This window comes from Balaenoptera borealis (genome assembly GCF_965194805.1).
Source record: "Balaenoptera borealis genome assembly, chromosome: 2".
In the NCBI taxonomy this organism is placed as follows: domain Eukaryota; kingdom Metazoa; phylum Chordata; class Mammalia; order Artiodactyla; family Balaenopteridae; genus Balaenoptera; species Balaenoptera borealis.
The window spans coordinates 176,549,623-176,621,195 of NC_138867.1; the positions used below are offsets into that span (position 1 = coordinate 176,549,623).

A 71,573-nucleotide genomic window follows, 5' to 3' on the forward strand; every position below is an offset into this window, starting at 1 on the left:
GCAGCCACGCGCGGGCACACTCGCGGTCCCCTCCCCCCACCGGCACCCCGCGGCCGCGCATCCGCACCCCCGACACTCCATGGGGGCTGCCCCTCCCGGTCCCCTGGCCGGTGCGGGTGAGGTGCAGGCCGCCCTCGATTTCCCTCGCGCTCCTGTGCGGTAACCCGCGGCTCCAGTATCCCCTCCCCCTTCCCGGCTAGCACAGGCCCCGGCTCCCATCTTCCCTACCTCGGCCCACACACCTGGCCCAGGTACGGCGTCCCCCTCGCCCTGGGCCCGCAGACACTCACCTGTCCAGCGCCGCTCCGGGGTCGGCTTTGCGGGTCTCTCCTGCGGCTCCGCGAACCCAGGCCCCCCGCCCGGCACATCTCCCGGAACCGGGGCTGGGGGGAAACGGGCGAGGGTTGGCGGGGCCCAGCACCGCCGCCACCAACCAAAAATTAAAAAAAAAAAAAAAAAAAAAGCGGATTACACAGCTCCAAAGGCGGCCCCCTCGCGGCAGCAGAGACTCGGGGCTGGGGGCGACCGGGTCCGCGCCCCTCCCAGGGAGGGAGGCGGCGGAGGCGGCGGGGCGGGGGCGGTGTCAGAGCTCCGGGGGCTGGGGCGAGGCGGAGCCCCCCGAAGAGGCGCTAGCAGCTGCCCGCATCTCCCCCGCAGCTCCGCGGCCCCGACGGAGGCTGCACGTGTGCGCCCAGGCGACTTCCCAGCCCCCTCCGACGGTGGCAGCCGAGGAGTTAACGGGGCAGCTGGGGCGCCCCTGCAGCCCCCCGCCGCCCGGCGGCGCCGCTCCGGGGCCCGCGGGGCCCCATCCGCCGGGGCCTTCTCGGCAGACGGCGGGGCGGGGGCGCCGCAGCGCCGACAGCTCCCGCGCCGACGGCTCGGGCTCCCCGCAGTGGCCGCAGGGGGCTCGGATAGGGGGCGGGCGCCGCGGAGCTGGAGGGGGGGCGCGGCTGTAGGCGGGCGAGGCGGTGTCGCGCCCCCGGGGTGGCTGGAGGGGGGGCGCTCAGCCGGGCCCGTGGGCACCGCAGGACGCGCGGACAGAGCCGGCGCCGGGCACCAGCAATGACAAGCCGCCTGCTCGCCCCTCTCTCCGGCGCACCAGCTCCAGGAGGGGGGCGCGGGCGCGCATAAAACGCGGCGCGGAGCCGCCGCCCAGGACCGGCCGCAGCAACCTGCCCGAGCGCACCGGGGGCCGGCCCGAAAACCCGGGATGGACTTTCCTCCCCTTCGCCCCCTCTAGCCCCTCTGGAAAAACGGGGAGAGGGAAGGAGACGTGCTGGATCCCGGCGTTGGAACGGGAAGTGGGGGAGGGGAAACAAGCTCAAGGAAAACCCGGAGCGGATTTTGCCCTTAGCGAAGTAAAGGAAAGGCGCGGAGCCCGGTGAGGGGAGAAATGGGAGAGATCTGGAAGGGGTATGCAAAACCCGGGTTGGATTAGATGGAGATGGGAGGAACGAAGGGAGCTGCGACAAGGCCAAATGCACCCGGGGCACGCAAATTTCGGGCCGGATTCTTCCTCGGGAGACGGAGTAATGCGTCATGCCTAATGCAGTGGGAACAAGCAAGACCTGGCCTAGAGTTCCCAGACCTGGGCTCGCAGGGGGCTCCAGGAGGGGGCTGCTTAGCGGCTGGGGCGCGTGGGCCGTCTTCCTGGCAGCGACGTGCAAGAAGGAGGGGCAAAAGGAGGGATGGACTCGGACACGAAAGGATCCGGAGCGCTGGCTGCACCGAAGCGGGCAGGTAAAAGCGGTTTCAGGATCCAGGGGTGATGCGAAGGGAATGCAATGAGGAGGCCGCTACCCTGGGAGACCAGACCTACAATAAAAGGCGAGGGAGGGTCGCAAAGCCAGGACTGGAATATGCGGGATGGGACAAGACCCCGAGCAAAAGATCCCTGGCAACTGGACAAGGGCTTGGAGCTGACCGGGCCGGAGGAGCGGGGAGGGGGGTGTTAGGGGGAGGTCAGTATCTGTATAAACACCTCAAAAGTCTCGCTTTGGGAGGGGGGCGGGGGAAGGGAGGGAAAAAATTGAATTTTAGGTTCTCGGCAAGAGCAAAAACTCGGTACGGATTTCCACAGCCTAGCAACTACACTGCAGCTGGTGGACTTGAAGAAGTAGGGCAAGGAACCGGCGGGCTCCCAGGCATCAGGCCGAGTGAGGCGAGGGGCAGGTTTCAGGCTGAGGCTACCGAAGGGAGCCCCGCACCCCCCACCCCCCCGGGGTGGGGAAGGCAGTCCGACTTGGCTTGGATCCCCGGAGCCAGAGCTGTGACTGCCAAGACCCACAGTGGGGACTGTAAAACCGGGTCCCGGGCCAAAAATAGGCACTTCGGCAGAATAGACAGCTCAGTGCAGGGTGGGGGCTGAGGAAAAACTGGAGGGGGGTGGTGGTGGCAAGAATCCTTGAGGGGGGCGGGTACGGGAAGGTCCTGAGAGGTAAGATCCGGTGAGGATCTCGGGAGAGCGAACCTGGAAGCCTGGCATTTTATGAAAGATGGGTGCAACGCGAAGACTGATGGATGGGGAGGAGCAAATCCCTGGCTTGGATCCTCGGGGAAGGGAGTCCATCCAAGGGAGGCCTAAATAGTAAACCGGCCAGTTCATACAAAGTCTGGGCTGAATCTTGGCAGACACAGAGCGGGCAACAGTGGTGGGAGTAGGGCAGACAAGTCCCGATCTGGATTATAGAGGAAGGGGACTGGCTGAGGATGGGGAGGGGGGCAAACCCTTGTCTCTATCTCCAGGGAAGAGAATGCATTACCACCCCAACTTGGCTCTGCAGAATGGGTGAGGAATTGGGAAAGAGTGTGGAAGTAACAGCGGGGCAGGTGGCGTGGTAAATACACAAAACTTGGGGCAGACTAAGATGGGAACTATGAATTTCTAAGAAAGCCTAAAGGGAACATGTGCAAGTGAATTAACCTGTCCTCTAAGAATCCCTTCCCAGAAGCCTGTCTGGTGGCTGTGGCTGAATTTAGGGAAAGGCAGAGACTCCAGACTTCCAGGCTGGCTGGGTAACCAGGGGCTACCTCTAAGGCACCCACCACCCTCCTCCCCCTGCTGTGGGCACCCATCATTTCAGGGCAGGGATTCTTATAGCCTGGAACCTGGGCCAAATCCAGCCCCCAAACTTCAGGGGTGGAGAGAGTAAGTGGGCTACCTTTGTTCCTCCTTCACACCCAGGATTCCCTGGCTGCAGACTTTGGGCCTTAAATCTGGGTGACCCGGCCCATCAGCTGGATCTGAGGGACCAAATACGTATGAAGTTGAGGTTGGTGGCTGCGGAAAGGATCCCATCCATCTGTGGTTGGTGCAATACCAGGATGGGAGGATGGGGGAGGTTCCACGTCTCCACACATCAATTTCCCACTTTGCGGCATCTCGACGGCACCTGGTAGGACCCATGGAAGGCTTTGAGGTGCTGGGGAGAGGGGGCGGAGCCACAGGGGCCAATCAGGAACCCTCCCCCCACATCCACACTGTCAGCTTTCTATAAACACAGCAGGACTGAAAGGGGGAAAAACGTGCATCTCAGGGAAAGCTGAGCATCTCCAGAGCCCTCTGGCTCCAAGCCTCCTCCCACCACTCCACCCTCCGGCCCTGAGCAGTCCACCCACTTCCCTCTGTGGAGCAACCCTAGGAGCCTATGAGGGTGCCTGGGAGATGGCTCTAACTTGCATTCTTCAGTGGCTGCGAGAAGCAGTGTCTTTAACTTATATGAGGGTAAGGAGTGACATGCTTTAAGAAACCCCCGGCTCAGTTTGGAAAAATCCTGGCCAGGACCCCCTCCCAGCCCCTCCTATTTCTCCCAAAGCCCGTGGTCAGCGGAGCACCCCTGGTCGTGGCCGGGATCAGTTCACTAGCCTCCATTCCATCTCGGTTTTCTGGCCTCACGGGCGAGGGGCTCACGAGGCGAAGGATAAGTAGAGGCTGGGGGCGCGAAACAGCCCCAGCGCCTCTCCTCTCTCAAGACCCTGGGCTGCGCAGTCGCAGTGGAGGCCGCTCCAGCAGCCCGGCTCCGGAAACTAACGCGTCCGCGCGCGCGCAGTCTCGCCCGGGCTCCGAGTGCCCAACACTGCGCGTGTCCGTCCCCGCGACCAGGACGCCTTACTCCCTACTACCAGGGCGCTCCTCTCTTCGGGCATCCAACCTTGTGCCTCGGGATTCCCACGCCCAGCGTGACCCGCGCCTTGGATACCCAACGTCCTGTGCATCCGGAGCCTGGACGTCCCACTTTTCTCTGCACCCTGTGCCAGAAAACCCCCGCACCCATGTTGCCCCACGCCTAGGACACGCCACGTAGCGATCCCCCGGCGTCTTGGAGACCCTACATTCTGCGCACGTAGCACCTGGGGCACCCTGTACTCAGACGTGGATGGCTCTGCTCACCTGTGCCCTCTGCCCTCGCCCTGTGCCCTCCATGTGTTGTGCCCACTGCTTCAGGCTCTTAATGCTGACCGTCCTGGGCGCTGCGCTCCTCCACCCTCCCTTGTCCCCAGTGCTCTGTGTCCTCTGTCTCAGGCCTGGCGCCCTCAATCATGGGTGTCCTACCTTGGGTTCCTTAGGTCCGGTGTGCGGCGGGGGTGGGGCGCAGACCCAGAACACGTGCGAGGGGGGAGCGGGGCTTGAGGTTGGGGATGAAACACGTTCCTGGATTCAGGAACAACGCTCAGACCTCCACTGCCCAGCAGGCGTCCCCAGCAGGCTCGGCACAGGATGTGCAACCCTGAGGGTCTTCTCATCGTTCGGTTCATGTATTCATTCCTTCCATTTATTCTTCAAACACAGAGGACTCCTGCCAGCCTTTAGTGTGGCCGGGTGCTAGGTGCTGAGAATGCCCTAGTGGCCTGACAGCAGGACGGGAGGCCCTCTCCGGGTGCATCCCCATCCCGTGGGTAAGGCAGCCACAGGAAGCATGATGGAAGTAGCTCTGGAAAGTGAGCAGGGAGCTAGGGGAGTGGATGGTGAATCTGTCCAAGCCTTGAGGGGTGGATGGGTGGTGTTCTGTGTGCCCCTGGCTCTCCTGGAAGCTCCCTGTACCCCCATCTTGGGCAGTGACTGAGCCCCGTTCTGTCCTATGCTTTCACTCAAATGAAAAGCCAGGTAAAGTGGTCTCAGAATTGAGCTGGGAGGTCATTGCATGGGCGGGGATTAATTCCAACTACTATCTTTGGGTGGGGGGAGGTATGCATTCAGTCAACACGCATGTATTGAGCACCTGCTAGGTGCTGGGGGCACAGCAGTGAACAAGGCAGACAAGCTTCTCTGTTCTTGGGGCTGACATTCCAATCAGGAAGACAGATGAGAAATCAGACAAAAGATACAGGGTGTCAGATGATGATAAGTGCTATGGAAGAAAATTAAGGAAGGAAGACAGAAATTTTAGATAGAGGAGGTCAGGGAAGACCTCACTGAGAAGGTGGTATTTGGGTAAAGACCTGAAGAGATGGGAGGAGTCATGGGGAGATCTGGGGGAAGGGGGTTCCAGGCAGAAGGAACAGCCCATGTAAAGGTCCTGAGGCAGAAATCATGCCAGGTGTTCAAAGGATCCATGAGAGGGCCTGTGTGGCTGGAGGGAGGGAGTAAGGGCAAAAGGAGGAGGAGGTGAGGGTAGGGAGGTAATGGGCCAGATCGTGCTGGCCTAGTGTGCTTTGGGGAGAACTGATTTTTGCTTGGAGTCAGCTGGGAGCAATGGAAGATTCTGAGCAGAGGAGGGATGTCCCCTGACTTAGATGTTCACAGGTGCCCTCTGGCCCTGGTGGGGGAACAGAGTGTGGGGGTCAAGAGCAGAAGCTGGGGGATCAGAGAGGAGGCAACTGCACTGGTCCAGGTGAGCAATACTGGGGTAGGAGCAGGGAGGTGACAGGAGGTGAGCACCGGGCGGATTCTGGGTGTACTTTGAAGGTGGAGCAGATACATGGGAAGTGGGATGCAAGGGTAAGAGGCAAGTCAAAGCCTGTGGCCGGAGCACCTGGAAGGATGGAGACCCTCGAAGGAGGGGTGGTTTTGGAGGTTAGATCCAGGAGTTACATTTGGTTTAATAGATATTCAAGTGGAGGTGTCTGAGTAAGTGACTGAGGAGAGACCCAGGCTGGCTGAGAAGTGGACCGAGTCTCATTTAGGCTTTATTTTTTGGCCTTTTTTTAACAGCTTTATTGAGGTATAATTCACATATCATACAATCTACTAGTCTTTTTGTTTTTTTCTAATGGTTATCTTTATTGTTTTTTATTTTTTGCTGCACCGCATGCAGGATCTTAGTTCCCTGACCAGGGAAACCTGTGCCCCCTGCAGTGGAAGCGTGGAGTCTTAACCACTAGACCACCAGGGAAGTCCCTCATTTACTATTAATGATCACCCCGTGAGGTAGTTACTTTCTCCCCATGTTACAGAAGGGAAAACTGAGGCTTGCCCAAATAGTTAAAAAAATTGAAGTCAGCTTCTGAGCAGGACCGCCTGACCCAGGACCTCGCTTGGAGCCGCTGCCCTGCTACTCAAGTGTTGGTGGTCGCCTGGCTCCCAGCTTCCCTCTGGCTCATCCATTCATCCTCAAACACCAACAGATGGAGGAAGTGAATACTAAGCTCCAGACAGGGCAAGCACTGGGATGAGGTGAATGAGGCACTTCCTGGGCCACAAAACTTAAGAGGATGCCAAAAAAACTCAGCGATCAAGAAAAATAATATTGCAATGCAATATTTAAGAAACCCAAAATTCATGTAAAAAATCCACACTGACCAAAAGAATCAACTTTTTAAATAAAGGCAGGATCAATATGAGTGCCGTGTGGAGCCCCGTTGGAGCCTGAGGGGAAAGGGAACATCGGGAAAACTGGTGCTCTCTTTTTATTGAAGATTTTGACATTTTGTTCATCATGAATTTTTGCATGAATTTTTTTTTTTTTAAGTATTGCATTAAAATATGCTTTCTCTTTTTTTTGCCTCACCCTGGTCCTAACACTGCTTCCAGGCTCTGTTTTGGAAGCTGAGGGTATGATGGTGAATAAGAGACACAAAGTCACTGTCCTCCTGGAGCTTGCACTTTATTGGGGAGGCTGGTGATTCACTAGTAACAAGAAGAAGATTTCAGAACGTGAACAATTCTATGAAGGAGAAAGCAATGAGGAATTGTGAGATGGGATGTGGGTGAGTATGATTTAGGCTGAGGTGGCTGGGAGGGTTGTGTGTGTGGAGATGTTTGAGCTGAGACCTGAAAGCGGAAAGGAGCTCATCATGTGCAATCTGGGGGAAGAGTGTTCCGAGAAGAGGAAACAGTAAGTGCAAAGGTCCTGTGGTTGGAACAGACAGGACTATTTGAAGAGCAAGAGGGCCAGCTTGGTGGGACCACCTGACACAGCCTGAGAGGCTGTGGGGAGGGTCTGGATTAGATTCTCAGTGACAGGAGGAGCTAAGGGAAGACTATGAGCAGGGGGATGGTGTGGTCTTATTTGAACGTTTAACAGATCATAGGATCAATGAATACAACATAGAATTACCATGTGACCCGGCAATTCCACTCTTAAGTAAGTATCTATAAGAATTGAAAACAGGTATCCAAATAGATAATTGTACACCAGAGTTCACAGCAGCACTATTCACAGAAGCTTGAAGGTGGAAACAACCCAAATGTTCATCAATGGTTGATCAGATAAATAAATGTTGTATAATCATTATTCACCTGTAAAAAGGAATGAAGTTCTGATACATGCTACAATGTGGATGAACCTTGAAAACATTATGCTGAGTGAAAAAAAATCAGACCTAAAAGGTCATGTATTGTATGATTCCATTGATATGGAATGTCCAGAACGGGCAAATCCATAGAGACAGAAAGCAGATTGGCAATCGCAAGGGGCTGGGGGAGGGGAGAGGGCAAGTTACTGCCACTGGATACAGAGTTGCCTTTTGGGATGATGAAAATGCCTTGGAACTAGATAGAGGTGATGGTTGTACAACACTATAACATTGTGAATGTACTAAATGCCACTGAATAGTTCACTTTAAAATGGTTAGTGGTTAATTTTCTGTTTTGTGAATTTTACCTCAGTTAAAACAAAATTATAGAGAGGATGTGAGAGGGAGCCAGGAGACTGGGGAGATGGATTTCACAGTCAGTGCAGGTGAGGGCGGTGGAGGCCTGGAACAGGATGCTAGGGAGAAGTGGTCAGATTTGAGGCATAGTCTAGGGTCAGAGCCAACAGGACGCCCTCCCTCCATGCACCCCCCTCCCCCATCAGGACTACTCAAATGTCACCTCTTGATCACGCTGTTGAAAACTGCAAACACTCCACCATCCTCACTCGCGGAAGGCAAGAGTCCAGGAAGCCTCCCCGGTCCTGTCTGAGCACCAGCAGGCAGGCAGCAATGGTGGTCCATTCCCACCAACTGGGAGGGGAGGCCAGTTGGGCTGCGCTTCCCTCCCCGGCCGCTAGGGGCCGCTGCCCCGCTGCTCTGCGGCCGCCAGGTGAGGAGGCCCCGCCTCTTCCCCACCAGGTGCGCTGGAGGCAAGTCCCAGGGGCCAGGGGAGGAGGGTGAAGAGCGCAGGGCCGGGAGAGGAGTCCGGGGTGAGGGGACGAAGTGGGGGGAAAGGGAGAGAGCTGTGCGTGTCCGACTTGGGGGCTGCTGAAAGCGGGGGGGAAGAAAAAGCCATGGGGAGGTTGGAGGAGTCAGGTAAGGAGCAGAAGGAGACGGCTGGCTGAGTGCCTGGGAGAGACGAGGGGTGAGGAGGGAAAGCTGAGGGGTCTGGCGGAGGGCGGGGGTGGGGGGTGGAGGTGGGGGACTACCGAGGGCGTAGAGCACAGTTGGTGGAGGGAAGACAGGTGAGGAGTCAGGGAGAGCCCTGGAGGTGAAGGACATGACTGGGGGGACATTTGGACAGTACATGGGCGGCTGGGATGGTTGGGGGGGTGGGCCTGGCCTGTGAGAAATTAAGGACCTCAGGGAAGGGGCCCTGCATTTTGCCAGCCATGGCTGGTATAGACTGTGGGGGGACGGGCGAGGAGGGTAGTTTCTCAGGCCTTGACCGCTAGGGCCAGCAATGGGGAAAGAGCTCCTGAGGAGTGAGGTGTGCATGTCAAGCTCCGCCTAGGAACCCAGCTTGCTCCTGCAACCTGGCAGGAGGGCTCTCCCTCTCTCTTCTTCATGCCCCATGCCCCATGGCCAGTATTCACTGTGCATTGAGTTGGTTGGAGGGCAAATGAAGGAGACAGATGCAGCCCTGCTTGACTGGGAACTGGTAAGGAATCCACGATGTGAAGGATGGAAAACAGGGGCTGTGGGAGAGTTCAAGCTGGAAGCCCTACCCAGCCAGGGGCCTCAGAGAAGGTTGCCCTGGGGAAGTGACCTGTAAGCAGACAGCAGGAACCCACCAGCTGAAGATAGAAGACCTTGGTGGTCTGGGCAGAGAGGGGGTTCTGAGGATGTTGCCAAGAAAAATGCCAGCAGGGTCCAGGCTGCAGTAGGGCAGGAGGAAGGTAAAAAGTGATTCCTGAACTTGCATGAGCCCAGGACAGATCCCTCAATGCCAGAGGCTGACAAGGCAAGAAAACCAGAAATGGGGCAGGTGTGAGGCAGCGAGGAGGGAGGATGACACCTGTAGGGAGCCGGATATGCACCCCCTTTTAGGCCGGCAGCCGCTTGCTACTACTCAGCTTCAGCTGAGAGCTACTACATGGGAAGTCAGGCTCAGAATTGACAGGATAGATTCTTCAAGAGAGAAGTCAGGGGTTTTGTGCAAAATTCCCTGAGCTTTCACTCTCACAGACTGATCTACTAATTGCTGTCAATTGCTCTGACCCAGCAATTCCATTCTCGGGTTTATTCCCAATGGGAATGGGAGCTTCTGCCACCAAAAGGCACATACATGGATGTTCATAGCAGATTCATTCACCATCGCCAGATGCCGGCCACCGGCCATGTGACCATCGACTGGCAAATGGAAAATTAATTGGGGTATACTCATTCAATGGAATACGGTGCAGCAATGAAAAAGAACAAAGTATGGGGACTTCCTTGGTGGTCCAGTGGTAAAGAATCCACCTTACAATGCAGGGGACACAGGTTCCATCCCTGGTGAGGGAACTAAGATCCCACATGCCGCAGGGCAGCTAAGCCCGTGTGCCACAACTACTGAGCTTGGGCGCCTCAGCTAGAGCCCGCGTGCCGCAAACTACAGAGCCCACACACTCTGGAACCCACACGCCACAACTACAGAGCCCACACGCCCTGGAGCCTGTGCACCACAACTAGAGAAGAGGAAACCCACATGCCACAACTAGAGAGAAGCCCGCGCACCACATGAAGAGCCCACATGCCGCAACGAAGATCCCACATGCTGCAACTAAGACCCGACGCAGCCAAAAAGAAAAGAACAAGGTATGAACTCATACACAGCCCTGTGCATGATGCACATAAGACACAAATAGGGTGCACTGTATGATCACATTCCTGTGACACTCAAGGACGTGCAGAAGTAATCTATGGTGGAGTTGGGGGGCCCAGTGTTTCCTAACTTTGGACCACTGACATTTGGGGCTGGATGATTCTTTGTTGTAGGGGGTCTATCCTGTGCATTGGAGGATGTTGAGAAGCATCCCTGGCCTCTGCCCACTAGATGCCAGTAGCATGTGCCTAGTTGAGATAAATGTCCCTTGTGGGAGGGCACAATCACCTTCAGGTGAGGACCACTGGGAAATTGATATTTTGAGGCAAGGCACTCACCCGAAAGTGGCCTTGGGGAGCTCTCGAGGGACTGGAAAATTCTATAAAGCTATGGTGGTGATCAGGGTGGAACATATTTTTAAAATTCACAGAACTGTATTTTAGAAGTATGTGCTTCACAATAAAAGAGTGAACCCTACAACATGAATGACCCTCAAAAACATGACAGTGAGTGAGAAAAGCCAGACACAAAAGGCCACAGATTACATGACTCCATTTATATCAAATGTCCAGAAGAGGCAGATCCATAGGGACAGAAAACAGATTAGTGGTTGCCCGGGCGTAGGGGGGGGTGGGGGTGAAGGGAGGGGGTAATGTAAAGTGGCTGCTAATGGGTCCGGGGTTTCCTTTGGGGTGATAGGAATGTTCTGGAGTTAGCTACTGGTGATAGTTGCACAACACTTGAATATACAAAAATGCACTGAAGTGTACACTTTAAATGGTTCGTCTTAGGTGAATTTTACCTCAAAAAGAAGTTATATTTTTTTAAAAAGAGTTAACCCAAACAGGCTGAACAGAACTGGTCCCTGGGCCAGCTTGGCCATTTTGCAATGGAGGGAGGGGATGGTAGGAAAGTGAGGTCACAGCTTCTGTCCAGAGAAAGTGCAGAGCAGGAGCTGTGGGCCTTCTTGGCAAGGGGAGGGCTGCAGCAAAAAGTATGTCTCGGCTCAGGGGAGCGCTCTCTCTTAACCCAACCTGTCAGCCCTGGAAAGAAATTGCAGGCAGGTCAGAGGCCAGCCTGCGAACTGTTGAAGGGAATGCAGAGTTCTGACACGTGGAAGAGAAATGACAACCGCTCAGCTCAGCCTGACGCCACAGAGGCGTGAAAAACACCCACCACAGTACTTGCGGGGTGGGGGTGGGGGGGTTCTCTGCGAGCTAGGGGGGCAGATGGGGGCTCACCCCAGCTCTTCGGCAGCTCACAGAGGAGCAGACTTCCCGAGAGCTCGGCCTGCACTGGAAACAGAGGGCCATCGGGTGACATTTGGACCTATGCGCTCCTCCCACCCACCCCCTGCCGTAGGTGGGGCTGGGGGTGGGGGAGGGAACCACCCACTGTGAGCCGGAGGCCGGAGGCCAGGGGCCAGGGGCTGGGCTGCCAGGCTCTGAGTCTCCACTGGCTTCAAAAGACTGAATGAGTGAAGAGAGAAAGCAAGCAAGCTAAGGGCTCCGGAAGCTGTTGGGACCTGGCTGGTGGGCCGAATGGCGGCCCCCCACACCTAGATATGTCCACCTAGAACCTGGGACCGTGAGCTTATTTGAACACAGTGCCTTTGCAGATATAATGAAGGCTCTTTTGATGAGATGATCCTGGTTAGGGTGAGTCCTAAGTCCAATGACAAGTATCCTTAGAAGAGAAGGGGCAAAGACAGAGGAGAAGGCCATGTGAAGACAGAGGCAGAGATTGGAGTGATACAGCCACAAGTCAAGGACCACCAGAAGCTGGAAGAGGCAAGGAAGGATCTTCCCTTAGAACCTGTGGAGGAAGCATCACCTGGCTGACATCTTGATTTCAACTTTGGTCTTCAGAACAGTGAGAGAATAAATTCCTTATTTTAAGCCACCCCGTTTATGGTCTTTTGGTACAGCAGCCCTAGGGAACTAGTACAGGCCCTGATATTCAATTCTCTGAACATTTACGAAGCCCCTGGAAGGCCTTGTGGTACAGTGGGGAAGGCAAACATTTGAATGGATCACTCCAATATATATATATATATTTTTTGGCCACGCGGTGAGGCTTGTGGGATCTTAGTTCCCCGACCAGGGATTGAACCCAGGCCATGGCAGTGAAAGCGCTGAGTCCTAACCACTGGACCACCAGGGAATTCCTGGGATCACTATTAATGGAGGAGAGCATGGAGGGATGGACATCCCATGGGGTGGAGGACAGCCTGGGAACTCTGCAGCAGAGGTGACAACAGAGAGCTGGTGACAACACACGCCTATAGAGGACAGTAGGTAATATAAACATGCTGAGCAGCTGGGTCAAGAAGACAACTGCATCAGCAGTAGCACAGGTGACCTTCAGTTCAGTGATGGGGGGCAATAAGGAGTGGTGAGGACTGTGGCAAAGAATAATAATAATTGCTAACATTTATCAGCACTTGCTGATAAGCCCTCTCCTTACACAGTATTAACTCATTTACCCTTGCACCAACTCTAGAGGCAGATATTATCCCCATTTACCAGGTGGGTTAACTGAGGCATAGAGGCTGTATCACAGTCAGGGCCCTAGGCAGGAAACAAATGGTACGTTCAATCAAATTGGGTAATTTGAGCAGAGTTCAACGAAGGGATGAATTTATAAAGCGTGGACGGATGTAGAGAACCACAGGGAATAATGCCACACCTTGGGCTAGTAAAGCGGGGAGGGTTAGCACACCTAGGTCTGAGAGGCAAGGGGAGGGAGCAGTTGCCATAAGCTAGAAACACCACAGGCTGCGTGGATGGGGAAAACTTGTGACCTCGAGTGACAGGGACACAGGTGGTCCACAGAGGCCAAACTGGGGAACAAATATCTCTCTCACTTCCCCTCCCCCTCAACCGCAGGGGTCCTCATGGGCTGAATCCAACCTGAGCCAGAGGACCCAGGAACCCGTTGGGGTCCACACAGCCCAGCCTCCCAGGAAACCAAGCTAGGTTGGAGAAGCCAGGAGAATTGCTTCAGGTGGGCAAGCAGAAGATTCCAGAACAGGAAGGTTGAGTGATTCCGTCTGGGTCCAGAGTCCCCTTAACTACTCACCACATGAGAGCCGGCAAACCTGTGCTGTCTCCTCGGTGTGGGGCTGCCCTTACCGAGCGCAGCCCCTTGCGCTGGGCGTGTGCCCTCAGCTTCACAGAGGCTGCGTCTTTTGATGGAAAGCCAGGAACACAGATTTTTATGCAACAATCGCCTGATATTTAAAAGGTGGCAACTCATTACAATTTTTAAGAACCTTGCATGGGCCAAACAAATCACATCCGTGGGCTGGATTGGGCTCTGGGTGTCAAACTCCCAGTTTCAAAAGGTGGACACAGACGGGGCAAGGTATCCAGGTGCAGAAACGTTCAGAGGCAGCCACGCAAAGCATCATGGGTGAGATAGGGACCACGGATCAGCCAGCGGGTTTGACTAGAAAGTGCCTGGGTCCCGGGCTGGTGCGGGGTGTTAGGATGAAACTGAACAGGTGTTTTGGGTCTAGATTGGGAGGGGCCGTTAGAGCCACGCTAACGGGTTTCAACTTTGAAGGAGAGAAGCCACTGCCGGCTTTTAAACAGCCAAATGACTCAAGTCATGCTCGCATCACCCCCCCACCCCAACGCTGGCTGTGCATCAGGTTTTCTTTGGGGGTGGAAGTATCGTGGATCCATAAATGAGTGAAACAAATGAAAGAACGCCCTCCTTTGAGTGCGCTCACAGCTTGGCGGGGAGGGCAGATGCATAAATGATAACGTCAGAACATGATGCGCGGGGTAATGGTGGCTTAGCCCATGTCTGCGTATATTTGACCAAATGCTGTGTGTTCCGCCCTGGGGTGAAGGGACAGGACATGGTACTGCTTTTGAGGAAGGAGGCAATGGATGAGGGAGGAAATAAAAGGAGAGGAAAATCCCAGGTGGTGATAAGAAAATGTAAAAATTAAAAGAAGGTGATTGGGGGAAGGGGCTCAGATCAAGCGACCCACCGACCCATGTGGCAGCACAGGAAGTGGGCAGAGGGACAGGGCGTCCTGGCCGGGTCCCAAGCCCCCCCCTTGGCCCCTGGGGCCCGGCAGCCTGGCCCGCCTACTCCCAGAGTCGCCTCCATCACACCAAGAACATACCCAGGGCTGACATGGATTCCTGACTCGGAGCCCGAGCAGGGGGAGAGAGGGGAGGAAAAACACCCATCTGTTCTCCCTCTGATGGAACGCGATTCTTCACCCAGTGCTTAAACCCGGAGCTTCTCCTCCCATTTCCTCTCGGCAGCCAGCCGCGGTGATGCGATATAAATCGCTGCAAATGGGTTTTCCCAGCCGGTCGCTGTGTTGTTTTAATAATGGTTCATTTTCTGCCCGGGGGAGGAAAATATTCCGTCAAGAAATTGGGGTCTGGGTGATAATTTTGTGTGTGTGTGCATGTGCGCCTGGTGTCCCCCTCACCCCAGAGAAGATTCCAGAACATCCACTGAGACACCAAGTCACCTCTCGGGTTGGGTGATACCCAGAGCATCCCCCTCACCTGGACAAAGGAATTCCTCCAGCAACCTGGGTCCATTTACTGAGAACCTGCTGTGTGTGTGCCATACCTGAGCTAGGTGTAAGGAACATGGTGCTCTCCCAGGCCTGGCCTCCCCAGGCCCACATTCTAGACTGGGGGGAGAGATTGACATTTAAAAATAATTGTGCAAAACTATGGGACTTCCCTGGTGGTGCAGTGGTTAAGAATCTGCCTGCCAATGCAGGGGACATGGGTTCTGAGCCCTGGTCCAGGAAGATCCCACATGCCACGGAGCAACTAAGCCTGTGTGCCACAACTGCTTAGACCCTGTGCCTCAACTACTGAGCCCAAGTGCTGCAACTACTGAAGCCTGCGTGCCTAGAGCCTGTGCTCTGCAACAGGAGAAGCTACCGCAATGAGAAGCCACCGCAATGAGAAGCCCGCGCACTGCAATGAAGACCTAACGCAACCAAAAAAAAAAAAAAAAAAAAACAATAATTGTGCAAAACTATGTAATTACAATCATGGAAACTGTTCAGGAGAGAGTGAGTGTTGTGATGGAATCAATAACGGGATTTTTGGCATAACTAAGGCCCCCACCCACTGAGGAAGAGACCCTTAAGCTGAAACTTGGAGCACAGATGAACAGAGTTGCAGGAGTAAAGGCCATCCAGGTTGGGGGAACTTCCTGGGTAAACATCTTTTCTTTTTTTTTTTGGCCCTGCCACGTGGCATGTGGGATCTTAGTTCCCTGACCAGGAATCAAAACTGTGCCCCCTGCAGTGCTGCAGTGGAAGCGCAGAGTCTTAACCACTGGGCCACCAGGAATGTCCCTTGGGCAATCATCTTTTGTTTTTTTTGGCTGCGTTGGGTCTTCGTTACTGCGCGCAGGCTTTCTCTAGTTGCGGCGCCCGGGCTTCTCATTGCAGTGGCTTCTCTTGTTGTGGAGCATGGGCTCTAGGCGCGTGGGCTTCGGTAGTCGCAGCATGCAGGCTCAGTAGTTGTGGCTTGCGGGCTCTAGAGCACAGTAGTTGTGGCGCACGGGCTTAGTTGCTCCGCGGCATGTGGGATTTTCCCGGAACAGGGATTGAACTTGTGTCCCCTGCATTGGCAGGCAGATTCTTAACCACTGCGCCACCAGGGAAGTCCTCCCCTGGGCAAACATCTTGAGGCTTGAAAGAACATGGTGCAGGCTCAGACCTAGGAGAAAAGTCATGGGGTCCAGTGTAAGTGAGGGCTAGGTAGGTGCCGAGGAATGGCGTGTATCAGTGGCCAGAGACTTGGGAGCTTTCCCCCTGTTTCTGGGCAGAGAGGTTTTCTCCTGTATTGAGATGTAGCCATGACTGTCCTGGGCATATTCAGCCTTTAGTCTCAAGGCCAGTGACACTCCTTGTTTTGCTGATTTAGAAACAGCAGCTGTGGGAGGCCATGTGGATTGTTAACGTCACCCCCTCATCCCTCCCCATCCCCAACCCTGTTCCTTTCCTTCCTGTAGTGGGTTGAATGGTGGCCCCCCAAAAGATATGTCCACATTCCTACTGCAGAACCTGCAGATGTGAACTTATTTGGAAAGAGGGTCATTGCAGGTATCATTAAATTAAGAATCTTATAATGAGATCATCCTGGATTAGGATGAGCTCTAATCCTTAGAAGAGAAGAGAAAGGGAGACACAAACATAGGGGAAAAGGCCATGTGAAGATGGAGGCAGAGGTTGGAGTGATACACCAAGGGACACCTGGAGCCATCAGAAGCTGGTCAGGGCAAAGAATAGGTTTTCCCCTAGGGACTCCAGAGGGTTGCCTTGATTTTGGCCTGATGACACTGATTTTGGATTTGTGGCCTCCGGAACTGTGAGGGAATACATTTCTGTGGGTTTTCTGGTTTGGTTTTGCTTTGTTTTTGTTTTCTGTTGTATTTAAGCCACCCAGATCTGGCTATTTGTTACAGCAGCCACAGGAAACTAATACATTCTCGGTCCCCAGCAAAGCATTCCAAGAGCTGTCTCTCCTCCCCGGCTCTAGATCCTCTTCTCTAATCCCCTCTCCATCCCACTCCAGTTGGGCCTTTGTCCCTGCCCAGCCAGGGAAAGGGCTCCATCCTGCCAAATTCAAGGATCTTTTCTCAGCCTCCAGGACGGTATGCTTCTTGAGCTCCCCTTCCACCTCCCTGACTGCCCTTGCTCAGTCTCTTCTGCTGATTCCTCCTCATCCCCTGTCCTTAATGTTGGAGAGAGAGCCATGAGCTTGCCCTCTTCTTTCCTGTGTCTACGATCAGCTCCCTGGTGATCTTGACCAGTTTTGAGGATTTAAATGCCACTTATATCTGACAATGTTATCTTCCAATGACAGTTCCAGCTTGGGCCTCTCCACTGCCTTCAGCTGCCCCCCTGGGTGTCTCCCCTTGGAAACCTGGTGGGTATGCCCAAGTATCATGTCCGAAACAGAACTCTTGACCCCTCCACTCACCCCAGACCTGCACCTCTCCTGTCTTCCCCAGCCCAGTTAATGGCAGCACCACTGTTCTCCATTAGTGTAATGGGTGGAATAATGCCCCCCCCCAATTCATGTTCACCTGGAACCTCAGCATGTGACCTTATTCTTTGCAGATGTCATTAGCCAAGGATCTTGAGATGATAGATATTGGATGTAGGCTGGGCTGTAAATCCAATGATAGGCGTCCTTCCAAGAGGAGGAGAGGACACACAGAGAAGAAGATGGAGGCAGAGATTGGAGTGATGCAGCTACAAGCCGATGAAATCAAGGATGGCTCACCGCCACCAGAAGCCAGGAGAGAGGCAAGGAAGGATTCTCCCCTACAGCCTTCGGAGGGAGCACAGCCCTGCCCACACCTTGATTTTGGACTTCTGGCCTCCAGAACTGTGAGACAACATACTTCCGTTGTCTTAAGCCACCAAGTTTGTGGTAATTTATTACAGTAGCCCTAGGAAATGAACACGGCTGTGTTCTCCAGAATGAGCTCTGAGACACCTTGATTCGAATACAAGTGATTTACCTGAAAGGCAACCGCAAGAAGCACTGGCAGGGAAGAGGGGAGGGGAGACAAAGGAGGGAGGGCACCCAGCCAAGAGTGTATCCATTTGCAGGTTATACTGGGACACTCAGGGCTTAATTCCCCCCCCCCCCCCGAGACCTGTGGGGCACACACCTCAGCGTCATCTCACGTGAAGGATGAGGGAGCTGCGTTATGTTCATTGGTTGAAGTATGCTAGCAGGGGAATGTATCCTCCAGAATGTCTGGTTAACCCCAGGCAGGTCTGAGCTGCCTCTGCAGCCAGAGAGAGCTGTCAGGCAAAGAGTTGCAGGTGCCAGCGACATGGAGCCCTTGGACTGATGTGCATGGTGCAGTCTCTAAATGGCTCCCATCAATCTCCACCCTTGTGTGATTCCTTCTCCTTGGGTATGGGTGGGACTCTATGACTTGTTTCTAACCAACAGAATGTGGCTAAGGTGGGACTTCCCTGGTGGTCCAGTGGTTAAGACTTTGCCTTCCAACGCAGGGGTACGGGTTCCATCCCTGGTCGGGGAGCTAAGATCCCACATGCCTCACAGCCAAAAAACCAAAACTTAAAACAGAAGCAATATTGTAACAAATTCAATAAAGACTTTAAAAATGGGCCATATCAAAAAAAAAAAATCTTAAAGAAAGAAAAACAAAAAGAATGTGGTATGCTGGTGGGATATCCCTTCCAAGATTAGGTTACAAAAAGTCAGTGACTTCCATTTTAGGTATCTTCTCACTCTCCCTCTCTAGCTCGCTCTGAGGAAAGCCAGCTCCATGTTGTGACCTGCCCTATGGAGAGGCCCACGTGGCAAGGAGCTAAAGGAGGCCGCCTCTGACCAATAGCCAGTGAGGGACTGAATCCTGCCAACAGCGAGTGAGCTTGGAAGTGGATCCTCCCCATTCAGTCCTTCAGACAAGACCATAGCCCCAGCCGCCATCTTGGTTGCATCTCTGTGAGAGCTGTGGGACCCCTGTGGGACCTCTGTGAGCCAGAGGGACCCAGCTAAGCCACACCTGGATTCCTGAGTCACAGAAACTGTGAAATAATAAGTGCACATTGTTTTAGGCCACTAGGTTTGGGGATAATTTGTTACATTGTGATGCTGCGTGCCAGGGGGACATGAGGGAAGGCACATAAACACTGACTGGTAAACCATCTACTTGATTGCTCTAGACTTCTCCCTTACTCTCACCTCTTACATCCAGTCCATTAGCAAACTCTGTCAACTCCAACTCCAAAATCTATCTTGAATCCATAGACCTTTCTCCACCCGCACTGCCACCAGCTCATGCCAAGCTATCCTTGTCTCTCACTTTCATCAAAGCCTCTCCTCCCCACCAGTCTCCATCCAGCTGATTTGCTACAGCCAGAGAGGCTTTTGTATTATAAATCAGATCCTGGAACACAGTGGGTGCTCAGTAATGATGGAGTTAAGTTAAGTGTCAAGTCAGGCTATCCTGGGTCTCTCATATCCCCCCAGTCAGCCCTTTTCCCTTCCCGTACCTACATAAGGAAGGGAATGATATAAGGGGAGAGTTCTTAGTCCACCAGTGCTGACCTTCTGGCCCTGGGGGCAGCTTGCTGGCCTCACATCTTCCTCCATGCATGCACTCAGCCAACGCTGTCCACCCATGCATGGGACCAATACTCATTAAGCGCTTACTGTGCATATGACTTCTGAGTATCTGATAGGCATGATCTCATTTAATCCTTGAAATGAGCCAGAGAAATCCTGAGAAAGAACAAAGCCAGAGGTATCACATGTCCTGATTTCAAACTATATTACAAAGCAACAGGAATCAAAACAGTATGGTCCTGGCATTAAAAAAAGACACATGGACCAATGGAACAGAATTGAGAGCCCAGAAATAAACCCATGCATATGTGGTCAACTACTATTTGATAAGGGAGCCAAGAAGAGTCAGTGCAGAAAAGACAGTCTCTTCAATAAATGGTGCTGGGAAAATAGGATATTCACATGCAAAAGAATGAAACTAGACCCTTCTCTTACATCACTGGTAAAAATGAACTCAAAATGGATTAAAAACTTAATCCTTCATATACACACTACTGCATATAAAATAGGTAACTAATAAGGACCTACTATATAGCATAGGGAACTCTACTTAATACTCTACAATGACCTATATGGGAAAAGAATCTAAAAAAGAGTGGCTATATATATAACTCATTCACTTGGCTGTACAGTGGAAATTAACACAACATTGTAAAGCAACTATACTCTAATAAAAATTTTAAAAAAAGACTTAATCCTTGAAATGGCCCTACCAAGTAGGACTGCCATTGTTCCTCATTTTACAGTTAGAGAAACTAAGGCACAGAGCAACAAAGCCATTTACCTACAGGTGACTCAGCCAGTCCCAGGTAGGACTGGGATTTGGACCCAGGCATTTTCAACACCAGCATTGGGGTCTTCATTGAGACCCATGTGTGAATTCTCTTGCTTTCAACCAGAAGGGCATTTCTGAGTGCCCAGACACCTAAGTGGGTTTACACCCCTTGGGTTTTTTTTTTTCTTTCTTTTTTTTGTCCGCATTGTGCAGCATGCAGGATCTTAGTTCCCCCACCAGGGATTGAACCCCTGCATTGGGAGCACGGAGTCTTAGCCACTGGACCGCTAGGGAAGTTCTACACCCCTTGGTTTTGTCCAGAAGATGGTTCTGTCATGCTGGGCTGCACTGATGAAAGGGCCATTTCTTGCCCTCAGGGAGGTTCCTGACTTGCTGGGGAGACAAAGGCATCGATAATCTTAAATCCACAGGAATGACAGCAGCCACCTAAACCTGCACTGAGGGCACCCTGGGATGTGTTAATTCTGCCTGGGGAGATTCTGGAAGGCTGGAAGGACTTTGCAGCATGTGGAGTGATGCCATGCCCATGGACGGAGGACCCTTGTTATCCATCTTTGTGCCCTGGGCCTGCAGAGAGTGCTAAACATACCCAGGAGTGGGCAAACAATTTGCTCCAAGTCATGGAGCTGAAAGCCTGAGTGAGCCTCTTGCATTGTGTCCTGCTGTTTTCGACTCTTGCATTCATTTCCTAGGGCTGCCATCACAAAGTACCACAAACTGGGAGTTTAAAGCAATGGAAATGTACTGTCTCACAGTTCTGGAGGCCAGAAGTCTGAAATCAAGGTGTCGGCAGAGCTCCACTCCCTCTGAAGTTTCTAGGGGAGGATCCTTCCCTGCCTCTGCCAGCTTGTGGTGGTTGCCAGCCATCCTTGGTGTTCCCTGGCTTGTAGACGCATCACTACAGTCCGTCTCCATCACCACGTGGCGTTCTCCTGTTGTGTATCTGTATCTCTTTTCTTAGAATAATTTATTTATTTATTGGCCGCACCGCGCATCTTGTGGGATTTTAGTTCCCCAGCCAGGGATCGAACCCGAGCCCTTGGTGGTGAGAGCACAGAGTCCTAACCACTGGACTGCCAGGGAATTCCCTGAATTTATAATCCAGTCATACTGGGTTAAGGTCCCACCCTCCAGTATGATGTCATCTTAACTAAATACATCAGTAACAACCCTCTTTCCAAATAAAGTCACATTCTGAGGTACTGGTGGTTAGGACCTCAACATATCTTTTTTGGGGGGACACAATTCACCTTGTAACACTCTCCCTCCCTTATAGACTGTCTCTTGTCACCTCTTCCTGGGCTGTACAGGAAGTTAAATGCATCCAGTTAAATGCATCCACTTTCCCATTTTTTTTTTATGTTGCCGCGCCTGAGCCTCAATCTATACTTTGTTAACGTAAAAAAATGTTAATAAACATCTACCCCATCCTGAGCATTTTTGGAGATCCAGAAAAATTCAATATTATCATTTGGGAATGCATTGGGCTGCAAGTATCAAAATACCTGAGCTGCAGTGGCTTAAACAAAAAGGTTGCTTTTTCCTCACCAAACAATCTGGATTTTGGTGTCTGGTGCTGTTGGAAGCCAGCAGCTAGATGGCATCAAGGCCAGCATCATGGTCACCTAGATATCCCTCTATATCAGTTGTGTGATCCTCACCCCAGCCAATTGCTGTTTTTATCCCCATTTTATAGATAAAGCAACTGAGGCTCAAATAACATGCTCACCCTTCCCTGAACCCCCCAGCCAACTTCTGCTTGGGTCTCATTGGCCAGAAATGTGTCATTCAGCCACACTTCTGGCCAGTGAGAAGCAAGGGAGGCTGGGTGGCAAGTATAGAGCAAGGCAGATAGTCAATCAACTAGCGAATGCTCTGTTAGCAAAGGAAGAAAGCAAGAGTGTTGGAGGTAATAAAATGTGTCCCCCACAATTCTCCTTGCCTCTAGATCTAGATCAATTATATTGCATACCCTCTAAGTACTAGGCATTATGTTGTAGACTCACTGTGAATTATTGCTAAAAATAGTAACAGTAGCACTTATTTCATGGAATCCTCAACATCTGTGAAGTACATGCTTTTATCATCCCATTTTATAGATGAGAAAACTGAGGCTCGGACAGGTCCAGTAGAACCTCATTTATTCATTCATTTAACAAACAATTATTGCGCATCTATTATGTACCAGGCCATTTGGGCACTGAGAATACAGCAGTGAATAAAACAAATACTGCCCCCTGAAGTATTAGCCCTCAGAAGGGCTTACATTCTAGTCGGGGGTGAGGATGAGAAGGAAGGAGAGAGGGTACCCAGAAATAATAAAAACAATATTAGTTTTGGGAATAACACCTAGTGTGGGCCAGGCACTTTTCTGAAGGTTTTCCATTTACCAAGTTGCTTATCCATCCCAACAGCTGTATGAGGCAGGTTTTATTACTATCCCCATCAAATAAATGAGGGAACTGAGGCTCAGAGAAGTTAAATAACATGCCTAAGGTCACACAGCCAGTAACTGTGAAGCCAGGATTTGAACCAAGGCCCTTGGGTTCCAGAGACTAAGCTAAGTAATATAATGTCAGGTAGCGATAAAACAGGTGATGGTAAACAACTTGGTGATGGCTAAGTGGCTAGGGAAGGTCATTCTGAGGAGGTGACATGCTAGCAGAGATGTGACTAAAGGGAGGAGGGAGCTGTGGGGATGGATATCTAGAAGGAACAGCCAGTGGAAGCCCAGAGGTAGGAGCATGCTAGGTGTGTTTGGGGTTCAGTGAGGGGCTGGTGTGGCTGCAGCAACAGGCCTAGGGATTCTTGTACCCACTCTGCACGTATGACCTTTCAGCATCATAAAAGTCTCATGACATAGATTTTCATAATTATCCTCACTTGACAGATGGGGAAACGGAGGCTCTGAGCAGTTAACCAATCTGCCCTGGGAGACATATGGCCAGAAAGAGGCGAGGCCTGGATCTGAACCCAGGCAGCTTGACTCCATTGCCCAACCCCATGGGAAACAGTAGGGAGCAAGTGCCAGCAGGCTGGGAGGGCTGCCTGGAGGAGGTGGATGTCACCAGGACCTAGAGGGACTGGAGGAGCAGGGAGTGGGGAAGGGAGGGTCCTGTACGAAGACCCTCACAGAACATGGCACCTGAATCCATCCCTGGGGGCAGTTCTTCAAGGGCGGATTTCCATGCACGGCCCTGACTCGGGTTCCCCCAGGCAGGCTCTGCTTAAAGAAAAGGCAGCGGCAAGAGCTTCATTAGCGACTCGGAAGTCCCGGGAGCACGGAGAGGGGGGTGGGGGAGAGGGGGGATGAAAAGGGCCGGAGAAGGGAGCCATCCTAATTTTGGCACACCTGGCAGGGGGCACAGGGACACTGAAAAGGAAGGACCTGGGGCCGGCTGGGCAGGCCCCACCATTGTTCCAGTTGGATCTGCCGTCTGGGCTTCAAATGCAAAACCAGAGTAAAGGGGGGTGGTGGCGCCAGTGGCCTCTGCTCCTCCTTTAATAGACCAAAGGACCCTGGCGGCTTAGCTCTTTTTCCTAATTTAAAGATATTTTCAGGCGTTTGAGAGCTCCCCTACGGTGAAGCAGGAAGGTTGGAATGGGGGGAGGGGGCGATGAAACTCTCATCGTGCTTGCCAGGGAGGATGGGGAGTAGGCCAGGAGGAGGGGGCACTGAGGGTGAGACCCTTGGGGGGTAAGGAGATCTATAGTGTTCTTGGCTCTCTTCCGCCTCAGTTTCCCCTCTCTGGAACCTCGGCATGCCTCTCCAGAAGGTAGGACATTTGTAGATGTACCCAAACATCCTGCTAAGGAAAGGGGGGCTCTTTGGGGTCAACCCTGGAGGCCCTGAGTTGGGGGACACTGGGGATATTGGCCCATGCCAGCCCCTGGGCAGGGCAGGGTGCCCAGAGAGAGACGGATGGAGGAGGTTTGTCCCCTCTCAGTTTGGCACCCCTGGTGCCAGGACAGGATGGAGGGTAGGGAACCAGGCCAATGGGGTGCAGCCACCTCCATGGGGGAGCTCCTTGGCTCATGTCCACGGGGGGTGGCGCGTGGGGGGGTGTATGTGCACCGGAACCAGGAAAGAGCCAGCGAGGGGGCGGGGCTGGAGGGCGGGGTGGAGCCCGGCAACTACTTGGGGGTGGGGGTGGGGGTGGGGGTGGGGGCGGGTGGGGGTTGGGGGGTCCCGGGGGGGTCCCTTCCCTGCTGTCCGGGCTCCCCGACTGCCTTTTTCTCCCATTTTCCTTCTCTCCCTCCTTCCCTCGCCCCTCCCACTCCAGCCCGCCTCCCTTCCTGGACCCCCTGTCCTCCGTGTACCCCCTATCCCTGGCTTGCTCTCCTGCCTCCCTAGGTGCCACCTCGTTGGGCTCCCTTTCTCTTGCCTCTTCCGGGTTCCCAGCCATCACCACCCCCACCCAGCCAGCCCTCCTCCCTCTGACTGGCTCCCGCCTCCCCTTAGTTCTCCCAGCCCCCTCTTCCCTCCCTCTTTCTCTCTCTCCCCTTCCTTCCTTCACCCCAGCCTCTCTTCCCACATTCCCCAGCAGGAGAGAGGGCCGCACTTCCCCCTCCCCGGCCCGACTGGCTCGGCTCCGCGCCCGCCGCTGGGGCCGCCGCCATCTTGCAGGATGGAGCAGCGAGCGTGCAATCGAAACAATACATCTTTTATGAAGCGCTCCCCCCCGACCCCCCGCCTGGAAATCTTACATTAGCGCGGCATTGATTTTCCCCGGCATAGAGGGGCCTCGCGCGCTCCCCCACCCAGGGGCTCGAGGGCCGGGAGGGACTTGCAGAGCGGAGGGGGTCATCCCGGGGGTGGCCGGTAGTCATCGCTCCGGACCGAGAGCCCTGCAGTTGGGACCGTCCCACCCCCCCACCCCCAAATCCCGGGGCTCTGAGGGGCAGCCCCCGCAGGTGGGCTCGCTCGGTCATGGGGGACACCGGGGACCCGGCAGGTGGCCTCGGGCTTTGGTTCCCAGAAGAAGGGGCTCCTGGGTTTCTAGTAACTCCTGGACTGAGGGAGCCCAACAGAGTTCCTCATCGGCCTTGGCATTGGCCAGAAAGGGCTCAGGAGACCCTCGGTTGCCCCTGGAGCCCGCTCTCTGCGGCCAAGCCAACCAAATCGTCTGGGACACATGCACGCCTCGGAGAACCCGCCGTGGCTCCTCCTCCCCTCCTGGCCCTGTTTCCTTCCCCTGTTCTCTTCCATCTTGCCACCTCCCTCCCATCCTTTCCAGTTCCCACCTACCTCCTCCTCTCTCTTCCTCTCCCGGTGCCCCCCTGCTGATTGCTACCCCCCCCCCCCACCCCTTCCCTGCTTGCTAATGGCCCGGTGGCTGGCGGCTCCGCGGCTGCTTCCGGGGGAGTTGAGTTTGCAGCCAGAGGAAATGCTGGAGCTATTGGGGGTGGGGGAATTATACACATAAATCTGGGATAATGAAGGTGGTGCAGCCTCAGGTCCTAAGCCCACCCCCACCCCCCATCCCTTCCCACTCAAGGACCAGCCAGGGCTTCCAGGCTCTCCTGAGGTCCCATGGCCCCTATCATCTCTCTGAATGGGCTACACTACACTGGGTATACGGGGTCCAGGCTAGTTTGGGACACCTCTGATATGTCTCCCCACTGGGTCTCAGTTCAATTTGCAGCTTGTCACTTGCCAGCCCTGCAGTCCAGGGGCAAGTAGGGACCAACATAAGGACAGGTGGATTTTCTGGGTCTGAGGACCCCTCCTCCTAGTACCCCACCAGCACCCTGGATCCCCACCTCTCTAGGTGACCTGAGGTCACACTGCCCACAACCTGACATCTTTCATATAATTGGAAAGTCAGACTTGGATGTTCTTGCCCATTCCCCATTTCTGAGCTGTGTGACCTTGGGCAAGTCACTTAACCTCTCTGAGATTCTGTTCCCTCTAAGTTGAGGATGATAATAACCATCTTCAAATAGAACCTGAATTCACCCACTTCTTCCCACTTCTGTGGCCCCCACCCTGGTCCTGCCCCCATCAGGATTACTTGGATTATCGTGGTTGCCTCTGCCTTGGACTCCCTGCTTCTGCCTTCACCCCATCAGGACTGAATATTCAGGACGCTGCAGTCCATTTCCATGACTCTTAGATTCAATCCAAATCCCTCACTCAGCCTTTTCTGGATCCCTCTCCCATTGCTTACTCCACTGAGCCTCTGCACCAGCTGTTCCCCCCTCTGGGAACACCCTTCCCCCTAGATCTCACATGGCTGGTTCCGCCTCCTTCTTCAAGCCCCAGCCCCGTGTCACCTCCATGGGATCTTCCCCACCACCTCCAGTCGCTCTCCATCCACCACTTTTCCAGCACTCTCCACCCTCTGATATTGCCTTGTTTTTGTGTTTTCATGTTTACAGTCTGCCTTACCACTTCCCACTGGAACACAATCTCTTTTTAGACCCTGACTCTTGTTCTCAGTGTGTCCCACAATATCTGGCATCTACTAGATTTTCAAATATGTGTTGAATAAGTGAGTTAAATAAGAATATAGTGACTGTGTAAGGGTAAGACAGATGTAAAGTCCTTGACATGTCTCAGGTATTCAATAAACCAGAGCACCTGCCTTCTTCATGAGGATGGAACCAGAAAAGGATAATCTGTGGCTATTTGCTCTTGTGGTCACTCCCAGCCCAAAACCTGGGGAGAATATTTGGAGTAGGACATATTCCCCCAGAAGGAAGATATTTGCCATAGGTATATCTGACAAAGGACTCATATCCAGAATATATAAAGAGCACATACAAATCAATAAGAAAAAGACAACCAAATTGATAAAATGATGGAAGACTTGGACAGTTATCAAAATGGCCAATAAACACATGGAAAAGTGCTCAGTGTCATCAGTCATCACAGAAATGTAAATAAAACCACAAGGAAATATCACACTCACCAGAATGGCTAAAATGAAAGACTGCTGATACTAAGTGTTGACAGGATGTGGAGCAATTGGAACTTTTATACACTGCTGGTGGGAATGTAAAATGATACAGCCACTTTGGAAAACCAGCAGTATTTCCTAAAACTACACACACACCTGCAAACAATTCAAACATCCATCAACAGTAGAGTAAATAAACAAATTGTGAGTAATTCCTACAATGGAATACTACACAACAAAGAAAAAGATCAGTCTAATAACACTTGCAACAGCAAGAATGATTCCCACAGGTTTAATGTAACATGAAAGACACCAGACAAAGAAGAGGACACATGGTATGGCTCCATTTATATGAAGTTCAAGGACAGGCAAAACTAATCTGTGATGACAGAGTCAGATTGGGGAATATTGACTTCCAGGAAAGGGCATGAGGGAACTTTCTGGAAGGATGAACCTGATCTGGGTGGCAGATACACAGGTATATACATGTGTAAATTTCACTGAGCTGAAACTTAAAATCTGAGCACTTTACCGTATGCAAATTATACCTCATTCAAAGGGGGTGGGGGGAAGGAAAACAGAGAAGAAAAACGTCCCCTAGAGCTATATGTGACCCATACGCTGGGTGAATCCTGACACTTCCCTCCTCAGACATTTCGCAACAGCCTTCTAGTGTGGACAAAAGGAAAATTTAAGCAGTGGCCCCAGATACGGGAGGGAGGTCCAAGGGTGGGAGCGCCCCTCCCCCATGTCCTGGGACTTGGACCCTCTAGTCTCCAGTGGCCCTGGGGAATGGGTGGTCCAGTCTGAATGCAAGAGGATGCTCTTGAGGTCTCTTTTCTACCCCTCAACCTCTTCCAGCCCAAGCTGTGGGTCCAGGCAATTCCTGTACCAGAAACTGCTACTGAATCTGGTTGCTATGGCAACAGGGCCCGAGAGGCCCCAGGAACCCACTGCTCTGCCTTGTTGCGTGGGGAGCTTTTCCCCCTTAAAAGTGAAATGGGAGTGTGGAGAGGGGGAACCCCCTTCTTCTGATCTTGAAAAAGATGCTTCTCCCATAAGCTTTGCCACAAACCTCCCCCTGATTTGGAGAGGAGGGTCTGAGTGGAACACAGACAGCGGTTAAGAAAGGAGAGGGAGGCATACATCTCTCCCTGGGTTACACCAGCCCCCTCCTAGGTCCCAGAAAAGCCCGAGAAAATATAGTCTTTCTCCAGCTCTGACTTTTCCCGTTTTTTCACTCATTTTTTTCCCCGGGAGGTGTGGGGTGGCGGGTAGAAAGAGCACTGCATTTGGAGTCAGAAGCAAGGTCAAGGGTCCAGCAGCCTCACTGTGTGGCCTCAGCTCATTCCTTAACCTTTCTGTTTCCTCTTTCACAAAACCGAATCTATAATTCCTACTTTATAGCGTTATTGTGAGGACTTAAATGGATTAACACGCGAAAAGCGATTCAACAACTTCTAGCACACAACTGTCACTCAATACATCTATTACTGTTTTTATGTTCCAGGTCCTGGGACAATCACTTTTACGTGTAATGATGTATGTAATCCTCATGGCGGCTTTGTGGGAGAGCCATGATCATACCCATTTCATGGATTAGGGAACTGATTTTTTGAGCTCCCTTGAAGATGAGGGCATTCTCCAGACTCCCAGTAATCCTGGACCCTCGAACCACCCAATCCTTCAGCTGTAATATGGGCCCGTGGCTCCCCAGTGAGGGTAGAGAGAAGGGCTGCCTGCCCTCTGCCTCCTTTCTTCCCACTTCCTGTATACATTAAGAGAGTCACAGCTGCTTCAGGACGTATGTCCCCAAAAGTCACGATGGCTTTCTGATTCTGTCCCTCCCTCTTTTACAACCCACGGGGGCTGCGGGGTAGGATAAGGTAGATTCCGTGTGGCCTTCAAGACCCACTTTCACCCTCCTCCATCCGGCTTGGGGTGCTGGGGTGGATCGGGGGCTCCCTGGTCCTCTGGCTTCCAGTGGGTTCAGCCACCAGGAGGCACTGGTAGGCGATGGAGGAGGGGAGGGGAGTGGAGTCAGCTCTGAGCCTGTCCTGCAAACTGGTCACTCCCCTGACCAGAACCACTGCTCCCAGGGGTGGTGATGGCTCCCCAACCTCACAGGGCCCCAGGTTGCATGGAGGGGCTTTTCCTACAGCTTCCTTAATCTTTATAACAGACCTCAAGCCATGTACCTAAACTGCAGAGTTTGCTTCCCATGGGGACCCTTACCAAAAAGACTTCTTCCTCTTGAGCTTTCCTCTTACCTATATTTAGGGAGACTTTTTAAATATTTAGCGTTTTTTTTTTTTAAGTTCCACTGTAATTTTATTTTTTTATTTTATTTTATTTTTAAAAAATATTTATTTATTTGTTTGCACCGGGTCTTAGTTGCGGCAGGTGGGCTGCTTAGTTGAGGCTTGCTGGCTCCTTAGTTGTGGCATGCAAACTCTTAGTTGCAGCATGCATGTGGGATCTAGTTCCCTGACTGGGGAGTGAACCCGGGTCCCTGGCGTTGGGAGCACGGAGACCTAACTACTGCGCCACCAGGGAAGTCCCTTTTTTTTTTCTTATTACAGGCAGGAAACACACTCAGTGTGTACCAGAAGACAATAAGTTTTGCCCACATTTATGGCCTTGAGGAAATCACTGTTGATCTTTAGGTGTTTATCCTTCTAATCTTTCTCAGGACAGGACTTTGGGTCAGACAGAGCCGGGCCTGAGTCCCAGCCTGATCACTACATGCTGTGTGATCTTGGGCAAGTTTCTTAACTTCTCTGAGCTTCTATTTCCTCCTGTATATATGGGGTTATCATAGTACACGCTTCATTGGATTGCTGGGAGTTACAAATGCCCAGGAGTTGATAGATGTTAGCTCTTATTACATATAGCAATGTTATAGGTAGTTTTTCAAATACCCATTCAGACTTTCTACAGATAACGGGATCTCAGCCCTCCTTTTTGTGGTGGAAACAAGTTCTGGTCTCATTCTGTTCTCAAACCTCACAAGTTTGTTGCTAGGCTGCCATGCTTTTTGAGATCTTATGTCGGTTTTTATAGTTTTTCCATTGGTCTCCTCAAAAATTCAAGTTAATGTTCAAGATTTTTGAGCATAGGCACCATGCTAGATGCTTGACAAACATAATTTTTTGTAACCCTCATAATAAGCCATCTTACAGAAGGAGGAATCCAGGCACAGCTAGTGAGTGGTAGAGGCAGGATTTCTCCCATCTCTTGCTTTCATCACTGTTGGTTTGTCCACCTTGAGTAGCTTCCTATGCTCATTTAACATAACCAATTATTACAGTAGTTATTATTGTGTCTAAATTATGAGTAAATAGGCTATAAGTCAGGGCCACAACCATCAGTTCAATTCAACTCCACAAAAATATATTGACCACCCACCACATGCCAGACCTTATGATTCTCAAGAAACGATTAATGGGATCCCCATCTTCTTGGAGCTTATAGACCTTCTGAGTCATGTGCTTTGGTTGATGCATGGACTTTGTGGTATGTGCTTCATTGCATAGATACTTTTTCCTTGCATTTAGATGCTCAGCTGAGTTCCAGATGGTTAAAGGTGCCAGTAAAAGGACTGGGGACAATATGGTGGTGTTATTGGTGTTACCTTGCCTAGGAGTCTGGGCAGATCAGGGGGTGGGGAGAAAGCAAAAGAAACTGTCGTCCAGAAGGGTGGGGGCCCAAGCTTTGTCCCCCAAAGGCCCGGATTTGAATCCCAGGTTCATCATTTACTTGTGATGTGACCTTGGACAAGCTCCTTCACTTTTCTGTGCCTCAGTTTCTCCATCTGAAAGGTAGACCCCATGATAGTGACTGCCTCCCAGAATTGTCATCAGAGCTGAGAAGCTAACTATAGCTTTTGACAGCCAGCGGCACACAGCAAGCGCTCAGTAAATGATAGCGACTATTCCAGTGGTCCCTCCAGACTCCCTGGGGGAGTGGCTGGATGGAGGACCCAGATTCTGAACGCACAGGGCTGGTGTGGAGGAGTCAGAGGGAGCTAGGGCTCCAGCCCCAGTTTCGGGGGGGCTGCTGAGGACGGGGTGGCGTGGGGGGGCTCTGGCCCAACCCCTGCAAGCCTGTTAATCACCTCTCAGGGTCACAGATCTTCATCCAGCCCTCTGTATACTGCTCTCATCTAATCTCTCAGCAGGCGGGCGGGTCTCTAAATCCTCCTTTACTCTCCTTTCCTGCCCTTTCTGGGCAGGGAGGCTCCAGGCAGGGTTTAGCTCGCAGGAATGAAGGCTGGGAACCTGGTACGCTTTGGGGGGGTGGGCTACTCGCTTCCCCTGTAACACAAGAGGGGCAGTGTGGTGTGAACCCCGGGACATGCCCCTGAGAAGGGCAGGCTGGCACTTCTTCCCCTCTGCCTGCCAGCATGCCAGGACACTGCCCATTTCTCTCCCCTGTCTGGAAATCCACCAATGGATTTGGCTACAAAACCCGGGTAAATGGCATCTCCTGGCCAGGCCAGTCGTGGCCTCCCACCGTCCCCATCGGGGCTGGATGAGGATTTGGGAGCTGGCAAGCTGCACTGCTTTGCTTCGTCCTTGAAGCCAAAGCTCCTGGAGGAAGCCGCCTCGTGTGGGGCCTGGCTGGGCTCTGCTGGGATAATTAGGCTTTGTCCGTGGAGGGCACCTGAGCTTTCAATGGAGTTGCCAGTGCTTTTCAGGCCCTTGGGCGATGCTGATCATTCAGGGGGCTCCCTGGGTGCCTGGGAGGCCTCAGCTGCCACCTTGGAAGAGAGCTCCAGTTGGGTGATAGGAACGCCAGGAGCTCTTCAGGGCTGCCTGCTCTCGTGGGCTGAGTCGAGGGGGAAGTTTGCTCGTGGGAGGCTGGTGGGACATGTGGTGAGCTAGTCGGGGGCACAGGGGCAGCCTCAGAGAGGCAGCCCGGTGACATTTTTACAAGCTCTGAAGACAGAGCAGCCTGGATTTGAATTCTGCCTCCATCACTTTCTGCTGGGAGACCCTGAGCAGGTGACCATCGCTCAGGGCCTGTTTCCTCACCTGTTATTTGTCACCTCCTCTGTTTGGGTCGACACCTGCGTGAGTGAAAGGGCCTGGTTCCGAGTTAGTCAGGAGATAAGGATATCAGGGGACTTCTCTGGTGGTCCAATGGTTAAGAATCCACCTTCCAATGCAGGGGACATGGGTTCAATCCCTGGTCGGGGAACTAAGATCCCACATGCCACGGGGCAACTAAGCTCCTGCACTCTAGAGCCTGCATGCTGCAACGAAGATCCCATGTGCCACAAACAAGACCCGATGCAGGGCTTCCCTGGTGGCGCAGTGGTTAAGAATCCACCTGCCAATGCAGGGGACAAGGGTTCAAGCCCTGGTCTGGGAAGATCCCACATGCTGTGGAGTGACTAAGCCCGTGCACCACAACTACTGAGCCTGCGCCCTAGAGCTCACAAGCCACAACTACTGAAGCCCACGTGCCTAGAGTCCGTGCTCCGCAACAAGGGAAGCCACCGCAATGAGAAGCCCGCACACCGCAACGAAGAGTAGCCCCCGCTCACTGCAACTAGAGAAAGCCTGCACCCAGCAACGAAGACCCAATGCAGCCATAAATAAATAAATAAATAAATAAATAAAATGTATTAAAAAAAAAAGAGAGAGAGAGAGAAAAGGATATCAACCGGCAGATACCTGAAGGACAATGAGGGGTATGGCGGGCTCCTACCTCCTGGAGGTCCGGGGCTGCAGGCTGGAGCCGAGATGAGCATTTGCACTTGCCCTTGCCCAGGTGGCAAGGATGTTGTTGGGGGTAAGGTGGGTCCCTGGAGGGGTCGGGGGTGGCCTGTTGGCCCAGGGGCTGGAGAGTCTGGGCAGGCTTCAGTTCACATTTCCCACCCCGGAATACATGATGTAGCTCTGTGGTTTTGTCCGAGTTCAGGGTCAGGCACGAGTGTGCCCTGACCTGGACCTCAGTGGTTGGACTTCCCTGGCACACAGCTGGTGCAGACCTGGAGCACACCTTCCAGGCTTCCAGCCACTGGTCCATCTTGGTCCTGCTCAACCAGCGTCAGAGAGACATCAGGCACCTGAGTGGGATCCCTTTTGCCAATGAAACTCAAAATAGAGAACACGTAAAGAGTGCTCACTTCATGCCAGACACTGACCTAAGCACCTTGCACTCATTAACTCACAACAACCAGTGCTGCTGGCCAAGAATTGTGTTCCTGACCACCTTGTGGGTGAGGTCATGTGACTAGTTCTAACCAATGAGCTACAGTGAAACTGACACGAATCATTCCCTCTAGAGCATCTAATTGCCTGTGCATGAACTTCCAAAACTCTTAGTATTTCCTTCTGGTGTGACAGCCAACGATGTTCCAGAGTGTTCCAGAATGTGAATGCTCCACTAGTGACTATGATGAGCAAAGCCTCCCCCTAATGACCCAAAACAGACATGAAACATGAGTGAGAAATAAACTTTGTGATTTTTCAGCCACTGAGACGTTGGGTTTCTTTGTTTTTGCAGCCTAACTTAGTCTCTACTAACCATTCAAAATTACATCCCCATTTTACAGATGAGAAAACTGAGACACAGGTTAAGTCACTTGCCCTCAGTCACCCAGCTAGTAAGTGAAGTTTTCAGAGATAGCGTCTAGGCAGTCTGACTCCAGGGGCTCTGCTCTTACTTCTAAACTGTCTCTCTGGGTGAGACAGAGTCATTCTGGAGGCCTGGAATGTATGGAAAATTCATAAACTGCGGTGGATCCTGGGTGGGGTTGGTTTCTCCTATCCTGTTTCCTCTGATTGTTTGGGGCTTTTCATTTCGTTGTCTCTTGAGCACTGGCTCTCCTAGAAGGTTTCCATTTATCACATCCTCTGGGGAGACACAGGAGGCTGGATGAGAGGACCAAGGAAATTTCTCCTCCCCCAATCCTCACTTAGAAAGTTTAATTCATTCAGCTCAGCCTTGACCTTCTGAGGGACCAATCCTCGCAGACCTCCACCCCATTCCCCAGCTCCTCCTACACCCTCATTGTGGGAGCCCCAACCTTTCATCCACTGCTGCCTGTAAGAGCTGGCGATCAGATATTACAGGGGAGAAAAATTCCGAGGCTAGAGAGCAGAGCTCTGAGCTGAGGTTTCAGAAATGTCTTTTCACCTCTTCACCCCAGCCGGCTTCCTTTCCTCTTCCAGGGTCTCTGAGGTCCCCCTGCAGTCCCAAGAGAACCAGAACCATGCCCCCCACCCGCCCTTGGAGATTCCCAGGGAAAACTAGCCAAGCAGGGCTCAGGACACCTTCACGCAAACCTCAGCAACTCCTGTCCTGACCAGTTAACTCGATACTTACTCTACATTAAGTACCAATTGGGCCAATTTTCTGCTGTAATTAAAACCTCTGTAGATGTGTTCCCTGCTCATCAGTGATGAGTTTATTAACCTCCAGCTCTGAAGGAATGTGGGGCAGAGAGGAGAGAAAGACAGAATATGGCTTGCTCTGGGACTGGGAGAGTGGATGCTGGGAGAGGCTGGGTTTGGAACTGTCCTTTCTCCTCGTTTGGCTCCAGGCAGGGGGCAGGCAACTGTGTTTACAAAAGTGTCGGCATCTCTGTGCCTGCTGTTTCTGCAGTGGAGACTCAGAAATATCTGCCCCATCACACTGACCTGCTGCAAACCTGGGCCTGCCATATAACTGATAGTCTTTTGAAAGTCACATTTTCTTGATTACTGACAAGCAGTGTGTCTGGAACCTGGAAACACAGCCCCTTCTAGCTCAGCAATCTGGGCTTGTTTGTTATGTAGCATAACCTAGGCTGTCCTGACTACTACATATTATATCCCCACTTATAGATGGTGAAACTGAGGTCCAGTTTGCTTACTAATCTATGAGAAACCAAGATAGTTCTTGCCGAGGGAGCCCAGATCCTGGAGACAGACCTTCAAGGTTGATAAAGGAAGCAGGCCAGGCTAGTCTTCACAACTGCCCAAAGTGAGAAGTTCATGGCTGCCAGTCATAGGGCCTGGAAGCTCAATGCCTAGTATACCCCTGGCAGCTCAAGCAATCAGCTCCTGTTCATCAGAGAACACCTGCACGTTGGAGCATGACCCAGCCCCAAGAAGCCACTCTTCACTTTTTTTTTTTTGCCAAGGCTTGCGGCTTGTGGGATCTTAGTTCCCCAACCAGGAATTGAACCCAGGCCATGGCAGTGAAAGCCCGGAATCCTAACCACTAGGCCACCAGGGAACTCCCTCTTTATTTTTTTAAAATCTGTAGATTTAATTAATTTATTTATTTTTAATACTTATTTATTCATTTATTTGGTTGCACCAGGTCTTAGTTGCTGCAGGAGGGCTCCTTAGTTGCCACATGCAAACTCTTAGTTGTGGCATACATTTGGGATCTAGTTCCCTGACCAGGGATCAAACCTGGGCCCCCTGCATTGGAACCATGGGGTCCTATCCACTGCGCCACCAGGGAAGTCCCTAAATTTTCGTTTTTAGAGCAGTTTTACATTTATAGAACAATCGTACAGATAGTGCAGACACTTTCTATATCCCCCCACCCCTCGCCAATTTCTCCTATTATTAACATCTTGCATTAGTTTGGTACATTTGTTACAACTGATGAACCAGTATTGATGCAGTATTACTAACTAAGGTCCACAGTTTACACTAGGGTTCACTCTCAGTGTTGCATGTTCCACGGGTTTTGGCAACTGCACAATTTCACAGATCACCATTACAGTATCATACAGAATAGTTTCACTGCCCTGAAAATCCCCTGTGCTTCAGCTATTCATCCCTCCCCCCCTCCCCCTCCCGCTCCCCCCCTTCCCCCCTCCCCCCGAACTCCTGGCAACAGTAGTTCTTTTGACTGCCTCTATTGCTTTGCCTTTTCCAGAATGTCATATAGTTGGAATCATAGTCTGTAGCCTTTTTGGACTGGCTTCTTTCACTTAACAACATGCATTTAAGTTTCCTCCATGTCCTCTTGTAGCTCATTTCTTTTGACCATTGAATACTATTCCATTCTTTACTTATTTATTTATTTATTTATTGGCTGCGTTGGGTCTTCGTTGCTGTGCGCAGGCTTTCTCTAGTTGCGGCGAGCGAGGGCTACTCTTCGTTGTGGTGCATGGGCTTCTCATTGCGGTGGCTTCTCTTTGTTGTGGAGCACTGGCTCTAGGCGCGTGGGCTTCAGTAGTTCTGGCTCACGGGTTCCAGAGTGCAGGCTCAGTAGGTGTGGCACACGGGCTTAGTTGCTCTGCAGCAGGTGGGATCTTCCTGGACCGGGGCTTGAACCCGTTGTCCCCTGCATTGGCAGGCAGATTCCTAAACACTGCACCACCAGGAAAGTCCCCATTCTTTACCTTTTTTTTTTTTTTTTTTTTTAAGATTTTTAGAAATTTCATGTAACCATTCTTTACTTTTAAACGTCCATTTTATCACCAGGGCTCTACATTGTCACCTAATGTTTATTGCTTTGTAGGGAGGACTTCAATCCAAGAAACACCTGGGAAGGAATAACCTCATGAAATAAGAGGGCTGTCTTGGAAGTCTGGAGTGGGGTCCAGTCCCCACCATGGCTCAGGATCACTTCCAACTTCTTGCCCTGAATCCTTCTGGCCACCATCTCCACGTTTCACCTTTTTAGGTGTGCTGGAGTGTCTGCTAGCAACTCTGCACTTCTGGGAACTACATGTCTGAAACTCCGTTGTCAGCAGGGCTTTAGGGAGGAGCCTACAATTAAGAGGCATTCATGCGAGATTTGTCAGGCAGAAGAGAAACAGGAGCCATCGTTGTTCCGGTCCATGGTTAGCAGCAACTCAGGCCTTGGCAAATGACAGTTGTGAGGTCTTTGCTGGCACCTTCTGGGCGTCTTCCTGCAAATCTCCTAGTTTGATGTTGAGGGCTGGGAGTTGAGATTATCAGCAATGATTCTCCATAGTTCCTGTACACTCTGCCCTCTTGGATGCTGGCGGGACTTTCTCCATCCCTACCAGTAGGTTTGCAGGCTGATTCCCAGCATTAAATCCCTTCCTGTTGAAATACCTAGAGTGGATTCTGTCTTCCTAGCCTGAGCCTACCCAATGCAATGGGATTATGGGAAGGACGGAATATCAGGCTACTGAAGGGAAGATCTCCAGCCTGGCCATGTGGACATTCACCTGCTCTTATCGCTTAGTTCCTGGCCCTTGTCTGGGGTCGCCTGTCCTCTGCCTGTAGCAGCCATCACACCAATGCACAGAAAAGTCTTAGAGTTCCCCATCCCCACCTTTATAGCCTCCTTTATAGGTTACTTATCTAACCAGTCACTAAATGTTGGGTCTGGGGCTCTCCATCTCTCTCCAGACCACCCCTCCATGTCCATGTGATTAAGTCATGACTGCTGTTCTCCAAATATTTCTTGTTCCCCCCATTTCCGGGCAGAATCACATTTCCTGGCCCCCTTGTAATTAAGTGGGGCCACATGATGAGTTCTGGCCAATGAATTTTGAACAGAACTAATGTGTGTCATTTCTGGGTTGGATCATGTCATTATCTGTCTCCCTTTCTCTTCTTTTATAAGTCATTGGATTTAGAGCCTGTCCGGATAATCCAAGATGATGACCTCATCTCGAATCCTTAACTTAATTACATCTGCAAAGATCTTTTTTTGTTTTTTGGCTGCGCCATGCAGCATGCCAGAGATCGAACCCATGCCCCCTGCACTGAAAACACGGAGTCCTAACCACTGGACCGCCAGGGAATTCCCTGCAAAGATCCTTTTTCGAAATATGGTCACATTCACAGGGTCCAGGTATTAGGACATGGACATATCTTTTGGGGGCCACCATTCAACATACTATTATTATCTCCATTTTACAGACAAAGCCCCAGCATCTTGCTGAACATCACACAGCCTGCAAGAGGGGAGGGAAGTACGCAAACTCAGGCAGTCAGTTCGAAAGCCTGGACTCACAACCACCTTTCCTGTTAAAGAGAAAGCAGAACAAAACCCCTGCCCTAATGGACTTTCAATTTTGGTGGAGGAGGTAAAACAAATAAGCAGATGAGTGGATATATACCATAGCGTCAGAGAGAGCTGTGACGAGAAATCAGGCAGGGTAAAGAGCATGACGAAAAGACTCTCTCTTTAGATGGTGTGATCAGGGAAGGCTTCCTGGAGGATGTGACAAGGGAGCAGAAACCTGAATGAAGCATCAGAGGGAGCCACACAGATATGTGGGTGGAGGGGCAATTCAGAGAGACAATAAAGCAACGAGTAAATCAGGAATGGGCCTTTCTCAGCCTTCTCTGTGCCCCCAGCACCCACAGCAGGGTGTGGCACCCAGACAGCAGTGGACAAATGTTTGTTGATTGAATAAATGAAAGTGTAAAGGCTTTTCCACAGACCCAAATATCATTTTTTTTAACTACTAGAAAACATGATCTAGAGACAAAAGCTCTAGAGCAGCGCTCACTGTGCAATAGAACTTTCTGTGATGATGGAAATGGTCACTTTCTGGACCATCCAAGAGTAGCCACCATCCACGGCCACAGGCAGACGTTGAGCTCTTGAATCATGGCTAGCATGACTGAGGGACTAGATGTTTAATTTTGTTTAATTCAAATGAATTTAAGTATAAATAGCTACATGTAGCTAGTGGCTACCATACTGGACAGTACAGTTCTAGATTGGAGGTTTGCAAACTAAGGCTCCCGGGCCAAATCCAGTGGGCTACTTGGTTTTGTAAATAAAGTTTTATTGGCACACAAAGATGCCCGTTCCTTTACATGTTGTCTATGGCACCATACAAGGGCAGAGCTGAGTCATTGCAACAGAGATCGTGTAGCCTGCAAAGCTGAAAATATTTACTCTGATCCTTTACAGAAAAGGTTTTCCCACTCCTGTCCTAGACCCTCGCTTGGTCATTCCCATGATGAATAAGTTAGCTCTAAGACCTTGAGCAAAGGCTTCCTTCCTCTAAGCCTGAGTTTTCTTATCAGTAAAATGGGTGATTTGTTCCTACCTATTGTACCAGCTTGATGAGCAATTAAAACTGAACGCTGTGAGCAAAGGGGCTTTGAAAGAGATCCAGCCCCTGTAGGTACCCAGGCTGGAGTTGTGGCATCCAAACCTCCTGGGGGCACCCATGCCTTTCTCAGTGCTGCCCCTAATTTTCCTTTCCTCCTCTTCATTTTTTCCTCCCCCATCTCTTCCCAATCCCTCCCTCCTGAGCCGCCATCTTTCCTTCTGTTCTCGCTCCCCATCTTCTCTCTCACTCGCTCCTCCCCTGCTCTCCGCCACTTTCTTGCCCCAGATGTGGGGATGTGAGAAAGTTCTGGCAGAAATTGAAATCTCTTCTCCTCTCATGTGGCTCCTAGATAAGACAGTAAAAATCCGATTTTCAGCAATTTGCTTCATTTGTGAGCTCTCCCGTGTCTCCCCCTTCACCCCCGCCCCCCGCACCTACCCACCCACACCAGCTTAGCAAAATTGCCTGGGCAGAGTGGATATTTTTAACCACTTAGTAGTCAGGGGAGGTTCATAAAAAGTTTTGCGAGAAACTGGTCCTGAACTGTGCTGCAGCCCGTGTGCTTACTGTGTTAGTGGAGGGGAGTTCAAGGAAGGAGGAAGGGCAGGTTGAAAGGCAATAACCAGGCAAGAAGGGGCACAGGGAGGGAACAGCGTTACCAGAATGAGAGAGAGAGAGAGAGAAAGAGAGAGATGTGGGGAGAGGGTTCGCCAGATGGGAGCTGTGGCTGCCGAGGAAGCCAGTCTGGCGACAAGGCTTCTTGTCTGGAAACAAAAGAGATACCAAAGCATCTTCCCCGGTAGTTTGGGAAGGAACATCTCCTTCCCTAAACCAGCGATGGTGGTGGTGGGGGAAACAATGAACATTTATTGAGCACCTATTATGTGCCTGGCACATGCTAGGTGCTTTATGTGTATTCCCTCACTGAATCCCTGCAATACTCAATAAAGGAAGCAGTTTATTTTATGGGTGAGTATCAGTTAAGACAAATGTTAGGCTGTTGTAACAACAAGGTCCCCCAGTGCAGGTACCCTTCACGGTCCAAACATTTGCTATTTGGAAAATGCAGTATTCATGACTATCTGAACTTGCCATCCAGACTCTTGCCATCTGAACTCAGGAGCTGCGTGGATACGGATAGCAAGGGAAACATTACCATGGCTTAAAGGACACACAAGGTTATTTCTGACTCACATAGTAGCCATAGCTGGTGCATGGCTTGTATTCCAGAAAGCCAACCACTCTCCCTAGAGCTACAGGCTGTCTTCAAGGATAGCACAGATGGCAGGTGTCTTAGTCTGTTTGGGCTGCTGTAACAGAATCCCACAGACTGGATGGCTTATAAACAACAGATATTTATTTATCCCAGTTCTGGAGGCTGGAAGTCCAAGATCAAGGTGCCGGCAGATCTGGTGTCTGGTGAGGGCTTCATAGGTGGCTGTTTTCTCCCTGTGTCCTCACTTGGTAGACGAGGCCAGGAGCTGTCCGGGGTCTTTTTCATGAGGGCACTAATCCCATTCATGAGGGCTCCACTCTCTGGACTTAATCACCTTCCAAAGGCCCCACCTCCTAATACCATCACATTGAGGATTTGATTTCAACCTCTGAATTTGGGGGGACACACACATTCAGTCTATAGCAGCAGGCCTCCTAAATGTTTTGTCCCTGCATAACAAAGGCCATCAGCTTCCCAGCCTGTCATATCTGAATCTTCACCAGTTGCCCACTTGCTAAGGAAACGCCACGTATTTTAGATTCTATTACCAAATTCTGTTAGTTACAATATCATTTTGGTTGCTGAAACAGAAACCCAGCATTACAGTGGCTCAAATAAGAGATAACTTTATTTAGCATTCACTTAATAATCTAAGTATAAGTGGTCCAGGGCTGGAATGATTAGCAACATTGTGGTGGAGACTCAGGTTCTTTTTGTCTTTTGTTCTACCATCTGTAAGGTGGGCCAAGATGATTCCTCACCACACCCACCTTCCAGCCAGTGGGGCGGGAAAGGTCAGGTGGAGGCTCTGCTCCTCCCCTTCAAGGGCGTTGCCCAGAAGGTGCACACATCACGGTTGCTCATGTGTCATTGGTTAGAATGCAGTCACATGGCCATAGCTTCAAGGAAGGCTGGGAAATGTACTCTTTTTCTTGGATGTAGGTGCACCTAGCTTAAAAATGGACTCGTTCTATTAATACAGAAGACAAGGAAAGTGGGCGGGGGGGATGTATGGGGAGCGACTGCATAATGGGTGTGGAGTTTCCATTGAGAGTGATGAAAAAGTTCTGGAACTAGACAGTAGTGATGGTTGTACAACATTGTGAATGTACTAATACTTCATTTACTAAAATTTTATGTTACGTATATTTTATCACAATGAAAAATAATTGCTTACAAAAAAAAAAGTAAGAAAAAAAGACAAGGAAAAGGAATATTAGGAAACAGTCTATGCCCCAATCAGAAACCTGAGTGAAGAGAGAGAGCAAGCCCTGCAAATGCCAGTAAAAGCATATGCAAAGGCCCTGAGGCTGGCACTCACTTGGTGTGTTTGAGAAACATCAAGGGGGCTGGAGTAAAGTCAGGGAGAAGGACAGTGGTAAGAGATGAGGGCAGGGAGGTGACAGGGGCTTATAGGTCGTGGGGAGGAGCCCACATTTTTTTCAAAGAGTGATGAGAAGCCAATGGAAGGTTTTGAGCAAGGGAGTGACCAGGTCCAATTTAGGGTTTAAAATAACTATTCAAGCTGCAAAACCTTAGGGTGCTCTTGGCCCCAAGTAGGCTGAAGTTCAAGTTTCCACAATCCCAGGCTTCCTGGATATAGATCAAGCCACTCCCATGATCCCCACCTGCCTTCCCTCATCTGTTCTCCCTTCCCCTCTGCAAGCTTTCTGCTTCTCCACTGGCTATAAGAAGCAGTGGGTAGGAGCTTGGGTTTGAATATCAGTTCCAGCACTCAATAGCTCTGTGATCCTGTGTTATGGACTGAATGTTCTTCTGCCACCATGCATATGTTAAAGTCCCAATCACCAATGTGACTGTATCTGGAGTCCAGGTCTCTATGGAGATAATTAAGGTGAAATGAGGTCATTAAGGGTGGAGGCCTGATACAATAGGATTAGTGCCCTTTTAAGAAGAGACTGAAGAATGCTCTCTCTCCTCACCATGTGAGGATACAGCAAGAAGGTAGTCATCTACAAGCCAGGAAAAGAGCTCTCGTCAGAACCCAAATCAGCCAACAACTTGATCTTGGACTTCTAGCCTCCAGAACTATGAGAAATTTCTGTTGTTTAACTCATCCAGTCTATGGTATTTTGTTATGGCAGCCCAAGCAGGCTAATGCACGTTGTTTGAGTGACCTAACCTCTCCATGCCTCAGTTTCCTCATCAGAAAGATGGGCTTATTAACAGACCATAGGGTATCTTTAGGATCCAAAAGGAAATAAAGGGCTTGAACTTTATTTATGCTAGTGTCTAGCACTTACAAAGCTCTCAACAGATGTCAAATATTAGTCAGGACAGGCTGTGTGTCCCACCCACACTGTGGGTGTCCTGCCCATGTCCCCCTGACATTTGCTGTGCCAGTACTGCCAGCACCTGCAACCTTCTGACTGAGGGATTTTTCTCAGGAGAAAGCATATGCAAGTAATGCCCTCAGGAGCAGTCTCGGCCAATGAAAGATGAGACTTGGAGGATAAATGCACCAGCTCCATCACATCTCAGGTGGGGCAACTCTGAGGTGCATTCTTGCAAAGTTTAAGAGTTCCCAACTCTTAGATTTTTACTCCCTGACAGGCAGGGTCGACGCCCCTACTCAGCCTTGAAGCAGTTACAGAAGACAGACCATCGCCCTTCTGCTTCCCCTAAGAATATGGGAGTAAAATCTCTGAGGGGGGAATGAAACAGGAGGGAAGGGGGCAGGGCAAAACCTTTGAAAGAATGATATAGCCTGAGGACATGACATAAACGGATTAAAACCAAATGGGTCCAAGATGGTGGACAAGACTTCCACTAGACCTTGAACCTCAGCATATGCTCATTGTAACACATCAGCAAGCTAAATAACACACCCACAGGCGCCATGACAGTTCTAAGGTGACCATGAGGATCAAAAAGTGGGCGGTGGCCCAATTCCTGGAAATCCCCGCCCCTTCCGGAAATAGCTGGAATACTCCTCCCACTCATTAGCCTATGAAATTACCCACCAGTATAAAAACTGAAACCCCATACCCTGGTGCCTTTCTCACCTTCTGGGATAGCCCACACTCTGTCTGTGGAGTGTGTTTCTCTCTAAATAAATCCACGTCTTACCTATCAAAAAAAAAGAGTTCCCAACTCTAAAACTTCTACCACCAACTGCAAATATTGGGGTCCCCCAAACCACCCTCACTTCTACCACCAACAGCAAGTTTGTGGTTCCCAAGACTACCCTCAGTTTCAATAATTCTCACTGAAAAGCTCTCATACTCATGGTAATGGTTTATTACAGGAAAAGAATACGGATTAAAATCAGCCAAGGCAGGGTGGGAAACTCACCAGCAGTCCAGTGGTTAGGACTCTGTGCTTTCATTGTTGAGGACCCGGGTTCAATCCCTGGTCAGGGAACTAAGATCCCACAAGCCACATGGTGCAGCCTAAAATAAAATAAAATAAAATAAATAAAATAAAATTAGACAAGGGAAGAGGTGCATAGGGCAGGATCCAGGAGACACCAAGAGCAAGCATCCACTTGTTCCCATCTGGTGGAGCTGTGCGTGCAGTAATAAATTCTCCCAGCAGTGATGTGTGACAACACGCATGGTATACTACCAAACTAGGAAGCTCACTCCAACATTGATGTCCAGAGTTTTTGCTGGGTCTTGGTCACATAGATATGGTTGACCACCCATGTGGTTGACCTCAGTCTCCAGCCCCTCCAGAGGTCGAGCTAATACTGGGTGGTCCAAGGCCCCAATCATAAATAACATTGTTACTATCTAGTGTGGCCCAAGGCTCCAACCATAAATCACAGTGTTAGCATGGGCTATCTGGCATCGCCAAGGCCCCAGGTAAACAAAGATACTCTCTCTTTTTTTTTTTAAATGTCAGGCATATTTGTGGGTCTGTTTTGGGACTCTCTATTCTCTTCATTAGCCTGTCTGTCTATCCTCATACAGTTTTTTTTTTTTTTTTGGTTGCGCCAGGTGGGCTCCTTAGTTGTGACTCACCAGCTCCTTAGTTGTGTCATGCGAACTCTTAGTTGCAGCATGCACGTGGGATCTAGTTCCCTGACCAGGGATTGAACCCGCGTCCCCTGCATTGGAAGGAGGATCCTTAACCACTGCACCATCAGGGAAGTCCCAAACAAAGATATTCTTTTTTTTTTTTTAATAACATCTTTATTGGAGTAAATTGCTTTACAATGTTGTGTTAGTTTTCAAACAAAGATACTCTTATCAAGCAAAACATTCCTATGGCTTAGAGGTCACCTACCAGGAGCCAAAGGTAAAGGCCAGACCTCTCTTTGGGTGAGGGTAATCCTTTATTGCACAGTTCCACACTCTCTCCCAGAATTCTCCAGTAGAATCGAGCCTAGTTTCCCACAGCAGCAGTCTCAATAACATACCCATTCCTGGCTTCTTCGTTTCTTCACTCTTCTTCCTGGAATCATTTTCCAAATATACTATTTTCACTTGAATCCTTGCTTCTAGGGGAACCACCGTTTTAGGCTGAATAGTGGCCCCCAGATATATGAGTTCCTGATCTCTGGGACCTGGAAATGTGACCTTCTGTGGCAAAAGAGGCTTTGCAGATGGAATTCAGTTAAGGCTCTTGGAATGGGGAGATTATCCTGGATTATCTGGGTGGGCCCCCAGTGCAGTCACAAGTATCCTTATAAGAGGGAAGCAGAGGGACATGAGACTACAAAAACAGAAGAGGAGAAGATGATGTGATAATGAAGCAGAGAGTTGACGATCCTATGCTGATGGCTTTGAAGATAGAGGAAGGCTCCACGAGTCAAGGAATGAAAGGGACATGGCTCTAGAAGCTGGAAAAGGCCAGAAAACAGATTCTCCCCTAGAGCCTCCGGAAGGAGCAGGGTCCTGCTAACACCTTAGTTTCAGCCCAGTGAAACCAATCTCAGGTTTCTGACCTCCAGAACTGTAAGAGAAAAAATGTTTATTGTGTTAAGCCATCAAGTCTGCGGTGATTTGTTACACCTTGGAATACTAATACTATTACCCCATGGAATACTAATATACCGACTGAGACACTAGGTTATGCTGCTGTAACAAATAACGCCAACATCTCAGTGACTTAAAAGTTTATTTCTTGTTCATGCTGCATAACAATTTGGGGTCACCTGGGGTCTCTGTTTGGGTCATCCTCATGGCAGGACCCAGGCTGATGAGGCACCAACTATCTGGAATGTTCCTAGTCACTGCCACAGAGAAAGAGAGCAAAGGATCTTGCATCGGCCATTAAATGCTCCAGCCTGGCAGTGACATCATCACTTCTGCTTGCAGCTGATTGGCCAGAATTCATCACATGGCTCCAGCCAATCACAGGGGACCAGGAAGTGTCACCCATCATGCGCTCAAAAGGTGGAGAGCTGGGAATATATAGTGGTCAACATCAGTGACCCCCAGAGTTGGATATCACTAGAGTAACAGGATGCTAAGATGGTCATTTTCACTGAATCCCCAAAATAAGTAGACACAAAACAGTGGGAGGTGCCAGAGCACAGTGAAGATTTCTAAAGTTGATGGATCACAATGGGTTTCACGACTCTCGCCTTGGCGGATCTGAATAGTTTGGGGAAGGCAGGTTTGGAGAGGATTTTATGAGGAGGATTTCTTCAGAGGGGGCTGTGCTGTAAGCCTCGTGCTCTCCTCCTCAAGAGAAAGGGGGTCTCTATTTTAAATATAGCAGTGTGAGGGGACTTCCATGGTGGTCCAGTGGTTAAGACTTTGCGCTTCCAATGCAGGGGGACCAGGTTCGATCCCTGGTCAGGGAACTAGATCCCACATGCATGCCGAAACTAAGAGTCCGCATGCCACAACTAAAAAAAAAAAAAAAAGATCCCGCACACTGCAAATAAAAGATCCCAAGTGCTGCAACTAAGACCCCTGCACAGCCAAATAAATAAATAAATATAGCAGTGTGTAAGATAACCGACAAGGACCTACTGTATAGCACAGGGAACTCTGCTCAATATTCTGTAATAACATAAGTGGGAAAAGAATTTGAAAAATAATAGATACATGTATATGTATAGCTGAATCACTTGGCTGTACACCTGAAACTAACACAACATTGTTAATCAACTATACGCCAATATAAAATAAAAATAAAAAGGAGAAAGGAGGCAGGCAAGGGTAGGAAAGACATCCAACAGGATGGTCTGGAGAATCTGCTGTGGGTCCCCTGGACTTTGGGGACCTCATGACCTGTGGAGGGCAGGAGAAAGGGCCTGGTGACTGCTCTGCTGGATCAAAATATGGGGTACTTTCAGTAGGGCTCCCTGTAGGAGGTGTTGGGACTCCAGCTGCAAGTATATGACTGGTTTCAATGGGGAGAAAGTCAGAGACTGAGCAGGGAGCAGGTCCCAAGGGAGTGTCAAGGGCCAGGTCAGATGGTTCCTTCAAAGTATATACAAGAGAAAGTCTCCACTCTGAACACCTGCTAGGTTCTGAAAGACAGTGTCATCTGATAGCAGAACCAGTTTAAGAAGAACCATCTGACCCCTGGTTTCCCGGGGCTGTCATAACAAAGCACCACAAACTTCGAGGCTTAAAACGATAGGAATTTACTCTCTCACAGTTCTGGAGGCCAGAATGTGAAATCAAGGTGTCTGGCCAGGACATGCTTCCTCTGAAGGTTCTAGGGAAGAATCTTTCCTTGCCTCTTCCAGCTTTTAGTGACTCCGGGCTTTCTTTGGCTTGTGGCTGCGTCGCTCCAATCTCTGCCTCTGTCTTCACATGGACTTCTCCATGTGTGTCTGTGTTTTCTTCTCTTTTGTCTCTTATAAGGATGCTTGTCATTGGATTTAAGCCCACCCGGATAATCCAGGATGATCTTAAGATTCTTAATTATGTCTGCAAAGACGCTTTTTTCAAATAAGTTCATAGTCAGAGGTTCTGGGGGTTAGGGCATGGGCATATCCTTTTGGGGATCACCATTCAACCCCCTACACTCCCCTTCCCTCCCTAAGCTCAGATCCTGGGTCTTGACAAAGACTCTCTCCTTGACCCAAATTTGCTCAGGCTCCTGTGAGTAACCTTTTCAGCGATGCCTCAACCTTGGGCTTCTCTGGGTCCTTCCTTGTAGAATCTAGTTTTAGCAAGAAACCAACTAAGTCAGGGGAGCCAGAGTCCCCCCTACCCCTGATGTTTCCTCTTAGTAATTTTCCATCCACTGCCTCAACACCCTGCTCCTTGGCTGCAAATCCCCACATGCTCATCCTGCATTCAGAACTGAGCCCACTTCTATACTGAGGCCTCTTTTCTTCTATTGCAATAGTTGTTTTATTTTTTTTAATTTTATTATTTTTTAAAATAAATTTATTTATTTATTTATTTATTTTTGGCTGCATTGGGTCTTCGTTGCTGTGCGCAGGCTTTCTCTAGTTGCGGCGAGTGGGGGCTACTCTTCGTTGCGGTGCATGGGCTTCTCAGTGCAGTGGCTTCTCTTGTTGCGGAGCACGGGCTCTAGGCGCGTGGGCTTCAGTAGTTGTGGAACACAGGCTCAGTTGTTGTGGTGCACGGGCTTAGTTGCTCTCTGGCATGTGGGATCTTCCTGGACCAGGGCTCAAACCCGTGTCCCCTGTGCTGGCAGGCGGATTCTTAAGCACTGCGCCACTAGGGAAGTCCCATAGTTGTTTTAAAAAGTAAAAATTTTCTTCACCGCTATAATGTGTTTCAGGCTCCAGTTTTCTTTAACAGTATGAAAGCAAAGGAGGGACGGCGGAGGTGAGGATGGGCCAGCACCTCTCCAGGGACCCCAGAACTTGGCCCAGGGAAGGGGGGAGAATATTTAAGTCTAAACCACGGTCTGGGCTTGGGTCCGGATGTTCTGAATCGTGCCCAAGCTACCTCGTGACCTAAGGTGACCACAGGAGCATCTGTTATCTGAGATGAGCTGGGGTGGGAGGGAGTCAGGAGGGTGAGTTTATCCAATGGGGGCAGGGCAGGGGAGATGCCCCCCCCCCCAAAGCATGTTAGAGGGGCAGCAAGAAGCCAAAACGGAGTTGCATTTGATGCCACAACATGAGTAGGACTGGTGAGTGCTGGTCCATTTCACCATAGAGTCCTCTTAACCTCTAGGATTCTTCTAGGTCTTTTGCTCTGCCCCCCCCCTCATACTGACCCCTCTCCACCTGCCCTCCTGCCTTCCATGGGGTCTCTAAGTCCCCCTCCATGCTGGGGCCCTAACTGCCTGCCCTCCGTTCACTCAACAAACACTTAGTGAGCACCTGCTGTGTGCCAGGGGCTGGAGTGGGGGTGGGTGGTGGAGAGGTGCTGAGGAGTCTGGAGGGAATGGTGTTGATAAAGAACTTCCCCTGATGGAGCTGACATTTGGGTAGGGGAGAGAGACAAGAGACAAGACAAACAATGAGTAAATATCCTCGGGTATATCCCAGGCTGGTGAGTGCAATGCAGAAAAACAAAGCCGTGATGGGGGTCTGTGGTGGTTGTAAACCTGGGCGGGGGGGCGGGTAGTGTGTATCAGGGAAGACTGTCCTGGAGAGGGGACATGTGAGGGGACACCTGGAGGAGGTGAGGGAGAAGGCATGTGGATATCAGGGAGAGGATGATCCAGGCAGAGGGAACAGCCTGTGCAAAGGCCCCGAGGCAGGAATGTGCCTGATGAGTTTGGAGAACAGCGAAGTGGCCCATGTGGCAGCAGGGAGGGAGTGAGGGGAGGAGGTGGAGGGAGATGAGGGCAGGGAGGTGATGGGGGCAGAGTGTGCAGGGCCTCATGGCCTTAGTGAGAACCTGGGGTTTTGCTCTGAGTGAGGAGCTTGGTAGACAGAATAACGGTCCCGCCAAGATGTCCTAATCCCTGGGACCTATGAATACGTTACCTCACCTGGCAAAAGGGACTTTGCAGATGTAATTAAGGATCTTCAGATGGAGTTATCCTCCTTATGGGGTGGGCCCAATCTAATCACACAAATCCTTAAATGTGGAAGAAGGAGGCAGACAGATGGCCAAGAAACACATGAAAAGATGCTCAACATCACTAATTATTAGAGAAATGCAAATCAAAACTGCAATGAGGTGTCACCTCACACTGGTCAGAATGGCCATCATCAAAAAATCTACAAACAATAAATGCTGGAGAGAGTGTGGCAAAAAGGGAACCCTCCTACACTGTTGGTAAGAATGTAAATTGGTAAAGCCACTATGGAGAACGGTATGGAGGTTCCTTAAAAAACTAAAAATAGAGCTACCGTATGACCCAGCAATCCCACTCCCAGGCATATATCCGGAGAAAACCATAGTTCAAAAGGATGCATGCACCCCAATGTTCATTGCAGCACTATTTACAATAGCCAGGATACAGAAGCAACCTAAATGTCTATTGACAGAGGAAGGGATAAAGAAGAAGTGGTACATATATACAATGGAATATTACTCAGTCATAACAAGGAATGAAATAGTGCCATTTGCAGAGATGTGGATGGACCTAGAGATTGTCATACAGAGTGAAGTAAGTCAGAAAGAGAAAACAAATATCGTATAATATCGCTTGTATGTGGAATCTAGAAAAATGGTAAAGATGAACTTATTTGCAAAGCAGAAATAGAGTCACAGATGTAGAGAACAAACTTACGGTTACCAAGGGGGGAAGGGGGGTGGGATGAATTGGGAGATTGGGACTGACATATGTACACTACCATGTATAAAATGGGTAACTAATGAGAACCTACTATACAGCACAGGGAACTCTACTCAGTGCTCTGTGGTGACCTAAATAGGAAGGAAATCTAAGAAAGAGTGGATAATACAGCAAGAAACTAACACAACATTGTAAAGCAACTATACTCCAATAAAAATTAATTTTAAAAAAAAAGGAGGCAAGAAACGGGGGTCAGAGAGATGCCATGTGAAAAGGACTCCCTTTGCTGGCTTTGAAGATGGAAGGAGGGGCCACGAGCCGATCAGTGCAGGTTACCGCTTCAGGTGACAGCCAGGAAGAAAACGGAGACCTCCATCCTACAACTGTTAAGGAACTGAATTCTGTTAATAACTGAATGAGCAATTAACAGGATCCTTCCCTAGAGCCTCGCAATCATTGACACCTAGATTTTAGCCCCTGGAGACCTGAACCAAAATTCTAACCTCCAGAACCTGAGATGATACGTGTGTGTTGTTTAAGCCGCTACATTTGTGGGAATTAATGGTGGCAGCAACAGGAAGCTCAGCCAAGGTGCGGGCCACGCAGGTTCTGAGAAGAAGACGGACGCGACCTGGCTCAGGTGTTCACTCTGGAGGCTGTGCGAGGAGTAGGCTTCAGGGCGAGGGCAGGAGCCGGGGACCAGGCAGAGGCTGCAAGGTCCAGGTGAGCAATGCTGTGCTGGACCGGGTGGGGACATGGAGGTGGGGAGAGGTAAAGTCCAAGGTTTGGATGTAAGTGGACATAGAGAGAGAGAAAGGAATTAAGTCAAGGAAGACCCGAGGCTTCTGACCTGGGTACCTAGAACCCCCAGCCCCCTCCAGCTCCAAGCTCCGCCAGCACCCATCTCCCTCCTGTGTCCCCCCCAGCCTCGATCCAGCCTTTTCAGGTGGAGGCCATATGCTGCCGTCTCCTCTGAGGTCTTGATCCTGCCTCGAGGCCTCTCACTCATCGCATCTGCTCTCTCCATTTCAAGACAGGAAGTCAGATGGAGGCTGCAGAGGGACTGGGGGCTGGGACACCCCAGCCCCCAACACGACCGGGAACCTGCTTTCTCCCTCTCATCCAAGCCCAGCCAAATCAGTTCCCAGCTCGCCCCCTGCTCTGCGCCCCTCTCTCTCTCCGGAACTTTCGTTCTCTTTTCGGTAACTGAATGATCCCATCTCTGTCTCTCGTTGGGGGCCATCCGCCACGGCGTGGGTGAGGAGGGGCCCGGGTCGCAGCGCGAGATATTAAACCATCAATCACCCGCCAACGCTGACTCCCTTGAGCTGGGGACCCTCCGCCGAGCTCGGCCCCTCTGTGAGCCCCGGGACCCAGAGGCAGCTGCAAGACAAGACTGGAGGGGGCTTCCCTGGTGGCGCAGCGGTTGAGAATCTGCCTGCCAATGCAGGGGGCACGGGTTCGAGCCCTGGTCTGGGAAGATCCCACATGCCACGGAGCAACTGGGCCCGTGAGCCACAACTACTGAGCCTGCGTGTCTGGAGCCTGTGCTCCGCAACAAGAGAGGCCGCGATAGTGAGAGGCCCGCGCACCGCGATGAAGAGTGGCCCCCGCTCGCCGCAACTAGAGAAAGCCCTCGCACAGAAACTAAGACCCAACACAGCCATTAATAAAATAAAAAAAAAAAAAAAAAAAAAAAAAAGACTGGAGGCCTGAGGACCCCATCAAGGTCCAGCCTTGGAAGAAGCTCACAGACCTCACCCACCTGGATCTGCAGACAGGCGTCCCGGGTTCAGATCCAGAGCTCTCATCAGCTTAGGCAAGACTATTCATCTCTCAGTTTCAAGTGAGTTTTCGCACCTGAAAAATGGAGATAACATTTTTGACGTCACTGGGGTTCACTGTGAAGGTTAAGTGAGTGAATAAGGAGGCAGATAAGATAGTTGTATGTAGGGTTTGCTGCTATGACTTTTGTCCTGGTCCTGGCATAGACTGTGGATCATCTACTGGTGATAGAAATACAAGACTTTTGGCTTTTGGGGAGATTTGATGGGGGTCACATCTGTGTCATCTCCCAGCTGGTGCCTCATCCAAGTCAGAATCGGAAATTAAAAAAAAAAAAAAAGGCCCTAGCAGAACCTTAAATATGATTGAGCAACCCGCATGTAGAGGTTCTCATTTCAGGTAACAAGGTTCAGCACTTCACACAGGCTGTTCCCTCTGCCTGGAATGCTCTTCCCCCACAAAGCCACGTGACTGACTCCTGTTTGCCTGCTTCAGAACTTTGCTCAAATGTCACCTCCTCAGTGAGGTCACCCAGTTAAAACTGAAGGCAGTGTCCCTGCTTGCTCACACCCCTGCGGGTTTTATTTCTCTCTATAGCATGCACCACCACCTCAGGTACTGTAGGCCATGTTTGTTGGGTTTGTCTGTCTGCCCCACTGGACTGTCAGACCCAGGGCAGTGGTTTATTCATTCACCACCCAGCACAGCACCTGTCATGAAATAAACAACTCAGTAGATATTTGTGGAGTGAATGAATGAATGAATGAATGAATTCCATTTAGCCATTCCCAGAGGGCCCCCAGGGCTGCTCTGGTCTGGGCCTGTCAGCAATCCTGGGTTTTCTGGGGAGTGGCGGGGTGGAATCAGCCACGTGCAGGGCCCCAGCTAGTCCTCCATCTTTGCATGGATTGTTCCTTTTTTTATTCATGTGAAATTCGCCTAAAATAAAAGCAACAATTTTAAAGTATACAACTCAGTGACATTCATAATGTTGTGCAACCACCACCTGTATCTAGTTCCAGAACTTTTCATCATCCCAAAAGGAAACCTGTACCCATTAAAGCAGTCATTTCCCAATCTTCCCCTCCCACCTCCACAGCCCCTGGCAAACACCAATCTGCTTTCTGTCTCCATGGATTTACTTATTCTGGACATTTCATATAGATGGAATCACACAATATTCACTCTTCTATGCCTGGCTTCTTCCACTCAGCATGATATTTTCAAGTTTCATCCACATTGTAGCATGTGTCAGTACATCATTCCTTTTTATGGCTGAATAATATTCTATTGTACGGATGGACCACATTTGTTTATCCATTCATCTGTTAATGGACTTTTAGGGTGTTTCCACCTTTATTATGTGGATCTTTAAAAGGCACCCCTTCCTCTGGGCACATGAAAGGTGCGGCAAGGGGAACAGATGGTAACAGCCCTTGCTCACGCTTCTGTCAAGCACTCTTGTGCAGTGAGCAACCTACACAGCTGTTCATTGCAACCCTGTCTGTGTGTTGCATCATCTGAGCAGCCGGGAGGTGGGTGGCACTGTGAAGACCAAGTAAACAGGAGCTGTACCCCCTCACCTAGGTTTTCAGATGGCCAATCCCCAATCTCTGTGTCCCACTAACCCCTGTGGGAAATCTGCCAGGGAATTAGGCCACGCTGGGTGGTGCCCCAAACCCTCCTTTCCTGTTGCCCCTAGCTATACCTTCCTTGCCCCTCCAGACTCTGGGGACCCTCACCCCCTCTCCCCCTCTGCAGGCCTTTCCATCTAGCCTGGAGTCCCACACCCGGGATTTGTTCCAACCCTCTCTCTGACTCTACAGCACAGTGGCTATTTTTATTTTTCCTTCTTATTAAATTTCCAACTTCTGCAAACACCACGGCCCCTGCCTCTCCGCCCCCCACTCCCCCTTTCCCTCAGAGTGGATTTGATTCACTTGCGTTTTAGTAACAGATTTAAAAAAAAACAAAACAAAAATAAACGCAGCTGCCACCACACTCTGCTTTCTTGGAGGTTTAGGGAAACTAGAAGGAGGGGAAACTAGGCTTCAGGTTCCCTCTGGGGGTTTTAATTCGCCCTCCTCCCCACATCCGAGGACGTCTGGACCTTTCCACCACAGCCTGAAGGGGGAGGGGCGGGGCTGGGGAGTGAGGTTGGGCCCCTTGCTGGATTTGGGGGAATTTGATGGCTATCAGGCCTGTGCCTTCCCCCACTCAGTGCCCTGTCCCAAGGCGGAATCGCAAATTAAAAAAAGAAAACAAAGAAATCCGTATGGCGGTGCCCTCCCTGCCCCGCTCCCGGAGGAGGGGTGTAGAAGGCCTAGGGTGGGGAGTATGGGGCTGCCCTGGTGGGGCTCAGAAGTGAGGGCTTTGAAAACCTCCACGCCGGAGCCGGGGTTGCCCCGGCGCTCTCTCCCTTCGGATGGCTGGTGGGGGCCACGGAAGGTTCCAGGTTCCTGGACGCCACCTACCCTGGTCTGGCTCTCTCTCACCGCTTTTTCCTCCTCAGGAGGTGCTGATCCGCGTTCCCCCACACACACACACCCCGCCTCCCAGAGCTGAGAGCAAATTGCTTCTTCATGCCCCGGGGTGTTTTTCCCCCCAAATTCTTTGTGGCAGTCGCCATGGCAACCAAGAACCCAGCTGCACTTTATTTCCCCGGGATACAGGACGGGGTGGGGGTGTGGGACGGGGAAACAACTAGGTTGGTTCAGCAGGGACCTTTCTACCCTACTCCTCCCCCCTCTCTTGGTCCCCCGCCCCACCCCCACAGGGCTTGGTCCAGCCTTGGTCCACAGAGGCCAGGCTGCCTGTCTGGGTGGGTTGCTGGGCTGCGGTTCCCCCGGGTTCCCTCATCAGTTTGAGGAAGGTCCTTCATTTGGCCAGAGGGCTAAGGTTAAATAGTGCCCTGGTTCCCAGTGGAATTCCTTTCCCCTGCTTTTTCTCTTCCCTTTTCCTCTCCAGTCAACTAATCAGAGCTGGCTGGTATGGTTGTGTAGGTTGGACACTGCACAAGAGGGCACTGAGTGAGCTCAAGCCATGCTGCGAGTGCCCATTTCTCCTTTGCTCAGGGGGACCCTATGGACTAACCTCTGCCCTGACGTAGCTGACACCGACTCTCGAGTTCACTATTAGGAGAGCCAACTATGTCAATAAAAATTTCCGGTTCTGGTCACACCTCAAAACTGAGGAGGAAGGGAAGCCTTGTCAGGAATTTGGGGTTTTGAACAACACAAGCTACAGATCCTTCAGGACCTTAGAGAGCAAACACGGGCAGGAGGAACTTCTAAAAGGACCAAGGCTGGGGTCAAGGACTGTAGACTGACTTGGGATGACCAGGGAGGGACCGGGAGTGATTATCAAAATCCCCCAGAGAAGTAAAGGAGCAGGTGTGGATTGACTGCTAAATGCGCCCAGTACTAAACCCCCATCATCTACTCTCTTTGCCTCCTCATTGGGTAGCTCCTCCCATCTGGAGGAGGAGCCTATTTCCACACCTCTTGAATCTGGGCTGGTCTTGTGACCTGCTTTGGCCAATCAAATGCCGCAGAAGTACAAGGGCCATTCTGAATCTGGGCCTCAAGAGATGCAGCACGTTTTTACTAGATGTCTGGAAAAAAAAAAAAAAAAAAAAAAAAAAAAAAAAAAACCTTGCCTCTGTCACGTGACCAAAGCCGGGGCTAGCCTGCTGGAGGATGAGGGACATGGAGCAGAGACCTGTCGGCCCAGCTGAGGCCATCCTAGACCAGCCAAGCCCCAAACGTGTGGAGAGCCCAACATGGGTAAACAGCGTGCCTCCTCGGCTCACAGATGACCACAGACTAATGAATGAGCCCAGCCAAGACCCAAAGAACGGTCCAGCTGACCCATGGACTGTGGAGCCATAATTAATGCTGATTGTCTAAGCCGCTGGATTTGGGGATTGTTTGTTACATAGCATAATGGGCAATAGCTAACTGACATGGGGTCTGACTAGCACACATGTGCATTGGGCACACGTTGCCCCTCCTCAGGAAAGAGCTGGACTCAAATCCTGGGGAACTCTCGTTTTGGTTGCCGTTTTCTTCACTTCCTTATGAATTCTTCGCCGTTCCTTCATTACTTGACATCTCCCTGATTGCATCCCCTCTCTCTCTTGCTTCCATTTAGCCTCCTGGCTGATCCTCATACTTTCCAAGCTTGTTCCCACCCCCAGGGCCTTTGCACCTGCTGCTCCCATGCCTGGAACCCTCTTCCCCCAGATCTTCACGTGGGTCCCTCCCTTGCCTCCTTAGGTCTCTGCTCACACGTCCACTCCTCTGAGAGGCCCTTCCTTGCACAGAAAAGTATGCTGCCCTCTGATCCCTCACCAGCCCTTTCCTTTAATTTTTGTTGTTGTTACTCACAGCTCTTATTGCTACCTGAAATTGTATCCTTCCCTTCCCTGTCTCACTTCCCCATGCACCTCCTGGTCACCTCCCAAGTAAACTACTCAAATCCTTGTCTCAAGGTCAGCCTAACCTAATCTAAGACAGCTAGAGAAGATTCTAGATTTGGAGCAAGCACACCCAGTGGTGCTGGGTACCTTCTGTTGCTCCCACCAGAAGCCACTTCACGTCCAGCTGTGTCACATTTAGGGATGCAAAGGTAGACCCGGGGCTTCAGATGGGGGCAAAAGAGCCCTCCAGGAATACATTCCTCATCTGCCTTTCCCCTAACGATTTCACCATCCATGGATGATTGTGTCCCAGATCCATGTTTTCATTACCAGTTGCAAAATAGTGCTATTTCCAGTCTATCGGTGCACTCACTTATGCATCTGTCTTCTCCACCGGGCTGGAAACCTCACGTTGCCAGCGACAGAGCCACTGGATACCGAAGAAACATTAGCTAAAAGAATTTGAATTCAGGAGATGGAGCCCGTTGGAAAAGAAAAATGAAACAAATAGGTATTCATCGTTTAGGGCAAAGAAACATGGCACCACTCCTCCTGCGTCTGGGATCAAAGACTGCCCAACTCCAACCTCCTCTGGACTCCAGGCTTGGCCAAAAGTCCCAGGACACAGCCTGGCCCTTGGCCCGCCTCCACCACTAACATCATCCCGTGAATGGACTCGGGAATCGAAGGGGGCTTTGGGGAGACGAAAGATAGTTTGTCTGTAGGTATCAACATTGCTTTCCTTTAAAAAAAAATGTTTTTATTTTAAACCTCCCCACAATTCAAACGTTTTTCTTATTATCTTGTGCTGAGGGAAAAAATTAATAACACGGTGCAATATAAAATACTAAATTAAAGGCATTTTGGAACCAGCAATTATTTCATAAGCTTCTCTTTTATTGCTGCGCTAATGTGCCTAATTGCTGTCTTAATGAGGACATTAATTTCTTGCTAATGTGATGTTATTATAGAAATTGCAGTCAATCTCTTAAAAAGGGGAAAGTGCCGGAAAGCTGTCCCATGAGGCAGGGGTTCTGGTCACCCTGGGGCTGAGGGGCAAACGAGAGGGGAGGAGATGACGCTGGAACCCAGGCTGGGGGCAGGGGCGCGTGGGAGCCAAGAAAGGGGGAAGGCAGGGGAGTCTCGCCTGTAGTGAGCAGTCTGGAGAGGCCCTGGTCACAGAACCAGCTGTTGCCATGCCTGGGGACTTGGGAGGTGAGACCGACTAGGGGAAAATGTTAGAATAATAGTAAAACCTAAAACATCAGTGGCAGGCACTCTTGGTGTATTTTATATCTTAATCCTTGCAACAACCCTGTGAAATAGATAGCATCATTATCTCCATTTCATGGATGGGGAAAACTGAAGCACAGAGAGGTTAAGCAACTTACTCAAGGTCACACAGCTAGTAAATGATGGAGATGTGACTTGAATCCAGCTCCTCTGGTTTAACCACTGAGTTATGCTGCCTCTCGGTCAGTGTCCCACCGCCATCAATGATGTTAATAATCTCAAACATTTATTGAGAGTTTATTCTGTGCCAGCACTACACCAAGCCCCTCCCACAACAGATCAGGGCGGGTTCCTTTCAGAAGAGTGGGAGGTCAAGCCACATCTGCACGCTGCCTGATACAACAGGAAGGACAAGGCTGGGGGCTGGGGCTGCACCCACGACAGGAACAGGACATCCACTGTAGGGGGAGAGACCTCAGGGACCAGAGAGGAGAAATTTCTCTGTCCTGAGTTGCACCTTCTGGCAGGTTCCTATGTTGGGTCAGAGTGGGCTCTGAAAGCAGTGGGTCTGGGTTAGAATTCTAGCTTTCCCACCTCTTGTATGACCTTGGGTGTGTAGCTGACCCTCTCTGTGCCTCAGTTTCTCGTTTATTTATTTATTTATTGGGCTGTGTTGGGTCTTAGTTGCGGCACGTGGGATCTTCGTTGTGACATGCGGGATCTTTCGTTGTGGCGTGTGGGCTTCTCTCTAGTTGTGGCGCGTGGGCTCTAGAGTGCACGGGCTCAGTAGTTGCAACGCGTGGGTTTAGTTGCCCTGTGGCATGTGGGATCTTAGTTCCCTGACCAGGGATTGAATCCACATCCCCTGCATTGGAAGGCGGATTCTTAACCATTGGACCACCAGGGAAGTGCCAGTTTCTCATCTATTGATCAGGGATAACAATGGAACTTACTTCGGAAGACTGTTTTGAGATTAAGCAAATTCAAATATTGCATCGGTCAGAGTAAGTACACCCCAGCGGCTGTAACAAGCAATCCCCAAGTCCCAGCGACTTAACACACTCCAGGCTTATTTCTCACTCACATGGCAGGTGACTCTGCTCCACTTGCAAACCCCGCCTCCCTGTGAGCTGTGGTACCACCTCCTTCTAGCACCTCAGAACCTTCCATGTGACTCTCTCTGTACAGCCAGGAGGTGACAAAGGCAAAGAGAGCATGAAGAAGGAGGAAAGGGTGGGAAGTTCTGGAGGCCTGAATGTAGAGTGTTCAGAGGCCACTTCCACCAACACTTGACAGAAGCAGATCGGGATGAAGATGAGGAATGAGTGTGAGGGTAAAGCAGCCCAGGTGGGCACCCCAGTGTCTCCCAAAGTTCACCCACTCACCTGCATTTTCAGCACACCACCTTGTCAAGCACACAACAAGCACAGCCTGATGGGTTCACCTGTGTAAAATTCACCTTGTTGTAAAAACACCACAAGCCATTTAAAAATTCTGAGTTTATTGCTTACATGAACAGTGAAAGGAGGAGAAGCCCCCCTATAGCCTGTATCCCACATTCCAAAAAAAAAGATAAGAATGAAACAAAAGGATGCTGATTCGCTGAGGTTCAAGCCTTTGCTGGCATGGCCTATGGGAATACGTGCAAAGTCACCCAGGTGCCATGGTGGAGACATGCTCCTGTTTAATGTGTCAAAGTGGCTGGGCCATGGTGCCCAGATATTTCATCAAACATTATTTGGGATGTTTCTGTGAGGGTGTTTTTTGGATGAAATTAACATTTAAATCAGATTACCCTTCATAATGTGGGTGGGCCTCAGCCAATCAGTTGAAGGCTTTAAGAGAACAAAGATGATGTTCCCCGAGCAAGAAGAAATGCCCCTTCACACTTTTTAAATTTTATTTACAAAATTGACTTTACTTTGTTTTAAGCTTAAACTAATTCACACATGAAAGGAACTTTCAGGGCCATGAATAGAAAACCACCATGAGTGGCCACAGATACAAAGTAAGTGTAAAATAAACATAATGAAAGCTAGAGTGTTGTCAAACTCTTCCTAGGGACAGAAAGTGTCCTGGGTCTCCAGAGGCCCTGAGCAATCATTCTCTTCTATGGGCCTCAGTTTTCTCATCCATAAAGTAGGGGCAATGAGTAGATGCAGACTAGAGAGACAATTTAGAAAGTTCTGCTGTATTAGGGTTCCCCAGAGAAACAGAAGCAACAGGATGTATGTGTGTGTGTGTGTGTGTGTGTGTGTGTGTGTGTCTGTGTCTGTGTATGGAGAGAGAGAGAGAGAGAGAGAGGGAGTGAGTTAGTTTATGAAATTGGCTCATGCAATTGTGGAGGCTGGCAAGTCCAAACTCTGTAGGGGAAGCCAGGAGGCTGGCGATCCAGGGAAGAGTTGCAGCTTAAGTCCAAAGGCGGTCTGCTGGCAGAATTCCTTCTTGCTCGGGGAATGTCAGTCTTTGGTCTCTTAAGGGCTTCACCTGATTGGATGAGGCCCACCCACATTATGGAGGATAATCTGATTTCCACAAAGTCCACTGATTTAAATGTTAATCTCATCCAAAAAACACCCTCACAGAAACATCCCAAATAATGTGTGATGAAATATCTGGGCACCATGGCCCAGCCAAGTTGACACATAAAATTAGCCATCACATCTGCTCAGCTACAAACTCTGTTATCTATTATGGTGCAGCTATTGTGGTTGGTGCTATTTCTATGTCCCCTTGGCTCATATTCTCCTGTGTTTCTCTGCCTGAGGCATACAAGCAGATGGGGCCTGCAGGCAGGAAGTGATTGGAGCTGCCACTCCCAGAAAAGACTGTCACCAACAGAAGACAGAATTTTGGAGGATAAATACTTCAGCTCCTTCCCCCACGGTGGAATGACTTTGAAGTAGGTGCTCTCTGCTGCCTCCTAGAGGTCCCCAATGGAACTGCGCTCCAGTTGCCCACATTGGGAACCCGCTCAACCACACACCCTGGACTGGCTGCCTTCCCTTCCCTGCCTCACTCCCCATCTCTCCCACCCGTGTTTCTTGGAATCACCTTGCAAATTAAACTTCTTGCACCTAAGTCCCTGTCTCAGGCTCTGCTTTGGGGGAACCCAGCCTAAGACCTACAGGATTCCCACTGTAAGCTCTTTCCCACCACTGTAGCAACTAAGTATAAGTGAGAGAATGAAGTGAATTTCTTTTCTCAGAAAAGCAATACACACTCATGATAAAAGGAGAAGGTATTCGAGCCCTGTCGAATGAGGAGCATGTCGAATTCAGCCTCCCTCTGTGCTGCCCCCTTCACCTTGATACAGCTCTGGTAAGGCCTGCCGGATGTATCCACCCAACATTTTGTATTCACACGCCAACATCTGTATGAACATTCTCTCTTTTCCTTTCACAAATGGGAATCGTTGCAGACGCACTGTTCCACACTTGCTTTTTCTCCAGTTAATTATATACCCTGGACACCCTCCCCAAATTGGCCCATCCAGAACCGCCTCATTCTGCTTAATGACTGCAGACTATTGGAAGACGTGCTTTAAAAGAAATAAAGGACTTTTCTGGAATGTTCTGCCTGGAAGTCCCAGACCTGAACTAATGAGATGGGAAACCACACTCCAATTCCTCCCAGGTTTTCTGTCCTGGGAACTGCATGGTCTCTGGCTGGCCCCCCCTGAACGGGACAGACAGACTGTGTCTGGGTCTGGGTGAGAGGGTCTCAGGCTCCTGCTCCAGCCGCCAACAGGCCGTGGAGAAAAAAAGCCAAACCAAACCCTAGAGCCAAGTGTCAGCTCTGCGGACCTCGTCAACGTGGGCACTCGGAGTCTTTTCCTGGCCTTACCCACCCCTGACTCACAACAGTCTAGGGGGGTGCAGGAAGCCCAATCCATTTCCATGTTGAGTGGTCAGGTGATTCAGAGCGCTGGCCCTAATTGGTCCAGATCCATCTGGCGTTCCCTTCCCCTCACTGATGATCGGTCAGGCACAGCATCTGAGGCTGTGGGTGCCCTGCAATATCCACTCAGCGCTCGATGTTCTAGCACAAGGGTGGGCAAAGTACTGCCCACCACCTGTCTTTGCAAATAAAGTTTTATTGGCACTCAGCTGTGCTCGTGTTTTATATATTGTCTATGGCTGCTTTTGCACTGAAATAGCAGAGTTGAACAGTTGTGACAGAAAACCGAAGAGCCGAAAATCTTTCCTATCTGGACCTTTATAGAGTATGCTGACCCCTGGGCAAGTGTATGTTGACAACACTCTTTTTTTTTTTTTTTTAATTTTTTATATTTTGGCCACGCTGCCTAGTTCCCCAACCAGGGATCGAACCCAGGCCCCAGCAGTGAGAGCCACGAGATAACCTGACTCTGAACTTGTTGTTCAATTAGATGGTGACTATTGTTTATGTTGGCTTGAGTGGTGAGTTTTCTTCTTCCTTTATGATAGAGGGTGAGACCTGGAGTGGGAGGGGGATACTCCTTCTACTGGGGTAAACACTGGGCTATCACCCTTCTGGCTGGATACGGTCAGAGGAGAAGTCTTTGCAGCAGCAAAATCATTTTTGTTTGCACATATGAGAACCCTTGCCATAATTAATTTAAAAGGGAGAAGACTCTGACTCATACAGCTGAAAAGCACAACGGTAGTATAACTTCAGGCATGGCTGGATCCAGGCACTCAGATGATGTCACCAGGAGTCCGGTTCTGTCCATCTCTTAAATCATATTACCTGTGTTAGCCTCTCTCTCTCAGTCAAGTTCTCAACAAAGTGGTGGCAAGATGGTCCCACTTGTCCTGACTTACATCCTAACAACTTGCTAACCCTAGCAGACAAAACACATCTGTTTCCCAACAATTGCAGCAAACACCTAAGTGCGGACTCTCATTCATCCACCTTGGGTCACAGGTCCATCCCTGAACCAATCTGGAGGGATGGAGTGTTCTGATTGACCGATCTTGGACCACATGCTTGTTAATAGAAGTGAGGGGAATTCAAGCCTGCCATGGTGTTCCACATTGACCAAAAGTGGGTTAGAGGTAGTTCCTCAAAGGAAAACTATAGAAAAGGAAAGCGATGCCGGGAAGGCAAAAGCATCAGACTTCTATGAGCCTAGACTCATTGTAGGCTGGTAACTGAAACAGAAGGGGCAGTCAGCCCAGAGCATTATGACCTTGAACAAGTGAAGTCTGGACATAACCTCTCTATCTGACTCTTGTCTCTTACATAATGATGTTTACACAGGATACTGTGTAGGAAGATTTGTGCATATTGTTCAGGACATCAGAGTCAGAGAGAGGGAGGTAGATACTGTGGGGATAGGAATGGAGGAGCTAGGTAAGGACCCAAGGGGCTAGCATGGAGGAGAGGGCTGATGCCACATTAGTCTGGCACTAGTCATGATGCTATAACAAAGAGGCCCCAAAATTCAGTGGCTGCGACAAGATGAGAGTTTATTTCTTTTTTAAAAAATTTTATTGGAGTATAGTTGATTTACAATGTTGTGTTAGTTTCTGCTGTACAGCAAAGTGAATCAGTTATACATATACATATAACCCCTCTTTTTTAGATTCTTTTCCCATATAGGTCATTACAGAGTATTGGGTAGAGTTCCCTGTGCTATGCAGTAGGTCCTTATTAGTTATCTATCTTATATGTAGTAGTGGGTATATGTCAACCCCAATCTCCTAATTTATCCCCCTACCACGTTCCCCCCTAGTAACCATAAATTTGTTTTCTACATCTGTGACTCTATTTCTGTTTTGTAAATATAGAAATGATCCCTGGAAGTATAATCTTTGAGAGGTTATTTCTTACTCATGTAGCATCAGGGGTTGGTGGTCCAGGGCTAGTGAGACAGCTTTGCCCCTCACATCACTTGTGGATTTCCTCTGGGGTTCCCAGGGGAACCAGGAAAAAGGAAGTAGAGGACAAAAGCTTCCTTCAAAGGACATACCTGGGAGTTGCACAAATCACTTATGCTCACAACCCATAGGCTAGAACTTAGTCACATGGTCACACTTACCTATAAGGGAGACTTGGAAATATAGTCTCTAACAGGAAAGCCTAGTGCCCAGCTAAAACTCAGGACACTCTAATACAAAAAGGAAAAAGAGGAGAATGAATGCCAGAGGCAACTAGAATTTCACCCTGCTGGGTGGATCTGTTCCATCTGGGAGTGGGATCTGCCACCTGGGACCATTGGCCCCATGTAGAGGGAAAGGGCCATCCCCAGTCTATACCCCATATGCTCTCTCCATGTATGCAAATTATGCAATTACCTTATTTATTATAATTTATTTCAAAATTTACTTGTTTTTATTTTAAAATAACTTATTATTATTTATTTGTCACTTTATTTATGTTTTGACCAGAGCTGAACAGGATAACATGGATAAAATACCTGGCACTTAGTAGGCTCTCATGACATATGGCAACTACAAAGCCATGGTCTCACCAAACCTGTTTCCTCTACCTATACACACAGGAAGACTACATTTCCCAACTTCTCCTGTGGCTGGGCTGGGTCATATGGCTGAGTTCTGGCCAATGGGATACAGAGAAAGTAATTGTTCTTCATCAAGGATAGGACCCTCTCATTAGGTGTAAGCCTATCAGCCAGTCAGATGTGAAGGATGCAGGAGAGGACTCTGAACCTCTGCGGGTGGGGAGGAGACAGTGTCTCTCTACTTCTATATCCTCATCTATAAAATAGAATAATAACAGCCTCTACCTCATAAGGCTATTTCAAGGATCCAGTGAAATGAATTAATATTTGAAAATTGAAATTAATTCATTTCACTATTCCTTCATCTCACTAATAATTGAAAAGTGAAATGAATTCATCTCAATTAAAGGAATTCGTATTTGAAAAATGCTTAGATTAACAGGGAGTTAAGAGCTATATGTGTGTTCAACATATTTTAAAATGTATAATTTGATAAACAAGCACCTATATACCTGCAACCCTGGTTAAGAAATAGAGCATGACTGATAACTAAGACACTGATGAAAAAAATACCTAAATTACACAAATTTGTCATTACTAAATTGTGATAAATGCCTCAGAAGAAAAGGATGGGGAACTAAGAGAATAACCTCGGTGGCTAATTTAGATTGGGAGGGAAGCTGGGAAAAGCGTCATCAAAAAATCTACAAACAATAAATGCTGGAGAGGGTGTGGAGAAAAGGGAACCCTCCTACACTGTCGGTGGAAATGTAAATTGGTACAGCCACTACGGAGAACAGTATGGACATTCCTTAGAAAACTAAAAATAGAGCTACCATATGATCCAGCATTCCCACTCCTGGCCATATGTCTAGAGAAAACCATAATTCGAAAAGATACATGCACCCCGATGTTCAATGCAGCACTATTTACAATAGCCAGGACATGGAAGCAACCTAAGTGTCCATCAACCAAGGAATGGATAAAGAAGATGTGGTACATATATATAATGGACTATTACTCAGCCATAAAAAAAGAATGAAATAATGCCATTTTGCAGCAACATGGATGGACCTAGAGTTTGTCATACTGAGTGAAGTAAGTCAGACAGAGAAGGACAAATATCATATGATATCAGTTATATGTGGAATCTAAAAAAAGAGTACAAATGAACCTATTTATAAAACAGAAATTGAGTCACAGATGTAGAAAACAAACTTATGGTTACCAGGGGGTAAGGTGGGGGGAGGGATAAACCGGAGATTGGGATTGACATATACACACTACTACGTATAAAATAGATAACTAATAAGGACCTACTGTATAGCACAGGGAACTCTACTCAATATTCTGTAATGGTCTATATATATGGGAAAAGAATCTAAAAGAGAGTGGATATATGTATATATATAACTGATTCACTTTACTGTACACTTGAAACTAGCACAACATTGTAAATCAACTATACTCCAATAAAAAAAGAATAAAAAAGACTTTGCATTTGAGCTGAGTAAGAGGATGTGGAAGTTAGCTGGTGAAGAATGGAGGGTGTAGCCTTCAGAGGAGTGACAATGAGTAGAAGGCCGGGAGACGGGCTAACATGTGGCATATTCAAGGAAAATGGCCTGAGAGCCACAAGGAGGGGAGAGTGGCAGAGAGCTGGGGTGGAAAAGGCCAGCAGAGGCCAAAAGGTTAGGTTGGACTTTATTCTAAAAGCCACAGGGAGTCATAAAGGCCTTTGGTCTGATTTACATGTTAAGAAGATGGCTCTTCCGCTAGCGTCCCACACAATGGCAGAGGGAGGGTATATATGATAAAACCACTTCAGAAAACGTTTCATTACATCTACTAAAGCTGAATATTCCCCTCCTTCATTGACCAAGCAGTTTTGCTCCTGGATAAATAGCTCCAAACTGGAAACTACCCAAATACCCATAAGAGTAGAATGGACAGATTAATTGTGGTGTAGAAAAGAGCAAACCATTGCTACCTGCACCAACACGGATGGATCTTGCAAACTTAATACTGAAGAAAAGAAGCAAATACAAAAGAAGACATACTGTCTGATTCCATTTATATGAAGTTCTCGAACAGGCGAAACTATTCTGTGATGTTAGAAATTGGGGAAATGGTTATCCTTGGACAAGGAGGTAGTGGCTGAAGGGAACATGTGTGGGGGGGGCATCTCCTGGGACTGGGAATGTTCTATTCTTGATCTGGTGCTGGTAACACGGGAGTATTCATTTCATGAAGATTTATCAAGCTGTATGCTTATGATATGCATGCTTTGCAGTATGTTTTTTATGCTCCAATAAGAAAGTGTTTTTTTCAGTTAAAAAAACAAAAATGGCTATGGTCACTTCAAGGAGAAAGGATGGGGAGGGGCTTCTATTTGCTCACTGAAGCAGGAGGGGAAGGTGGAAGGTAGGATACAGGCAGTGCTGGACCTGGCTTGTATGCGCCCATCTCTTTCCAACACTCTGTTCAGTGACATCACATTGGTAGCTTGAAATCAGCCATGGTGGGAGTATTTACACCATGCAAATTGACAGATGCTGCAAAATGAGGGCTTTTTTGATTTTTAATTAAGAGCCAGTTTACCATAGAAAACAAACTTACAGTTACCAAAGGGGAAAGAGGGGGGAGAGGGATAAATTTGGAACTTGGAATTAACAGAGTTAAACTAATTTTTTAAAAAAGAGCCACTCACTACATCACTGGATGTAGGTAACAGGATCGGTGTGGCAAGGGCATGCTTTCAACCAACTCTATTTGTGCTCTGTCATGCTAGCCCCTGACAGAAATCTGAGGGCAAAAAGCTGAACAAGACTCACAGAGATGGTCCCCACAGAGCTCATAGATTGTTGGGGGAAAGAGACAAATAAATCTACTCAACAAAATAATACTCAGTAGGAGTTCCAGGAGAGTTCTGTTTTGGGTAATTTCTGAGTAGAGTTTTGCAGGATGAATAGGAGCTTTCCACAATAGTGGGAGGGCAGGCCAGGCAGAGGGAAAAGCATGTATAAAGGCTTGGAGTTTTTAAAGGGTATGTCAGGTTCTCGGAACAGTAACCAATAATTGTAGTGCAGAGGGTGTGAACTGGTCGAAACCAGCTCACAGATGTGCTTTGTTTTAAGAAATGTTTGGATTGATTGCCAAGATCTAAATAGTTAATGATTCTGTATAAAAATCCAGATTTCTGGCTTTTCTACAAAAATCAGAAAATCTGGGGACTTCCCGGGTGGTCCAGTGGTTAAGAATCTGCCTGCCAATGCAGGGGACACGGGTTTGATCCCTGGTCCGGGAAGATCCCACATGCCGCGAAGCAACTAAGCCCGCACACTACAACTACTGAGCCCGTGCTCTAGAGCCCACACGCTGCAACTACTGAGCCTGTGCGCCACAACTACTGAAGCCTGCGCACTCTAGAGCCTGTGTGCCACAACTACTGAGCCCGCATGCTGCAACTACTGAAGCCTGTGCGCCTAGAGCTTGTGCTCTGCAGTAAGAGAAGCCACCGCAATGAGAAGCCCGCGCACCTCAAAGAAGAGTAGCCCCCGCTCACCACAACTAGAGAAAGCCCACGCACAGCAATAAAGACCCAGCACAGTCAAAAATAAATAAATACATAAATACATAAACAAATAAAAGAAAATCTGGGAACTCTGGGCCTGCATTCCCACAAGGCATGACGGAAATGTGTTCTCCAGTTTTCCCCAGTCCCCACCACTCCCTGTTGTCTCCCAACACTGTGGCCGAGGGCCCGTTACCATTTTACCATCTTGCTCACAGCATTGGCTGCTTTCCCTACAGTAGAGCAAAATCTAGCCATACTCATGTCTCCATTTAAAAAGGGAAAATTTTTTAAATCCAGGACAACATGCTTCTCACCCTCAACTGGCTTTACCCCTTGTCTTTCCTGCCCAGTGGCTTCTGTAGATGTTTGAGTTTGCCATCCCTGATGTAGCATCAGGACATAAAGCTGGGTCACAGTGGTTTTATGTGCCAGCTCAGAAGTGTGGATTTTGTCCTTTAGGCTATGGGGAACGAATGAAAAATTTTTATTCAATTATTCAACTAATAGTTTGTAGCAGAAGCTATTGATGCCCAATTCATATCCCTCTGGCCTCACCATTTCAACAGGCTCCTGCTGCCGTCCAGCTGCCACTGTCTGCAGCAGCTCTTGGCCAGAGGGTTTTCTCCAAAGCTTTTGAAGGCTTCTCTGCCCCGAGCATGGTGGGCTGAAAGCGCCAGGCAGTGATCTCCCTACCCCAGGAGCACCTCTCGACATAATGGGAGTTGGTGGACAAATGCGCCACGCTTCTCACCTCTGGGCAGTGTCCTTCACTACCTCCCAGAGGTCCCTGGCACGGCTGAGCTTCAGTCACCCACAGCGACTGAGTGACACACCATCACCAGCTGTTTCCCTTCCCTTCTCCCCCACTGGTGTTTCCTGGGGTCACCTCCTAGATAAACTACTTGCCTTTGAATCATTAGCTCAGACTCTGCTTCTGAGAAACCCAAACTAAAACCTAGTTATTAAGCAGGTGTTCTGTGCTGGAGAACAAAGAGGACAGTTTCTGTTCTTGGGGACCTTACATTGTAGCTGTAGACGAGACAGCCCACAAATAAGGAAATGAGTGATATCTATCTATCTATATGTATATCTATATGTATATATATAGGGAATTTTGGGTGGTTACATGAGAAGAGAATAAAAATAGAGTAGGGTGCGGTGGTTTTAAAATATGTCCCCCCACACCCATTTCGCCCATGGGTGAAGGTAGTCAAAAGGTATAAACTTCTAGTTATAAGGTAAATAACTCCTGGGGATGGAGTGTCCAGCATAGTGACCATAGTCAACAATAACATATTGTATATTTGAAAGTTGCTAAGAGCATAGATCTTAAAGTCCCCCCACCCCAAACACACACACACAAATTGTAACTTGTGTGGTTATGGATGTTAACGGAATTATTTTGGTGGTCATTCTGTAGAATATACAATATCAAATCATTATGCTGTATACCTAAAACTAATATAATATATGTCAATTATATCTCAACTTGAAAATTTAAAAACAAATAAGTAAATAAAATATGCCCACAATACTTTGACACTCTTCCTTTCAAAAAATGGAGCCCCATCCACCCCTGCACCCCATCTTGAGTGTTGGCTAGACTGAGTGACCATCTTCTAATGAATAGAGTGACACAAGTGACAGAGCTTCAGCCTCTTTCTTGGATCACTCACTCTGGGGAAAGCGAATCACCGTGTTGTGAAGACGCTCAAGCAGCCCTTTGGAGACGCCCACATGGTGAGGAACCCAGGCCTCCTGCCAACAGCCATGTGGGTGCGCCATCTTGGAAAAGGATCTTCCAACCTCAGTCCAGCCTTCAGATGACTGCAGTCCCCACCACATCCTGATGACAACCTCATGAGAAACCCTGAGCTCAGATTCCTGGTCTTCAGAGACTGTGAGATAATAAACATTTGTTGTTTTTAAGCCACTGTGCTTGGAGGTAATTCATCTCAGTAGCAATAGATAATGATGGATGAATTTGGTGGACAGACACATACATTCAGTCCAGTCCAAAGCGTCTACCTAGAAACAGAACCTGAATGGGGACATAGACGCCGGTAATTGTTTTTGGGGGGGAGAACTCTCAGGAGAGAGAGAGAGTGAGAGAAGCAGGATGTGACAGAGGAAGGGGCTCAGGCAGGATGTGGGTCCAGCTCCAGCCTGATCCCACGGGGTGGGGGGAGCTCCAGAGTGTGAATTGCCCCCTATAGTTGTTTCAGCTTGAGGCAAAGGGGCTGGCCCTTAGCAACCCTATATCAGACAGCCATTGGCTGTGGGCTGCACCTGCGGGGAGTAGAAGCCCCCCCTGGCATCTCCAGAGAAGGGAGCTTTCACCAGCACAAGACATTCTCCAGAGAAGGGGCAGGTGAGAGCCATTAGCCAGCCAACACTGAAGCAAGAAGTAGATGGGTGTGCTGGCCCAGAAAAGGGAATCTGGGGGCTTCCCTGGTGGCGCAGTGGTTGAGAATCTGCCTGCCGATGCAGAGGACACGGGTTCGAGCCCTGGTCTGGGAAGATCCCACATACCGCGGAGCAACTAGGCCCGTGCGCCACAACTACTGAGCCTGCGCGTCTGGAGCCTGTGCTCCGCAACGAGAGGCCGCGATAGTGAGAGGCCCGTGCACCGCGATGAAGAGTAGCCCCCGCTTGCTGCAACTAGAGAAAGCCCTCGCACAGAAACGAAGACCCAACACAGCCATAAATAAATAAATAAATAAATAAATAAAGGAGTTCCTTTAAAAAAAAAAAAGGGAATCTGGTTTGGGTGTGGACACTAGCAGTGTCTCCAGAAGTGGCCAGCGGCCATATATAGGGGGCTTAGTCCCATCATTCATCTTATTTTTGTTTAGCAAACACTTACGTATCATCTTCAGTGTTCCAGGCACTGTTCTGAGATCTGTACACATTTAAATCTTCACAACAACCTATAAATCAGGCACTGTTGTTACCACCACTCAGGAACGCAGTCTCAGGGATCCTCCCCTCACCGCCCGGGGCCCACTGAGCGCTCCCTTCCCCCCCCACCCCCGCCCCGGCCCCTGGCCGTCACCCCCATCCATCTTGCGGCCCAGCACCCCCAGCTCTCACCGCCTCCGCCTGGCAAATCCTCCTTCCCGCTCTTAATTGATTCTTAATCTGCAGCCTTGGGGCAGCGCCGCTGAGAAGGCAGGTGGAAATCATTTCCTTCAGGGCCCGCCGGGGCTAAGGGCATCTGAGGGGGAGCCCCACCCCCAGTTTCTGGCAGTCCTGGGCCCGCAGTCCCTGCCAAGCCCTGTCCCATTTGTTCTCTGTTTCCCCCCCTTACTCTCCTCATCCCAGGGGCTTTGGGGGAGGCTGTGGTAAAAAGAATCCCCCCACCCATGCCAAGGAAGGACCAGAGCTTTCTGGGAGTACTGGGTTTGGGCACCCATCCGAGGCCCACCTGTCACCGCCCCCAGCCCAGAGGTGCTCACGGGGGTCGGAGGGGCGATTCTGTCCCCCAAGGGCAATATGGCCATGTCTGGAGCCATATTTAGTTGTCACAACTCAAGGAGGGGGGTGTTTCTACCCACGGGTAGCGGGTGGAGGTCAGGGACGCTGCTAAAACACCCTACAGGGCACGGGAGGGGCCCCCGCAGAGGACGATCCGGCCCCGAATGTTAGCAGTGCCGAGGATGAGACCCGACTCCCAGACTCGGGGTGCAGCCAGCTGGTGGGCCAACAAGACACCAGGGACATTTTGAAGGTCCCCCTGGTGCCTCTAACCTGCATCGTGGGAAACCACGTGGGGAGAGCCGGTTTTCAGGCCCCCCTCCCCCTTTCCTCTGTGGGGCTCCCGTGTCTGTCAGCAAAGGGCCAGGAAGAATCTGTGGGTGGAAACAGCCTCACAGACCCCAGCCGGCGTCTCCTTCCACCTCCCTGGTCCCGGCACCCCCCCCCCCCCGCAGAGCACTCCGCAGTGGCCCGGCCTCCTGACCCTCCTGCGGGGGATGGAGATGAGGTAGACAGGCCCCAGGTGTGAAGTCCAAGTACCCAAATTAAGAGAAGGGAAGAGGAGGCTGGGAGGAGGGAAGAAGCAAGCCCTGAGGAGAAAGGGATGGACGT

At 50.0% G+C, this 71,573-nt stretch overlaps 1 protein-coding gene and 1 long non-coding RNA gene across 5 annotated transcripts in view; both read right to left on the bottom strand.

Moving 5' to 3' along the window:
• The window catches only part of ADGRL1 (adhesion G protein-coupled receptor L1), a 47,441-nt gene extending 45,906 nt beyond the window's left edge, over positions 1-1,535 (bottom strand). Inside the window, exon 1 of one of the 3 annotated variants that reach the window (XM_082383115.1) lies at positions 291-1,535. The gene's annotated coding sequence lies outside the window, so the exon portion shown is untranslated. The remainder of the gene's footprint in view (positions 1-290) is intronic. The other 2 variants (XM_082383113.1, XM_082383114.1) reach the window with 2 other exon arrangements.
• A 13,881-nt stretch (positions 1,536-15,416) lies between these two features.
• Positions 15,417-54,262, bottom strand: LOC309624726. Of its 2 annotated transcripts, XR_014242102.1 has the most exons (3): positions 51,787-54,262; positions 43,734-43,831; positions 15,417-16,098 (listed from the first exon to the last, which is right to left on the bottom strand). It is a non-coding gene; the product is annotated as an uncharacterized lncRNA (long non-coding RNA). The 2 variants fall into 2 exon arrangements; XR_014242103.1 differs by lacking the exon at positions 15,417-16,098 and having other exon boundaries at positions 43,659-43,831.
• Between the last annotated feature and the right edge of the window lie 17,311 nt (positions 54,263-71,573).